The sequence below is a fragment of the Labrus mixtus genome, chromosome 1 (assembly GCF_963584025.1).
Source record: "Labrus mixtus chromosome 1, fLabMix1.1, whole genome shotgun sequence".
NCBI lineage: Eukaryota > Metazoa > Chordata > Actinopteri > Labriformes > Labridae > Labrus > Labrus mixtus.
In genome coordinates, this window is record NC_083612.1 from 18,255,717 (window position 1) to 18,327,805 (window position 72,089).

General features: G+C 39.2%; 5 protein-coding genes across 7 annotated transcripts in view; 3 read left to right on the plus strand and 2 right to left on the minus strand.

Annotated features, from left to right (window-relative positions):
• The window catches only part of cdh16 (cadherin 16, KSP-cadherin), a 32,482-nt gene extending 31,211 nt beyond the window's left edge, over positions 1-1,271 (plus strand). Inside the window, exon 18 of the mRNA XM_061036321.1 lies at positions 1-1,271. This exon is cut by the window's left edge and continues 756 nt beyond it. The gene's annotated coding sequence lies outside the window, so the exon portion shown is untranslated.
• Positions 1,272-15,970: 14,699 nt separating this feature from the next.
• Positions 15,971-24,163, minus strand: ca7 (carbonic anhydrase VII). 2 transcript variants are annotated; one of them, XM_061036348.1, is made up of 7 exons: positions 24,017-24,163; positions 23,203-23,400; positions 20,724-20,842; positions 20,178-20,273; positions 19,859-19,921; positions 19,597-19,752; positions 15,971-17,340 (listed from the first exon to the last, which is right to left on the minus strand). In XM_061036348.1, exons 1-7 carry the CDS (start codon positions 24,051-24,053, stop codon positions 17,221-17,223), a joined length of 789 nt encoding a protein of 262 aa, XP_060892331.1. In that variant the 5' UTR covers positions 24,054-24,163; the 3' UTR covers positions 15,971-17,220. The 2 variants fall into 2 exon arrangements, with proteins under 2 accessions (XP_060892331.1, XP_060892341.1); XM_061036358.1 differs by lacking the exon at positions 15,971-17,340 and adding an exon at positions 17,804-18,030.
• Positions 24,164-25,393: 1,230 nt separating this feature from the next.
• Positions 25,394-33,202, plus strand: nae1 (nedd8 activating enzyme E1 subunit 1). The gene is made up of 20 exons (XM_061036370.1): positions 25,394-25,511; positions 25,938-26,041; positions 26,121-26,181; positions 26,269-26,299; positions 27,365-27,436; positions 27,744-27,823; positions 28,016-28,125; positions 28,367-28,476; positions 28,574-28,636; positions 28,762-28,825; positions 28,925-29,016; positions 29,119-29,178; positions 29,268-29,401; positions 29,551-29,626; positions 30,195-30,234; positions 30,877-30,963; positions 31,084-31,176; positions 32,168-32,282; positions 32,380-32,429; positions 32,517-33,202. Exons 1-20 carry the CDS (start codon positions 25,462-25,464, stop codon positions 32,624-32,626), a joined length of 1,602 nt encoding a protein of 533 aa, XP_060892353.1. The 5' UTR covers positions 25,394-25,461; the 3' UTR covers positions 32,627-33,202.
• A 22,539-nt stretch (positions 33,203-55,741) lies between these two features.
• si:dkey-56m19.5 (magnetosome-associated protein MamJ) lies at positions 55,742-60,689 on the minus strand. The gene is made up of 2 exons (XM_061036381.1): positions 60,491-60,689; positions 55,742-57,971 (listed from the first exon to the last, which is right to left on the minus strand). Exon 2 carries the CDS (start codon positions 57,961-57,963, stop codon positions 56,323-56,325), a length of 1,641 nt encoding a protein of 546 aa, XP_060892364.1. The 5' UTR covers positions 57,964-57,971; positions 60,491-60,689; the 3' UTR covers positions 55,742-56,322.
• Positions 60,690-65,541: 4,852 nt separating this feature from the next.
• Positions 65,542-72,089, plus strand: part of dync1li2 (dynein, cytoplasmic 1, light intermediate chain 2) — a 13,456-nt gene continuing 6,908 nt past the window's right edge. For both annotated transcript variants that reach the window (XM_061036394.1, XM_061036403.1), the window contains exons 1-5: positions 65,542-65,691; positions 66,401-66,474; positions 66,801-66,917; positions 67,048-67,278; positions 71,319-71,482. In XM_061036394.1, coding sequence (XP_060892377.1) covers positions 65,606-65,691; positions 66,401-66,474; positions 66,801-66,917; positions 67,048-67,278; positions 71,319-71,482 — 672 coding nt within the window. In that variant the 5' untranslated portion in view covers positions 65,542-65,605. The remainder of the gene's footprint in view (positions 65,692-66,400; positions 66,475-66,800; positions 66,918-67,047; positions 67,279-71,318; positions 71,483-72,089) is intronic.

Consider the following 72,089-nt stretch of genomic DNA (forward strand, 5'->3'; position numbering starts at 1 on the left):
TTTAATCTAATTTTACTCATTTGCAGAATTAACAATGATCCAAGTACCAGTTATGCATCCTTTGTAAAATCTGATGTTTTCTTTTCTGTTATTCAATCCATCCAGGTCTTAGTGTATGTAAACTCTACTGTAGATCTGCGCCTCTCATACCTAAGGTTATAGATTTATTATCTCTCATTCACCTGCTTGCTTTTACATTACAAACCAAAACACTTTTAATCTAATGAGACAGCCTGAAATGTCATGTTAGTAACTTCATTAGCAGCACGCTTCTGTCTGTGTGATTAAGCCTTTATGAATGCTGACCCAGGTGACCTCACAGGCAAGCAGAGCTATATTCAGACCAAAGTGTTGCTATAAATAGCTCATGGAAGGTCTACTGGATGACATTTAGCCAGCATTGTCGGACAAACTAATCACCTCTCTTTCACAAAAGACAAATTGAATAAATGTTTTATTTTCACCCATGTGCTGTGACAAGTTTAATCAATTTTAGATAATTGTTTGTGAGGCTGTGAGGAGAAACAAGTGGACAGTCAAATTGTTTGTGATGCAAAAACCCCAATTTCAAACTCATAGGTCACAGGCTAATGTCTTGAGCTTGAGCTAAACTTTTTTTGTTTCAAACCTATTTTTTTCACCAACAGTTTGATTCCAAAAAGTCCCAAATTCAAGGGTTTGTGGAGACCAAACTAGAGCAAAAAGTAGCAATATCGAGATAAAAAATATTTAGGAATATTTAATATTTTCAAACCCCCATCTGAGACCCTGAAGTGTACTAGCTAGGCACACACCATAGGCCTTGCCCTTTTAAATGAAGTTCATGTAAAAAATGGGCTGAAAACATTATGACAGCAACAAAGGACTGTACTGACAGAAAAATCAGACGTATGGGTTATGAGGCGACGCCTACGAGCTAGTTCAGGCAGACAACTTGAGCTGCACTGATTTCACACTTGACATGTCTCATTATCCACAACCACCTGACCACACCTGCTTCTAATTGGCTGTCTGTTTAAGCTGCAAGATTTCCGGTCTCTTCCTCTGCTCTGTGTCTCTTTCTCTGCCAACTATGACCTGCACCTGTACTGCACTCAACCCCACCACCAGAGCAACACCACCACAGCAACCACCTGTAAGCTCCGACTGGAGGGTAGAAGATATCACCTTATTACTAAAAAAAACTGCAAGGGGTAATGTTGTCAGAGCCTACAGGCAGAAAAAAAAATACTATGTTCTGCTGCTGCAATAAATATTTCAACAAGCGCCAACGTTGTCTGACTGAAATGGTGTTTATGCTGATGTTAGGAAGAATTGAGTGAAACGAAATATGATAGACATCTAGGTACTTAAATCTATTTTTAAAAGCAGTAAACCATGTGGTAGTAAATGTTAAAACAATGACATAGTTTTTTTTATATTTTCAGGACTTGTAACACCTTGTAAATAATCGTTATCGATAATTATATGACAGTCTTGAGTTTTTGTGGTTTTACAGTTCCTCTGTATTGTAATTCCCTAAAATAATTCCTTCAGTTTTAAGCTGAATAGCCCTTTGATCATGATATTAACATATATCCATAATGCTGACACTGAAACAAAAAAATTACAGTACTTTTTTTTTTTTTACTAAAATTTTTTTAAAACAGACGGTAACAGATAGATTAATAAATGTCAATCTGATGTTGATCAGTGTTTAAGCATACCATTGTAATTAATTGGTGTACATTGTATTGCATTATCAGTAACAGTTTAGGGAAAGTGTGGTCACATTTTGTCTGACATAATGTTCATTTTTGAAAATAGAATAATGGATCAAAGATTCAGAATTATAAAAACGTAGCATATGACTGAGTAGAGCAGACCTCTGTGAATCTCAACAGCTGAATTTCTTTTTATCTCCCAGGTTAGAGCTACAATACTTTTGTAGAGTAAACTAGAAAACAATTACATTTTCAGCAGTTCACCACTACTGTTAGCAAAAGAGATGAAGGCAATGTTACAAAAACAATGTGCCGGAAATGAGATGGCAAATATAAAAATAAACTCATTAACATATTCTCCACAATGTGTGTAAAGACTATGCCCCTTCAGCCGGTCACATTCAATGTGCAGTGACTCAACAAATATACAGACAATGCTGCTGTTAGCCTACGCGCCCACTGCCCATTTATAGTAGGCTATTTATAGCTGCAGATAACTGTTCCAATCAAAGCACAATGTCCAAGCTCCAAGTAAAAGCAAAGTACACTGAAGAGGACCCTGAGGGAGATGAGGGAGCAGAAGCAAAGGGATAAGCTCATGACACAGGGTCATGCGTTACATTTGGGAGGTAATGAGTCTCCAACTTTAGCCTTGATGTGTCCCTACAGATCTTCTAGCACACAGGAAGGGTTCAGCTGGCCGACATGGGGTGCAAGGCCACAGAAAGAAATTGGGGGGTGAGATTTCCAATCACTTCAAGTAGCTTGGGAAATGAGAGATAATTCACCACATATGGGAGGAGACTCAGTGATGGTTTTTCCCTAAGAGGCCAGCCGGTTTTCCATCACTGGGTTACCGGCATAGAGTTTTTCCTTATCCCTCCCTCCTCTGTTATGAGTTTCCCCACAGCTTTGGCTATTTTAAGCTTGTTTTAAGATCATCTAGTTTCCCTTTGGCTCTTAACTTGACAGCTTTCCCATCTCTAACTGTTAGAGGTAACAGTAGCTACCGCTGTTGAAGTCTTACATTTATACATCAGTTTATATTATCTATCTAGCAAGCTAGCCAGCTTGCTAGCTAGCAATGTAGATAGCTATTAGGATTCAAAAAAGAACAGTCTTAATGTGTTACAAACTCAATCAACTTGAGTATCTCTGTCTTTTATGGGATTTCAAGGGTTAACCAAAATCCAATTTGTATTTGTTTTGATACAGATCTGCTCAGAGGCTGAGAAAAGACAGTTCATTGTTCCTTTGAGTGATTTGTCATATCTCTGTACATAACAGAGGTGTGGAGATTCGGTACAGATTCATATACAGTGCTCATTAGCATTTTGATTGCAGTCAGTTTGATTGGGCTGCACTTCATCAGGAGGCAAACACCTTTTTATTATTGTATTTAACAATGCTGATTGCTTTCAAAGCATGTAGGCTTTCATTTGAATATCTGTGAAATAAAAACAAGCCAACAACTTGGACGCAAGAGCATGTAGGACATCTGCTTCCTGTTAATGGTGTACAAATGGAAACTTAAAAAATCTTAAAGGTTAAAAACATGAGCGTTCTTCCTGTGAAATGACCTCGAGAAATGCTTCAACAAATGGCCCGCAGCGTGTGGGAATAAACTTGCTCTTAGATGTTCCTGCATCTCCCGCTCTATCCGTAAATTATGTTTGTCTAAAATAAATTGCCTGTAATTACTGGCAGTTGAGAAAGGTCAGAGGCTGTTAGGGTTTTCCATTTGCACGATAAATTGATTCATGACAGGAATGGTGCTGCCTGACAGGGACACAATGCACTGGTGCGTTATGTTGCATCATTGTGACTTATAGTGAGTCCAGCTGTTCACTTTAAGCGTTAGCTCCCTTTTATACAGCCAATCTGGAAGAAAGTTTGACTGCTAGTTTGGTGCTCATTTCCTCAAGTGGACCACTGATGTAAACACTGAAAAACAATCTGTATTTATGATGTAGCCTTTCCCCAACTTTAAAACTGGTTTGAGGGAAGTTGGTTGTTTGAGTCTGTCTTGTTTCACATGACAGTGACACTGTCACTGGCAGCGTGAGAATATGTTAACCCTGTATGCAGAGGCGCTGCTTGTCAACAGGCCAGGCAGGCAACTGCTTGGGGCCCCAGGCCAGTAAGGGTCCCCCAAGGGCTGACAAACTTTAAACCACAGCAGTAGTTCAAACTGTGCAAATTTTGCAATGACTGTAGGAAACCTCCCTAAGGGCGACCCATCTGTCAGCACTCCCTCTCGTTGCCCTGCTAAGCATCTCATGCATTATTCCTGAAAAAATCACTGAAGTAAAATGAAGAGGAATTTTCTATCTGGGAGTGAAAACAGCACAATGGTGGTTGGAGGGGCCCACAATACATGTTTGCCTATAGGGCCTATACTGCCTGTATGATGCAGCTTTGGTCCAGCAGTGGTCAAGTACATTAAATATATACACCTATTCCACAAAAACTCAGGAGGAAATATAATCCAATTTTCACTCAGCTACATTTGTAAGGAAGTAGTTCAAAATAAAAAATAACAATGAATAACAACATAAATATCAACATAAAGTCAACAGTCATTTCACCAAAGGGAGGCCTAGCATCCGGGCAAACAGCAACAACATGCCCGTTGTTTGCCTAATTATTCATAACTGGCTTTAGCCTTGATATAATCAAAAGTGATGAGTTATTACAGTTTAATACTTATATGGTAATAAGCTATGAGACAATAACTGTTTTTGTACCTGGCTGTAACCATGTTTATTTCTACTGTAAAAACATTTTTTTTTTTTTTTTTTTTAAATATGGGCTCTAAAAGGGATTACTTGGTTTTTGGAGCCAGCCTGAAGGGGAAACTCGAGGAACTGCATATTTTCCACTTCTGCATTGGCTTCTATAACATCACTGGAGGCTGAAGCTTGATCTCAACATGCTCACCGGCGGTTGTTGGTATTATGATGAGTACTTTACTTTTTGAAGTACTGAAGTCTTATTTTTTAATAAAGCATCCAATGCAACAGGTGCTCGTACGATGTGAAGCGTCCAATGCAATAGAGTATTTTTGCATTGCCTAAAGACTATTTTTACCAACTGTGAGGATTTTATCAAATAGTCTCAAATTAAAACAGAATTCTCTACATGACCTACCAAAGCAAACAAGACCATCAGCGAGGAGATCAGTTATCATCTTTTATTAGAGCCAATTGATCAGTGTCAGAAAAAGCAATTTACAGCCCGGCGACCGGTGTGATCAGCAAAGAGATAAGAGGTACCTTTTTCTACAAAGAGGGTGCCACAGTCAACACTTAGAGAAAGTCCCTCATAGCTTCAAACAAAGGATCTGAAGGTTTCCTTCAGTACTGGCCTCCAGACTTGGGGAGAAAAATAACACAATTATAACTTGGATGTGTTATCAATGAAGGCTGAAATCTAGCTTTGTTGAATGCTTTATTTTTAAACCATGTGTATAGAAATATCAAGCTACTCTGATGCTTTTATCATTACAATCACCACATATAGAGGTTGAGGGTTTATTTGTGTGTTTGAAGCAAAATTGCTCACTGCGACATGCACAGGACAATGAAAATGTTAGAGACAAAACCATAAAGTAGAAGATGTCATAGTTCTGTTTTTTATTTTCTATCATACATCCAATGCAGTAATTTGATGTTCTGAGCAGGAAAACAGTTTAAACTGCATGTCACACAAAATTGACATTTCACAGAGAATGTGCGTCACTCCTGCTATTTATGGTTTCTGAGAGACTGTAATCACTCGTACATTTCAGACTATCAAGACAGGAAGCTGGAAATCAACAATTTGATTCAAGAAGCAGCTGGAAAATAAATGAACAGGAAAGTAAACCAGGCTCTACCACACAACCCTGTGAACATGCTGCCCTCGCCTTCTGATATTTGGGATTTTAAAGTGCAGCAGTTCATCAGACTGCTCACTGATTGCAGATTGAATGTCTTGATTAATAACTTTTTTTTTTAGAATTCAAAACAAGGGAAAATGTGTAATATAGTCATTTTTCTTACTTAAGTGCTATTTTTGAGTTGACAATTCAGTTCAATTTGATCTCCCACTGCCTCCCTTCCCTCATATGTACAATTATGCCAAAATATGTATTTGTTATATTTATTTATTTATTTGTTTATTTAACATGGACATACAGTAACATTGATGCTGTAACGTTTAACCATGCACAAGTTCCAGATGCACTGCTCTTAGTGTTTATAGCAAAATGCTAATTTGCAACACCTGTCCACGGGAGGCTTTTAGAAACAACAGAGATAAAGATAAAAAGGGTAAGAAAAAGAAAACAGTTCAGTTATAAATACAGCGCAGTTATGAATGCAACAGGGATAAAATACCGTTACAAAGAGAAAAATATACGACAGACATTTGTGAGCTCATGTGCGTTTAGGTGTGCGAACAATGTTGTTTCTCCTTCAGCCATGATTTAATACCTTTGTTAAAAACATTCAAACTGTGTAGCATTTTCAGTTCAGTGGGTATCTACAGTATATGACAAGCGTAACACACCAAAGTCCAACAATGTCCAACAATGGAGCTAATACCATTCTTAAAACGTGACAAATGAGCAACAAAAACATGTATAGCACAGGATTTCTTGCTGAATCATCATGAGCAACTATTCTGTGTCATGAGAAACTACAAACCTATATATTCTCAAAAAATAAAGATTGCTTTATTTATTATTTATATTCTACAAATACTATAAAAAAAGACCAAAACCAACATCTTTGTTTGATTCCACAGTCTTTCTTTGGCCTTAATTTAAAAATTAGTTCCAAATGAAGATTCACTCATTTTAAAAGAGGATCAGTAATATCCTAAAACAGCTGGGAACTGTAGTTTATAGCAACCATGGATAAAACAGGAGAAAAAGGTTACTATTTTAAGCTTTGGATTTGTTGCTGTGGTGAGTATTTACAGCAGCAGGATGGTGTGTGAGGGAAAGATCCAAAATGAACTACGCTGCCCAAATTCATAATATGTCAAACACAGCAACTGTTTGCCTCCTTCATTTGTATTTGGCTAGACATTTAAATAAATCAAGCTTTATCTTCTTATTTTGATCTCAGTCAATTTGATGGATTTGATGAAAATAGGAAAAATAGAAGATGTCACTGCACTTTTTCTTATCAATTTCTTATTCAATTGTTAAAAAGAAATACATTTTATTTATTTATTCCAAAAAATAATTGTGTGAGAGTGATGGTGTCAGTGAGCAAAGTGTGCTCCACAGCATAGAGAGCTCCATGACAACACAGCATAGGTCCACATCACGGTTTAGGACAAAAGGTCCTGATTGGTAGCTATCAATATCCAGAACATGCAGGTGGAAACAGCATGAAAACATATTATGGCACTAAATATACCGTGCATGCTACATTCATTGGGGTACAATATTTTATTTAAAAGATACCATTACATCAGTATACTGCTCTGAGGATTTTATATCTTTCACATGAACTTCATCAATGAACTGAGTTCATCGAGCGGCCATGGAATAAAACATGTTCAATGTTTTTCAGGAAACTCTTCTTGTTGGCTATTTGTTTCAGATTTGAATTCATTGATGAATAACAGTTCAGAAACACTATAAAGATGAATTGACTTCATTTAAATCAGTTGTCAGTTACTTTACATTCAGGATGGATAAAACAATATTTTTTGTTACATCAAAAATATTTTTTTCTTAATAATTTTGTGTGACTCTCTTATCTCTTGAAGTTAACATTGGGTTTGGTATACTCAATTAAATAGATGGAGCAAAAGAAAAAACAGGTTGCACAGGTATGTCTGTCTAAAGGAAAACATAACTCTGACAACAGCTGTGATCATCACTTACACGTGCAAAGTGTTTAATAGTACTCCTTCTGAAGAAAGGAGCAGAATACCGAGTCAATAAAAATGTAGAAAGGACTATTTTGTATTGCGCAAATGATGTCAATAAACCTAGAGAAAAAGGATATCTGGAAAGTCACTACACAGCCTCTATAGACCTCCATCTCTGGACAATATGAGAACAGTAGAAACAATAAATTATCATCTGAAACAATGTTCCAATCTTTCATTCCTCTCAGACTCACTCATCCCACACAGTTATCTAGCAGCGCTGACACATCTCCATCTTGGCACAAGCATTTGCATGATTGTGCTCCTCAGACTCAATACAGATCAATGCCAGGTCCAGTGAGGGATAAAAAATAGAAACCATGACCATCTTTTAACTGTGGTGTTTGAAATTATCTTTGTGTGGAAACGCTGAAAGAGCAACAGGTGCTCGTACGATGTGATTGTAGCTCAAAGGTTTTAGTGTAACAATGCTGCCGTCTTGAGAAGAGAGTAAGGAGCCCACACACACACACACACACACACACACACACACACACACACACACACACACACACACACACACACACACACACACACAGTTCTCCTACACCATTTCTGTACAATGAGTGTGCGGCCTCTGCTTTCAGCCATGAACTAAGTTTGAGTGGGATGAGACCTACTGTCCTTGTGTGGGCAAACTTGCTCTTAAAGACTCACCACAAAACACATAAAGGAAGGCGAGAGGAAAAAGAAAAAAGACTGATAAATAGTAGTAACACTGTTTTTTTCATTTAATATGAAGTGCATATCGTTTACTGATCCCTGACTTCGAAAAGCGTACGACTTTTAGCAGTTTTAATCTTACTTGATCTAATCACATAACAAAATATCATTCACATTTAGAAAGTGTTTCTGTGGGGCACTGGTGGCGCAGTGGTTGAAACCCACCTTCCTCTTTACATAAATAAGAAGATTAAACACTTCGGGGAGGATAATTTATATATAATCAAATTACAGTAAGAGAACATATTCCCACAAACACATTGCAAGAAAAAAGAATCAACACAATAAAGAATCAAACCCATTCAAATGTCTTGCAGTGAGTTCATCTATTCTACTGGAACTTTGATCAAACTACATTTAATGGGTCAGTGGAGATACTTGAGGCCAAACATGAGCACATAATGCAAATGTTTCGCTTTGTAATTTCTCAACAGTGTTTGCAAAGGAGAGCAGGATGTTGTGATTTCTGATTGAGGACTGCAGGAGCTGTACAGAGTGTGCGTTACTGGAAGAACTGTGCTTTACATTTAAAGATGTTTATCTAGTGTGTTTTGCTGCCTTGGATGTATGGATATATGGACTGATGTATAGATAGATGTATGGATGGATGGATGGAAGGATGGCATGATGGATGGATGGATGGATGGAATGATGGAAGGATGGATGGATGGATGGAATGATGGAATGATGGATGGATGGATGGATGTATAGATGGATGGAAGGATGGGTGGATGGATGGATGGATGGATGGATGGATGGATGGATGGATGGATGGAAGGATGGGTGGATGGATGGATGGATGGATGGATGGATGGAATGATGGATGGATGGATGGATGGATGGAATGATGGATGGATGGATGGATGGATGTATAGATGGATGGAAGGATGGGTGGATGGATGGATGGATGGATGGAATGATGGATGGATGGATGTATAGATGATGGATGGATGGATGGATGGATGGATGGATGGAATGATGGAAGGATGGATGGATGGATGGATGGATGGATGGAATGATGGAAGGATGAATGGATGGATGGATGGATGGATGGATGGAATGATGGATGGATGGATGGAAGGATGGATGGATGGATGGAATGATGGATGGAAGGATGGAAGGATGAATGGATGGATGGATGGATGGAATGATGGATGGATGATGGATGGATGGATGGATGGATGGATGGATGGATGGCTGTTGGATGGATGGAAAGATGGATGGACAGATGGTTGATGGATGGATGGATGGATGGAAAGTAGAATCCTTCGACTGTCATAAAACCTGTAAGTCCCTTGTCTTGTTCAGGTTCATGGGGAGCTACCCAGCATTCATTGCATAATAGGAGAGAAACATCTGTTATGGGTCAGACATAAATGTACACTTCTGAAAAAGCCAGGGATGAATGTTTATCCCTAATGAATAAAACAGTCAAGTAAGAACAATGGAGCTTGGCCTACATTGCTCAATTACAGCCACAGTAATGGTTGTTTCTATTCCAACAGTTGTAATAATGCCAATCATCATTTCACAATAGTGGGCATGCTTATCTGTCATCACAAGAGAGCTCCATAAACACTAAGTGGATGGAAAGAATCTGAGGGCAGGAATCATCAAGCCGTTAACTCAGCAGCTGTTAGGTGCTTTGTTTTCTGTAAGGGATGCAAGCCGGCCAGCTCTGTGGGTCCACTGATTTTTACTCCATGGTGCTTTCCAACACCGAGAGGAGGACTCGGCACACATGTGACCCATTGAACGGTGACTGGAAAGCTCTGCAAGTGGTGCTGTCAACACTAGGACATAAATAAAGCTAAAGATAGGCCGATGTGGCTTCAGACCAGGTTTCTGGTCAGCCAACGGCTTTTTATAGAAACACTCTGATTTATAAAAGGCTAACTGGGACTATTTTTGACCCAGTAGGCTTGGGGGATAGGGATCTTGGAAACTTGTGACGCTTCTGGGTGCATGACTGACCCCTTTGACTTGAATGTGTCAGCGGTGGTTGGTTGTGGGAGTTGTAATAGATAGCAATTGCTGGAAGGATCAAACCAGCCAGAGGCCTGTGATGTTTAGACAACCCAGAGAGAGAAAAAGGCAGATGATCACATGGGTCTACCCCAGTCAAACCCATTGAGTTATCAGATTTCTCTTTACTTGTTTAGTCTGGAGAAGGAGTTTAAATACATTTTTTTTGATTTGATAATAAAAGTATGATTTTATTTTTTTTTAATTCAAGGTCCAAGTACTATTAATACCAGAGTCTAATCTTCATAACCATATAATACATTTTATTTAATAAGAAACATAAAGGCTCTGTAAAGATGCAATTCTCTTTTGATACACTATTAAGCCCAAGACCACTCATAGCTTTTATATTGGTCATCTTTTTCTCTCTTTTTAATGTCCAAGTGCAAAGGCAAACATATATTCTTAGCCATGCTAGCACAAACAATTTATGCAGTTCACCTTTTGTTTGTCTTTATTTTGGCCCAGACTGAGAAATCTCAATAACTATGAGATGATTAGTCACAATTTGAAATGCTTCAATTCATGGTCCCCAGAAGATGCAACTTCCAAACTCCAGTGACCCTCCAATTTTTCTTCTGGTGCAACTATGAGGTTGACACTTGTGGTTTTTAAATGATATTTTACCTAACAGCAAAAAACGTTTTGACTGTTGTATTCGAAAAAAGCTAATTTTATATATATATATAAAAAATGTTGTTGTTTTTGACAACAGCTTGTAGCCGTATGATTTACTGAGCGGTGAAACATTTGAGCAATATATCAAAATCCTTATTCAATTCCCCGACTTGTAATTTTTTGACTACGCCTCCATTATTGCTACCCTCTATCATTTTAGAAATGTCTCATGGGCCATATTTGGCCAGGAACTGACATACATCCTCAGATCTAAAATGAAATAAAGAAGATCAAATAAATGTCTCTGGATTTTGAATTCTGAGACGCTTTGACCTGAGACGATGGCATTATCATAAATGTTTCATGGTGACAGCTTGATGGAGAACCACAAAAAGGTGTCTGTAAAATCAATCATATTAGTACTGGAAAGTGTTTGTTATGTTAGTTTTGTAATAATAAACTAATAAAAGCTCAATCCTTCCAGCTATCACATTTATTTAAAAATTTGCATCTGTGACAACTCATTTATATTAACTTTCATCAACCTTTACCAAAATAGCCTCAAATGTATTCTATGATTCTGGAGCTAGGGGTGTGTATAAACACCACAGTCTGAACAAATCTGACATTGACTCTAAACAGGCGTGTATGAAATAAATAGGGTTTAACCACCGAGCCATGATGCAGCTCTGACAGTGTGGTGTTGCTATAGACACCCTGTGCAAACAGTGGGTTGACCAATGTGAATTAAAGGGTCATACAGTGAAGTCAGACAAGTTCCCTGAAGGCTGTGTAGGTGTCTATTGCTTACTCCGAATATGTTATTACCTAATACCGAGCAACCCACACTGTCGAGATCAGATGTCAGGGTTCAGGGTGTAACCGTCTCTGAGTGTGAACATCTCGATCAACATTTACTGTCTGAAACTAAATCACAAGGCCAAAAATAAAACACAAGGCCGCACAAAGATGGCAGGTATTTTCTGTGAGATAGTCCATGTAGATCAAAACCTTTATGGCATATAAGTTGACAGCAGAGTATGGAATTACAGATCACGACCTCTCTCCCTTGACAGCAAAGCCCTGTTTTCTTTAATTATCATAACAGACCACCAGCAGCGTGCCCGTCAGAGAGGACCTCATCTCGCCTCTGCTGCTGTGATTTATAATCCAATCCGCTATCCGAGGTCACCGCCTGACATCCTTAAGTTATTTGGTGGATATATACAATCCATAAAGGTCTATATTGTTTAGAAAGTTGTTATAGTTGAACCTTAAACCGGACCCTGAACCTGAAGGTGAAGGCCGAGCATCAGCACCCAGGAAAAGTGTGTGCCTGTGTGTATGCTTGTGTGTGTGTGAGCGCGAGCTTGTTTGGTCTGGTTTCCACACAAAATAGATAACATGCTGCTAAATAAAGCCCCCTAATGAATACAACACACGTGCCGCCACAGAGGTCTTTAGGGGAAAGAAGCGTCAGATATTTCTGCCGTATGGTTTTATTTTCTGACAGGGTGATGGCGATGGATCACCGGCTCATACACAAGTAGGGGAGATATGAGCTGGCCAAGCGTTTGTGTTGTGGTACATGTGCTGTTTGTATCCATGGTAACTGCACCACGGCTGTGTCCCCTGATTCCCAGATAGAGTCGCTGTCCTTGACAATACAAAGAATCTTAAAATGATTTAGGGGAGTTTCAACGTTACTACTGAAATAGAAGAAGTGACTCAGGATGTGTAAAGTGAGATCAGGAGGTTTGATACAGTAGTTTGGTCTGTACTGTATGTGGTTCAGTGTGGTTTGCATCAAAACTGTCAAGAAGTTTTTGTTCAAAAATAGTAAATGAGAACATTTACATCTATCTTTATCTATATTTATACGTCTATAATATCTCGTAAAATAGGAACCAGCCATTAAACTACCCTGAAACCCTGATACCTTACCTCTTAATCAGTAATGCAGTTGTTGAATTGAAATCAGAAAAGGTAGCAGAGGTCACAATATATTCACATTCTCGGTCATTCATCTGGGCTGAGTTCCAAGAGCACTGAATCCTACATTTCCCACAATGCAAATCAATAGTCTGTCAAGTCAATCCCCCTTTTGTCTGGTAAATGTCTGCATCTTCCAGACCTCATTCCCTTAACAGTGGTTGGCTGTAACTGGTACAAAAACGTGTATTTTACAGAAGTGATTCTATATAATCTACTTTATATTGTACAACTGATCTACCACAGACACATTGACTTAATTGTATTCAATTTGTAGCTTAAAATACAACTTTGCAGATTAGGTTACTAAAAACATTCAATGAGTTTATATCCTTCTGCATCCAACTGCTTACAAATAATGCATCTCTTTTAATGATGTGATTGTGTGCAGGTTATGAATACTGACATGAGCCTTCAACTTTACTCTGACTTTTGTCTCTTGAAAACATTTTGATTCTATGTATGTCAGTAGCTGACATTTTGAATGTAATTTGGTTTTCCTCGCTCTTGTAAAAAAAAATGTTTTTACATTCTTTTCAGTTTTGAGCATTTATGTCAGCGTTAATTAAGCTCCTTCAGAACTACGTTCATGTTTTCAAGACTCCCATATAGGCTCAGTCTAAGTTGAGTGTCACCATATTTTTGAGTGTTTGACCTTTATGTGTAGATCAGTTATCTTTTACTTTTAAAAAAAATCCTCCAGTTGTTTCCATTGGAAAAAATACATGATTGATATGAAGTTATTTGTATGCTTATCTTTTAAGCAATATTACTTTAAGGTAATATTCTCGTTTCACATCATTTTCCAATAGGCAAATCATTCAGCCATTCATTTGTCCCCCCAGGTTTGTATTTCCCAGGTTTCTCAGATGATGCTTTGTCTGGGAAAAATCAGCACAGCAAGCAAGTAGATATCCTGACACTAAAAATACATGTGACTGACTCTATTTCTGAGGCCTGACTGTAATATCTTATTACATTGGCACATCGATTGTGGCTGAAGATGATTTGTCGGCTCAGGTATTCTCAGTCCCAATAAAAGTCCCTGATGCTATTTTGGAAGGATTATTCAAGAATTTGTGTTAAATATACTTTACACACCGCCACTTTCATTCTTTATTCATTAACCTGCAAACTGAATTTTTTTCCACAGCCATCAGCAGTTACAGGAAAGTGAAACCAGACAGGGTAATGCAACCCTCTTGGTTCAAACACTGGGGTGAGGGGGGCAGACAAAGGCAAGGTCAAGTGTCACTGATAGCACAAAAAGATGTATAAATGCGCGACATCCTTTGACGTGAGATATGTTTCTGCTGAAGTTAGCCATTATATATGAAATACATCTTTTCTAAATGAAGCCATTTCCAAATGTACAACCCAAGGTTCTCACTGAATGCGATACAAAAGAGAGTAGATACTGCCACCTGCAGGAAGAAACTCAAACTGTATGCATTTTGAAAATGACAGAACAGCATTATAAAAATTGATTTATGTCAGTGAATGTCGAAATGACAGCTCATAGAAGACAGTAACAGAAAAAAAGATGAAAGAGTTTATGGACTTCATGTCTTACAACCTAACATATTTTCACTGTAATCAAATGGTGGTGTGTGGTCAAATGTGGTGACCACAGAATACAGGTTCATACTGTGTAGAATAAAATAAGACAATACATTTGATTGCCAGCCTAATCTTGCTTTTATTTGATGTAATTTTAAAAAATTAAAATAGATTCAACAAACCAATGTTACTGATTTTGTGCAATTGACTGTTCATAAAATAACATGATTGAAATACCATATGTTTAAAGATCACAACCCAGGTTTTTACATTTATCCCCATCTCGCCATCTGCTGGACAAATATCGAAGCTTCAGGATAAAACCACAGCCTCAATTGGATCTAGATTTTCATTTTAAAATGCATCGATGTTTCATACCGTCATCCATCAAAACATAAAAGTATAACTAGATGGCAAATAATGAAGGTGATCATTTGAATTATTAATATTTTTTAGATATACAAGTAATAATTGTCTAAAAATGTAAAAATGTCATACTCTTATTGTATGTTCCTGATGCATTGTATTTTTTCTTTCTGCATCAACACTCTGCTGTCCATACTTTTATTTTAGAAAATACATTTTGCCTCTATTTAGAAATACATTTCAAGAAAAACTTGATAAAGTACTTCTGATTTATTTGGTAGTTTATGCTCTTATTTGTGTATCTGTTTTGTGTCTCATGGGGAACAGGGAGCAGTTTAGACTGTATCTGGTTTAAGAGGATCCTTGTCTGATTGTCATTGGCAGAAAGGATATAGGTGCATATAAGAACATATCTATTCATTGTATATGGTTCCTTCTTTGTTCAATCCTTTCAAAAAATCCAGACAGTAGCATGTGTATGAGCCAAAATACCTTTCTCCACATTTATCTAGTTTACAGCCACAGCAATCAGCATGTATGATTATACTGGCTCATTGATAATGTCAGCTGTAGACACGTTTAGGAGCAAATAAAACTCATTCAATGAAAACAGTCGGTAAATAATTGACTGATCATAGTCCATGTTCTTTGCCTCTATCCTTCAGGCTACAAACTGGCTACTAATTATCTCAAAGCCAGTATTACTGCTTCTGATCAGTGAGTGAGAGTTGAAACATTTGCAGTACGACTCCTCCGTTAAAGGAAATTTTAGATATCAGGTTCAAGCTTCAGTGTTAGACACAGATACATAAGGTTAAAAATACTTCTTAGTGACAAGATAAATGAGCAATTTATGCATGCAAATGTCTTCTTGTGCTTTTTTGTCCTGCTCTTTCCCATTAGTTTGGTTTTGGAACACTGCCAAAAACCCATAAATTACAAGACCATACAGGTGTTCTATGCAGGAATTGGCTGAGAAAGAGCAGAAGCAGCAAAAATGTAAACGTAAATTTTAGAGAAAAGGACAGGGGAAAAAGGTCAAAGACATACAGTTATTTTGAATTTTATTTAATCCAGCAAACTTGATTTTGAATCCATTACAAAAATATTCAAACCACACATAATTACATGTTTTTATGTTGTTTCACATCAACAGCTTTAAACAATCATAAATGAGGTGCCAGTCATCATGGGTACACTTAAGGGGAACTTTAAAGCTGCCATCCCAGTGAAATCCAAAACCAGAAAAAGGACTAGCATTGCATAAGTTGCTACAACTCACCCAAGTGAGACACCAGGAGCCCTGTCAGGAATTTACATACTGGACTGTTGTTTTTTTTCCTTTTGTTTAAAACTGCAGCTTCAGAGGTCATTACATCCTGCGTAGTAGAAACCCCAGACCAAGAAACTTGACACTTAAAACAGGATGCATTTCATTTCAGATAGAGAAGACCATGTAAACAATGATTGGTTGAATGAAATATAGAAATCAGTGAACCCTGGCAGGAGCTGAATGAGGTTAGTAAACCCTGAATGACAAACAACTATGAACAGGTGGTTTTTTTATTGTTAAATCTGGAGGGCATACCAGAAAAAAAAAGAATAAATCACACTCAAGTCTATTGAGCTCTTAAAAAAAAAAAAGGACCTGAGAATTTCAGACTTGAGCAGTTAGAGCAAAAGCAGGACTAATCCAATCCCACCTCCAGTTGGTATTGTTGGACTAAAAGAGCTCTATGGCCACAAGCATTGGGAATCCATCAGCAATAGACCGGATCAACTGGGGATCAGTCAGGATCAGTAGGAAGGCTGAAGCTGTGATTCGCAGACGGCAGAGTGCTGTGATGCCAGTCTGCGAACATCAACAGGCTCCACTGCTATACTGACTTACCAGTTACATACATTAGCCTTTTGCATGAGCTTGTCGCTTGTTGATAGAGCCCCCTTGTTTTCCTGGCAACGCTTGAACAGCTGTGGAGGTACAGCTCCAAGCTTTCAATCTTCATAAATATTCAATCTACAACTGTAATTATAACCATAGTAATGGCAATGATACACTTGCTGAGAATAAATAGTATATCATCCCTTAAATCATCCAAAACTGATTCCTCTCTCTGTCATTGAAGCCTCTGACAGGGAGAGAGAAACATGCATCTCATTGTGCCGGCAGTGTTCAAAGTTACAATCAGACATCTTCAGGACAAGTTACTGAAATCAAAGAAAAACTACACTCAATTTGATGCATTCACGGTTGTCTAAAAGAGCTCTTGTTCTCTCCGACTTCAGATCTCTGGAGGTCACATTAATTGGAGGAACGGACTTTCCTGCCTTTGAGAGGCTGGGGAGGCCTGAAGTTGTTTTCCATGCGTATCCTCTGATCCTCTTCCTCTCCACTGAACAGGAGCATTCGAAACTTGCCTAGCTGCAAGAGGGGGAGAGGGAAATACAGAAAATTACCTTCACATTTCTGCTGAGAAGTTCATTTTATTTGAGTTATTTTTGGTTTTGGGCACGCCCACATGGGACACTTAAAGCATGTTAAGGATGAAAAGACCATTCCCATTAATACATCCATGTGTCTTATGGATAGATTTATTAGAACAGGAGTAAATAGTGCATTCATCATGGAACACTTTGAGTTTGGATGAGCATTTAAAGAACTAGGATGGTATATGGAGGATTGTCCATGCTCTTTGTAATGAAGGAACTTGTCTTTCAGTGCATTTCTGTGACTCACTGATGTATTGTTAATAGGGCTCTATGGCTAAGAAGAACAAGATGCTTCAGGTTTGGCCAAACTATTTTATAGGATCATTGTTGCTGTATTCTTGGTAAGAGCAAAAATTCTTCAAAAAGCTTTAAAAAAAAAACAACCCCACAACCCACTCTCCTCTTGGACTGTCCTCCTTAGCTCTATGTCTAACCATTATGAGGAAAAGTGAAAAACAAAATAATACCCTGTTATATAAGGACTTTTCCTGCTGGGGTTCCATGCAAGCATTTCTCAATTAAAGCCGTGAACCAATCCAGCAATCCATCCATCAGGATAATCAGCTGGAGGGGATCAAAGGCTTGAAGCCTGGAGTCACAGGTTGTGGGGCCACTTGCCTAGCTGACACTTCACCCCCAACTATGCCAGAAACGTGGGTTTAAAGACAGATCGTTCTCAACTACACTCAAGGGGCCGCCGTCATTATAATGCCTCATTCCTCGTGTACAGTCCTGGAGTTAAAAATGGAGAGCTAGACTAGAAAAGATCAACAAAGTGTAAGAGTATAATCCAGAGGCTGGCAGCAGTCGCCACAGGGCCGGCTCATTGGGGGACCTGGAAGGCATGTGCTGCACACATCCAGTTAGTCAGCTTAACTTGTCAACAAGCTGGTGTTATCAGATGTAAACTTTCTGATTTAATTCAGAGATAAGAGCAATGGACAGAAAACAAGTCAACCCTACACTCGGCATCCCCCATGAATGATGCTTACTCTCGCTCTGGCTTCTAAACATAGCAGCATACACAGGACGTGGAGTATATTTATGGACATGCTACAGCGCAGAGGTAAACCCCACAACTGTTCAAACGTGGCATACTGATCCAGTGATGCTGAACTGAAGTTTGACAACAGAGCAGGCAGTGGATCCTTGGAGTCCGGTGGAGAATAGCCTGAGATTATGCAAGCCGGGAAGCGTGGATGTCACAACTGAATGACCGACAGCAGCATCAATGCCTCACAGGCCAATGTGTCACAGATAAAATATTTAAAATATTACAATTTCTGTCTCCATGTGGAACGTTGTTACTTTAGTCAAACAAGTAATTTTACAATTTTATACATAATATGCAAGACGTAAACAGCCAGGAGACTGGGTCCTGCATGAAGCAAGTCCCCCTCCTGAGGGTTTGGGGGCTGCCGCCACCGCAGCCCCTCCCTCCATCCGAACCTCGTCTCACTGGCAGTGGAGCTCTGGTCTTAAAACTCCTGTTGCAGCCACTTACCCCAAAACCTTAGCACTCCTCAAACACAACAACGTGAATACACAAACACATTCACGGATGAAAATTCACACACATGAAACCACTTCTCAGGTCTCTCTTCTCCGTCTCAAACCACTGAACAAAGCTTACCTTTCCCCCTTCTCTTTTCTTCCTTTCTTCAATTCTGTTTTTTCCTTTGTTTTTTTTTTTCCTTTGGGGATTCTTTTTCTCCTTATATATAGTTTCTGCTTTGTTTGTTAATCCTTTGTTAATTGCCTGCTCAAGTCTTTTCTGGTTTATCTCCCAGTATTTTGCAACTGTAAAGATACTGTGCTCCTGTGATGTTTTGTATGCTCTTTTTTTGTGTCTTCCAGCACTTGTATTCTTTTTCAGTTTCTCACAATGTAATGCCTGTTTTGCTTCAAATCATATCAATGTCTTATTTAGTCAAGTGGAATGACGATCCTGTCTCAGATGTTTTATTCACTACTGGCTTGTAGCCAAGAAAGCTTCATTTTTTACTACTACTGTGCTACATGACCTGGAATAATAAGTACTACAGATAAGAGTGCATGTGGTGTGTAATCTCGCTCACTGTAAATGTTCCACCCCAAACTATGGTAATACTTATCAAAGGGACTAGGTCTAAGAAAAAAAGTCTGAAGTCTTTGTTTTAAAAAAAAAACATTTGTCAATAGCACACACCTGTTTTTCAGAGACTGTGATTGGCTCCTTCAGGACAATCCAGATGACACTCTCGTGCAGTGGGGGTGTGGTCAGTGACCCGGGATAGGTCCAGTAGTGGAGGCTGCTGGGTAAGAGGCACTTTGGGTTGAAACCTTTGAAGTCTGTGACGCTCGCCTGAAACAGAAACACAAAGAAAACAGATTTTATAACACTGATAGCAGGACATAAACCACATTAAGATTTCCCTTCATAAAGATCCAGTAACAATCATGAAGCTCACCTTGTACTTCACCATGTAGAGAGCGTCTGTTATCGTGTGGAGCCATCTGTGGTCATCCCCTGTCTAATGTAACGGACAAAATTTAAGTGTTTTATATGCATTCTCTTGAAAAGTCACAAATCCAGTTATTTATACATTTGAAATAACATACAATATTTAATACAACTCTAAATTCTTTAAGTTCACATACACAGCTTACAGCACCACAACACTGGTGAGGGGAGGAAACCAAAACTGATAATTCAGTTTGAGACACACAACACAACGACAGAAATTAGAGGAAAGGGGGGGGGGGGATGAGGTAAATAAAACATCTTACCTCTAAAAAGATTCCAAGGACGGCTAGGCCATCAGAAGCAGTTGCCGCCTCCCCAAACGACCTGTACTTGATGGCATCCCAGTGTACTAAATGAAGCTAGAGGGAGAAATATGAGGAGAGAGAGACAGAAATAAACAGTTTAGGGAGTCAGGGAGGTAACTCTTCCCTAATGAAGGCTTGATGAAGAAATGTGTGGGAGTTGTGCTAAGGTCTTCCTGACCATGCTCTAACAATAAATACAATTTTTTTTTAATTCTAATGAGTGCCTTGGAGTTTTTCTTGTGATTAATTAACTAAAATCAAGTAATGCATAGTACACTTCATGACCGTGTACTGATGAGATAGCCCTGTTTTTATGAGAGTGTACGAGTGTATTTCGGCTTCTGCTTTCAGCAATATAATGCTGATATAATAATAATAATAATAATACAAATGTTAGCATATTCCATATCAAATGATGTAACCAAATATAAACAAATGAGTTCATCTCTATTTAGGAAACAAAACACTGACACACTGTGTTTTATTCAAATCTCAGACACTGACCTCAGATGCATAGCTATTTCCTGCAACAGTGTGCTCAGAGCCGTGGCAGCCTTTTCCACCCCAGTGGAAGTGGAATTGTTTTAGTCTGTAGGGGTTGTCAAGAGGGCCTCCCTGGATCACTGCAGAAGAAGAGAGGAGATGCAAAAAAAAATAAAAAAAATAAAAAGATCTGACATTCACACCCCCACAACTAGTCTGTGGGAGTTAGACAGACTGCTTTCCAACAAAATGCTGCACAGAGCCTCCACCACACAATGAGTCAACCTGGTAACACCCAGGAGATTACATTTCTCAACCAAAGCGGAGACATGAGCACTAAAACAGTCAGACGGTCGGATTTACCATCAAATCTATCATTAGAGTCTGTGGAGCGGGCTTTTGTTTTAGACACAAATAAGCACTCCTATGCTAAATAAAGTGCCAGGCAAGCTACTTTTAGGCAGGTTTAACATTTTCATTTGAGTCCCATCAGCCTACAGGGATTAACAGAAACTTTAATTTACATTATATTTACTGGACCTTCAGCCCATGATCGGGACAGAGCACATAATCCTTTTTGGCCTGCTGGCTATGGACACCAGCCTGGGCTGATTGTAATTCGTTTTGATGCTGCTGACATCCTTCTGACAAACAGACCACTCCAGTAAAGGTCAGATCAGCGAGGCATGTATGGCACAAAGAGGAAAACACTTATCTTGTCCATCTTACAATACGGATGTAGGGCAGCAACAAGAACAACGTTGATCACGTAAAAAACAAAAACACTTATAATATACATATGCATATAATCTTCCAGGACTATTTCCTATCAATGCAGTGCTTTGAACACGGCCTATTCAAACTGGTCGGGGTAGTGAAAAATAATGATGAACATTGTAAATCACGACCTCTGTGGTACTGACAATAATTAAAGCCTAGGGAAAATTTTGAAATATGACTTGTGTAAACTGTTGTAATGTTAGTTACTGTAACATTCAGAGCTCACTCTTTGTTGTCTCATAGAGAGGCAAAGACCTTCTTTTCAAGTAGAACAATTTCAGAATTAAGTATGTATGGTAGTCAGCTGTGAGAGACAAGACAGTTTATGTCCTTGCTTTGTCTGTCAAAGCACTTTGTAAACATTTGTTTTTAAAGGTGTTATATAATAAATATATTAACAGTAGTATTAATAATAATAAATGTATTAAGTCCATTTCAATTGTGATGTGATGCACACATGTACACATTTTGTCCATTTTTATAAACTACAAACTACAACAAGTGTTAAAAAAAGGAAACATTTGGATTAGTCAAACACCAAAATGGCCTTCCTCTGGAAAATACTTTCAAAGGAAGTGAAACTCTCAACAAGTCTGGCCATGTTTGGGGGCTGCAGCTCTAAACGGTGAAGAACTAGCCTGCAGGCCTGACTCTAGGTTTCAGAGACTGTTAAACTTGAGTTTGATTTTGCTATTTTTGGGAGTGAGGTCATAATCGGAATCAGATTTATCTCTCCAAGTACGGTCACAAATTCATGTTAATAATGTAAATGATGCATTTTCCCAGTCTACTATAAATTAGTTTTTTGAAAAAAAAAAAGCCTTTTTGAATTTAAAAAAATAAAAAATAAAAAAACTTTCTTTTAAATCGACAAAAACTAAATCTGTATTTAATTGCACAATTTAAAATCACCATTTAATACCCCTAAGCTGTAAGTCCAAAGAAAGGTATTATGTATTATAATATTAGAAATTGTTATCATTTTGACTTTCTTGAATAGTGGTATAAGGTACCGTGTCACATGTCAATATATGCATGTGTACACCCATACAAAGCCACACATGGCAAACTGACAACAGCAGATTTAGTGGATTTGTGCACCTCCCTTGAACTACAAAGTGCTGAGGAAGTGCATTAGCATTGTCATAAAGATTTCCTCTCGTTAATTGCGTTTAGTCAGCTTATCATGCATGGTAATCATGTGGCCGGTATACCGGATCCACCCAATGATAAGAGCAAATCTGTTGAAAATAACAATTTAGATCACCTTAGGTTATTATATTTGTCCGGCAGACAGATACTCATTACGTTAACTACTGGCTGCATTTCCCTGCAGCATAAACAGAGGTAACCTTTGATTATGGTCAGTCATTCAGATGGTTTGCACTTTCTAAAAATCAAGCATATCCCACTTTTCCAATATGTGTTTACTGAAAATAACCTGACATATTTTCACTCAATGTGGCCGATGAAGAGATGTCAGAGATAAAATTATACCTGAACTGTGACCTCAGTAAATAATAGCAGGACAGAAAATAATCTTGAAATATACACATAGGTCATGTCCTATCATAGCTCATAATCCCAGTCAAAACATTGCTTTCCATTTGAATTTCTGATTACTTTCTTTCACTTTACCAACATCTAAGGGTGACCTCTGCATGCAGAAACATTTCTAACCTACTGTTTAGTTTTGTGTTTAGTCATATGCCCTTCTCACCTGAACGGTCATCGGTGTCATCAAACTCTACAACAACAGAGTGTCCATTGTTGTAGATGTTGAGGGACGTACAGTGGTCATAGTTTAGGACGATTGGGCCCAGGCTGGAGTCATTAGAAGCCTGATGAGGGACAATGTCGATGGGAGACTGACGGCTCCCCTGGGCCACGGGGAAGTTCATGTGCCATATGGAAGGACCTGGCCATACAAGAAGAACATGACACAAACACAACATAAAAAAAAAAGATTTCAATACAATGAGTGCTAAATGCATGCCTTCAGCACTAACTTATGGAGTGACTTTCAACTGCACCTCAAACAGAATTTAAAAAAAAACTGTGATTGAAGTGTGAAAGTGTGAAAGGGTCGCTTCTTAAGGTAAGAAAATATTTCTTTTTGAAATGAACACAGCCAAATAAGTCAGTGCTACAGTAAATTGGTGTATTAGCCAATCAAAACAAGTAGACTATCCGTAACACGTTAGGAACTCAAGAATCATAAATCTTTCCGTGAAGTCAGATGGGCGTATATTTTGTAATAGCCAGGACACTGATGCAATGAAATGTTCCTCGCTTAGATGGTCAATCGAGTGAGAAGTCATCTTACGTTAACAGCAGTCATCCCTTTAAGTGTGGGGCTAATCTCGCATTAACAGCGTGACTCCTCCACGTTACTCCTCCGGGATCAAACACGCAATGCCCACAGCAGAAACAAATAACAGTACACATTTATAACGGTACAGAGGGTTAATTGTCTCCACTAGAGATGGGAAAGCGGCATGCCTCTGTCTATGGATGATGCTGTGAGATCTTACCGTCCTCTTTTCCATATCCCCAGTGTTTCCCTGTCATCGTTCCTGTTACTGGATTTAAGCTTTCGCTGTTTGACTCCAGCTCTCCGGTGCGCACGTGGAGGACGGACACGGAGATCAGCCGGTTCAGCTATTGATGAAGTTTATGTAGAAGCCAAAGGGGAAGGGCAATCCTCCGGTTCTTGACACGCCCCCCCCCCCCCCCCCCCCCCCCCCCCCTTCACGCCTGCACGCACACGCACACAATCCACCTGTCTGAGGTTTTAAAGATTATCTCGTCTCGGGGTTGTTACAGCAGCAGCTCGGTCACGGATTGAAGAACTGTAATAAGCTGTAGGCCTACAATTTTTTCACGTTACGTAGCCTATTGCTTTCTCTGCATTGTAATGTTGTAAGTGATATAAAGATATGGAAGCCCATTTCCGCCAGTAAAACAAATAAAAATGAAAATAATAAAGACTCATAATTTCTTTTTATCTCATTATTTTGACTTTATATCTCATAATTTCAACTTTTTATCTCATTGTTATGACTTTATATCTCATAATTTCGACTTTATATCTCATAATTTCGACTTCTTATCTCATTATTATGACTTTATTATTTTCATTTATACTTCCATATAAAGAGCATTCACTGGAAATAAAAAAAAAACACCACTATTTTTGATCATGGATTTTTTTTTTAAGTATCTAGGCTACTATTAGCTTCAGATGTCAATGAACGGACGAATACATATGTAGATATATATATATGCCTTTAAGCAAATAGGGTACCCATCTGTACAGACTTTTATAATCTACTACTTGAAGTCTGCAACGAAGCATCGCTATTCTAAATTGCTTTTGGGCTGTTTAAAACCTTTATTTTTTTAATCTTTCATCTTACAGTTTATATCATATATCATGCATGTTTTGCAGTTTTATTCTTAAAATATATAGGCCTACTGTATTGCTTATTTTCAGTAGGCCTATTTGTTGCTTTAATCTCATAGTCTTGACGTAAATTAACTTACCATGTCATATGCATTGTTTTTTTAGTTTTATTTAGTCAAGTCGGGTTTCAAGATCATGAAATAGCCTGGATAATTTACTGAGGAAATAACATCATGGGCAATAAATTATTAAATGGCTTAATTGTTGCGGCACAGCCCCGCAGTGTTGTTGTGCTAATGATGAAATAATGATTGCATGTATTACTAAATAAAAATAGTCTTTCAAATTCATATCCATATTTCCTAAACGTATTCAAATTATATTTGAACAACACATAATGCCACTTGTTTATGTTTCTACAAATGGATATCATACTTGCCTGTAAAATATGATCAGAGCGAGAATCTGTGGCGAAAGTGCGAAGTGGAAAGTGAGCGCGGAGTCTCTCAGTGTCGAATCTGACGATGAGGAAGTGAAAATACATCGTTAGACGTCATTCACTGGAAAGCCACAATGGCAGCCACTAAAGCCTCAAAAGAACAGAAATATGACAGACAACTCAGGTAAATTTAAATTCATGGTGGTTTCACAAGTGACGTTTTATTCATTTTGCGTACGTTTCTACGTATTTAAACTTAGAAGACATTGTAGAAATACGGCAGAGGTAGGAGTATTAAGATTAGCTGGCCTTATATGTAAAAAGAGCATCGACGTTAGCATTAGCTATTTGTTAAAAGTGATTCTCTCTTTTTCTGTATGGTGTGGGCTTGCCCATTGAATAAAAAGCTTACCAAGTGACTGTCACAATATGCAATATATTCTACTTTTAATGGTTAAACTGGCGTAATAAAGCATGACAATGTCAATGTTTTGCAGCTGTCATACCTCCAGCTTGCTAAGTCATATTTGGTGTTTGTTTTAGGAGGGATAGTGGATACACTGTGCAACTAGATGGCAGCATACGTTCATTCAGTGTTGTGCTCTTTCAGACTGTGGGGAGATCACGGTCAGGAAGCCCTGGAGAATGCACATGTGTGTCTCATCAACGCCACAGCGACCGGGACAGAGATACTGAAGAACTTAGTGCTGCCAGGTAAACAGGTGTGTTGGTGCTGTTGCTTCTGCTGAGGGAGGCGTGTTATTTTCTCAGACTAAATTCATCTTTTTGTCAGGTATCGGAGCGTTCACGATAGTGGATGGACACACAGTTTCTGGGGAAGATGTCGGAAACAAGTGAGAACATTTTTTTTATTTTTATTATTTAATAATTTGTCCATGAAACTTTGTGTGTTCACGAAGGCGTCTTTGTTGTCCTTGCAGCTTTTTCCTCAGCAACAACAGCATCGGAAAGGTATGGCTCGCTGAAATTGATGCATATATATTTTTGGGGGGTAAAACCAAACACTGTGTCTGGATGTGCACTCATAAATCAGAAATGCACATCCAGACTCTGGCCGTATCCGAATTGCCAAATACCTACTCAATCTGTCAGTAGTCAGTACCTACTATCCGTGCTGCATACTGTTAGTACCTATTATTCAGTATGCACACACAGTAGGCAGATATTTGTCCCTACTTCGTCTGATTCATTCAGTAAGGAAGTGACGTCATTTACGTTTCCCGAACCGGCCGCATCCACCTGTTTTTTTTTTGTTTTTTTTGTTTTTTTTGTTTAGCTTTATTCAAGAAGAGTAATGCGCACATACAGTCAGGTTAAAAAAAAAAAACAATATCACAATGTAAATCAAGTAAAAGACAGATTAAATAACTAAATAACATACAGTACATAAAGGAAAGTACAAATGAAAGACAGTAATATACAGAATATAAAATAAACCAATAAAGACACTTTTAAATAGTGAAATCATTATTTAAATAGAGGGGGGAAAGGTTTTATAATAATGCAGACATTTGTTATATTTTCTGTTGTTAATTTAAAGTAGCGATTTCAGTCGGGACTTTAACTCTAGATTAAAAATTGATTAAATGAATCCACGCTCGTTTGTTTTGATTTGGAGGCGCACGTGATGTGACGATTTACGTTTAATTTCGCACAGCATTGTGGGTGGTAAAATACAATTCATTTCCTGAAAGCACGCATCCGATCCATACTGCATGAAACCCGGAAGTTAGTATCCATACTGAAATGTTCAGTATACTGAGGTGGACCCAAAAAATGCATACTGAATGACCTCGAAAGTTCAGTATACTGAAACTCCCTACTGAAAAGTACGTACTGCCTACTGAACTGTGACAATTCGGAAAGGGCCACAGTGTTTGGTTTTACCCAACATGCTCCTTGCATCTACATGTCTCTTCCTTTGACATTCACAGTTGTTGTAAATGATCATATTAGCAGAAAAAAAAAGTTCGAGTGCACATTTGTATGAGTCTTGATCCTAATTCTGTGTTGCAGAACAGAGCACAGGCTGCCACTGAGCTTCTACAGGAACTTAACAGTGACGTCTCTGGAAACTTTTTCGAGGAGGTCTGTATAGTTCAAGTTATAACTTGGCGCAGCAGAAATAATGTTAAACTAGTAGGAACTAAAAGAAACTCAAACCTTTTTTATTTCCATCACATGGACACAGTTTGAAAAGGCTTAGCAAACTTAAATAGAGCAAGCCCTGGACTTTTGCAGATTCAGTACATCTATAAGTGGGCTCAAATTTCAGCACATAACAGCCTATTATGAATACAACATACTGTATGCTTTGTGGACATGTACATTTATTGACTAGTATTATGACCTTATAGTGACAGATCCCCTTTTGTGTCTTTTGTTACGTCTGCAGTGTCCAGACAAGCTCCTGGACAACGATCCAGAGTTTTTCCAAAGGTTTACTTTGGTCATCGGTGTCCAGTTGCCAGAAAGGTTTGAAATATATTCCATCTCTTCTCTCACATTTATTCTGATGGATTAAACATGTAGTTGTTCAGTCATTGGTAATAATTAAGAAAAGAGTATGCTCTTTTAAATTTCATGTAGTTGATTCACATCTTCCGTTGCAGTTTGGAACTGTCTCAGTTATTATTGTTTTGTTTTCTTTCCAAATAACTTCACCAGCACATGTTTGAGGCTAGGCTCAGTTCTGTGGAGTGCCTCTGTACCCTTCCTTATCTGTAAGACATACGGCCTGATCGGCTACATGAGGCTTGTGGTGCAGGAGCATACAGGTTAGTTCCCCCTACATCGCCCTTTGCCCTTTGATTCCACTTGAATTCTTTTGTAACACTCAAACAAATAACTTAAATCTTAACATTTTAGTTGGTATCATACATGCTTGTGTAATGCTGTTTACGTGGGAAAATGAACTCCAGAAATACTAACTACACTCCAGTGATGAATAATAAGTTGTAAAGTTGTTTGAATAATTTACCTGACAGTATTTTGACATTTGAACGCCTCCTTCTTCAGTGATTGAATCTCACCCAGACAATGCCTTGGAGGACCTGAGGTTAGACCAGCCTTTTGCAGAATTCAAGAACCACATTAAGACCTATGACCTTGACAGCATGGAGAAGAAGGTGGGCACTTAGGTGTCAGCACTCATGCACAATTCTTTGTTTCAACTAGGCTAGCTCTACACAACTGATAGTTCCCTTTTTGATTCTTTATCTGTAGGATCACAGTCACACACCGTGGGTTATTGTTGTTGCCAAATACCTGGAGAAGTGGCTCAGTGAGGTAGGGTACATTTTTTCTGTCTCTCTATTGTCAAGATTTTCACCAAATACTATCAGTAATATTTATCCTTCAGTGCTTTATAGTGTTGCTAACAATAAAATCTTAATCTATTTTTGTCTTTTTAGCACAACTGTCAGCCACCGAAAAATTACAAAGAGAAAGAGGCCTTCAGACAGCTTATCCGGGAAGGTATCTGTGGACCTTTCGGTTGCATTAGCCCATGAATTCAGTTCGTTGACCTTATAACTCAAACTAAGATCTGCTTGATTCTTTCCTTTGTTCCTTCAGGGATCCTAAAGAAGGAGAACGGTGTGCCAGAGGATGAAGAAAACTTTGAGGAAGCTATTAAGAATGTCAATACAGCTTTAAATGCAACTAAGGTGCCAGATCTCAGAAACAAGTTTTTCTTCCATTTTTCTTCTTCAGTCTCAGTCTCAGTTAAGTTTCCTGCCCTGCTCATGCTGCATTCCCTTTTCCTGCAGGTCCCTACTGCTGTTGAAGACCTCTTCAATAGTGAGCAGTGTAACAACATCACAGCACCGGTTAGACTTCTTTTCTTATGATTGTACTATTTTTAAAAATACACATGCAGTTTAATGAAAGTTGAGTATTTATTGTGCCTGATTACTAGACTCTGCCTTTCTGGGTGATGCTGCGTGCTGTCAAAGAGTTTGTTCTCAATGAAGGTCATGGAAGTCTACCTGTTCGAGGGACCATCCCAGATATGATCGCAGACTCTAAGAAGTTCATCAACCTTCAAAATGTGTAAGTGTTAAATGTATGGCTACAGAAAAGTATTCAAAAACCGATCAAATAGATCTAACTCTTTTTAAAACCGTGTATGATTTTAAAAATTGTGGGTTTGTGGGTGTGATGTGATGTGATGTGATGTTCATTTTTGTGCTCTACCTCAGTTACAGGGAAAAGGCCATGCAGGATGCAGCAGCTGTTTGTAAACATGTAGAAAGTCTATTGCAGTCTGTTGGAAAGGTAAGTTATGAAGTTTAATCCTAAGAGCATTGAGTCCAAATAAAGTACATTGTAAGTTTAATTACTCTGCATGATTTCTAGTTTTTTCCAGCTTAATTAATGGATAGGTCAAATGATAAAAACAATGGGATTTCTACATTTTTTTTAAGTGAGGGAAATGTCTTGAATTGAAGAGACGAGGGAAACTAGATTTCATGTATCACAGCGGGCACTTGAGAATCAATGTGACAATATTCTGGCTGTCGCAACTATTGAAGGGTCACAACAAGTTACCCTGTTTTTTGTTTTTGCTTCTCACAATATACTAACACTGAGCTAAAACAAGTACAACAGAGTTAAAATACATCATGCATGAACTGTGTACTGTAGAAAGTGTGTATATTTAAGACAGCTGTGAAACACAACTTGCTTGAGTTAATGTGAAATGTATTTTATGAATCAAAATTCTATTTTATGCTCTCAGTCATGATATTGTTTTCTATTTATGGGTGAAAACTGTTTATTAAAATGCAAATTAACTAATCAATCCATCAACGCTTAAAACACTTCATCCTTTACTTTCCACAAGCCACCAGAGAGCATCTCTGAGAAGGACATCAAACTATTCTGTAAGTAACCCCCCCCCCCACTCACACACACACACACACACACACACACACCATTTGGTATATTCAAACTGATACAAACTGATTAATTCAAAATGTGTACAAAGCACATACTGTACTGTACATAGTGTTTTTTTTAGGTTTATCGATGAGGTTTCATTTAGTCACACATGTATAAGTGCATTTTAAAATAAGCTGTGAACATTTGCTTTAAGTGTATCTGCTGTAAAGAGGCAGCCTTGACTTACACGAATCATCATAATGTGATCTGATTATCATTGATAATAACACAAACATGAGCGTAAAAGGATGAAAGAGGCTGTTTCTACACACATTTATGTACAAGCACACTTCTAATGAGTGAATCCAGGCCAACTGCATGATAAATTGATCAGTTAAAATATGTGACTTACTTAAAACACTTGAAAGCACCCTGTCTATCGTGTGTTGCCATCATGCTGCCTTTTCTGACTTCAATAGTGTTATATTATTCTGAGAAGCTGTTTACATTTGTAATGCTTGCACTTTGTATGCCTTCTGGACTCTACTCAGAATGAAAACAAGTGTAGCATATTCTGCTCTGTTGGTGACTTTTGCTGCACTTTCCATAAGTGAATTCCTAACTGTGTTTGTGTTGGTCTCTAGGTAAGCACTCATCCTTTCTGAGAGTGGTGCGCTGCAGATCTCTGGCTGAAGAATACAGTGTGGATTCAGTAAATAAAGATGAAATCAGTAAGTTGGAGATGAATATTATTTCTGATGCATCGTTGAGTCCTGTTCATTGCACCTTCTGAAACATTCTCTCTAAACTATGTTTATTTGCACCTATTAATGATAGCATTGTTTCCTCAGCCTCATGCATGGACAATCCGGATAGCGAGATGGTCTTCTACCTCATGCTTCGGGCTGTTGATCGTTTCTACCAGCAGCATTCACGCTACCCAGGTGTGCTAAGGTTTCTAAGTTTCTCTTGAAAGTGTTAAATGAAAATGTGATTTAAAGGGGTGAGGGTATTTGCTCAATGACAAACTTACCATCGTTTGTCATTTTTTGTCTATCCATATGAGCTGCTAACAGTTTAAAATCTTATACATCCTGCACTCTAAGAGCATGTAAGATGAATGTTTATGAATATTAGAAAAACGTTCTGTAGACTGATTGATAGGGATGTAACCATTCACTCAACTCACGATACAATTCACAATACGATTCTCTCACGATTCATTTTGCAAAATGAGACTGTAGACAAATTATGACTGAAAAAGATTCCTTCAGGGGCTGCAAACCCACTTGTCAGTGTGGTTTGGCCTTTTAATGTTTATTGTCTCTCAACAAGGAGAGGTGATTGGAGCTTCTCATTGTGGTGTCGATTAAATGCTGCATCATGATGTTTGTAATTACTTGTCTTCTTGCAATATTCTCACACAGTTTTTGTCTCGTCTGTTATCTTCTCACCTCTTTCATTTCCTGTCTTGGGGGAAGCCAAAATGCTTCCACACCTCCGATTTAGAAGACGGTGGAGCGTCCTCAATTTCCAAATCTTGCTTTGCAGCTGCCAACCGCCTCTGCTCTACAGCTGCTGACGCTCACCATATTACTGCAATTCATTTTTAGTACCGATGTCTGACACCTTTGAATTGATTTATCACAATTTTTTGATTCATCTTTACATCCCTACTGATGTGGATCATATGTATTGAGCTTTTTCCACTTGTAAAAACCATTGTTACCATCATTTCAAGGGAAGTGGGGAGAACCGGCAATGATACTGAAAGGGGCTAGCTGGTGTGACAAAAGAACGATGACATTATAGTCTGTTTACTTTGCATAATCATCTAGACTCTTTCTTCTGTTGCCAGAATGCAGAAATACAATGATTGAATTGAACCAATGTCTTAATTTTTCCATTTTCTAACCACATGTCCTGTCTCACCAGGAGTTTATAACTACCAGGTGGAGGAGGACATCAGCAAGCTGAAGCTGTGTGTGAACAGCTTACTGCAGGAATACAGCCTCAACGTCAACATCAAAGATGATTACATCCATGAGTTGTGAGTGCTGTTCACTGCTGGAGTTACTGATTGTAGTGGTTGTTAAAGAATGTCAAAAATCAGTGACTAACCTCTTCACCCTTTCTATGTCCTGCAGCTGTCGATACGGAGCAGCAGAGCCTCACACAGTTGCTGCATTTTTGGGAGGTAATATTTGAGCACATCGAGGAATAGATTTGAAACACAACATTTCCCAAAGCACATATTCCTAATGAATCCTCATCTCTTCTTTAGGATCGGCTGCTCAAGAGGCCATCAAGATTATCAGCCACCAGTTTGTCCCATTCAGCAACACTTTCATTTATAATGCTATGTCACAGACGTCGGCCACCTTACAGTTGTGAATACACTTCTTTTTCCTCAGTTTGGTTACAGAAGCATCCAAGGAAATAGAGAAAGATCAAAAGAAGGCTTATACACACTTTCCTTAATAAACCATAACTGTAAACTGCACATCAATCTTTTGTAAGAAGAAAGAAAGGTAACATTTGTGTCCCGTTGTTATTGAATATTGTATGCACTTAAATGTAAAAAAAAAAATGCTTCTCAAGCAGAAAATCAAGTAGAAAAACTTTGGATTAAACCATCTATAAAACATGGACATTCTTGTTTTCTTCTCCTAAATTCCTGCAAGGAAAGAGATCAGGATGATGCCATTTCTTTAACTTTTTGATTTTTGTGGCTGACATCATTTAACAAATCTATACATGGAAATGGCAACTTTAAAACCTTCATGTTGTGATTTCATCAAGGAAACTCCACATATGAATGATATCTTACATTGCTGCAGAACTCCATCCAAACTCTTTTTGTATTTTCTTTGGAACATGGTCATAGAGTCTGCATTCAGATTAAAATAAACATGTTGTGTGTTGTGTTGAACTTTTCATGTATTGCTATTAAAAATTTGAAATATACAACCTTAATATTAATTTCTCTGTTGCATAGAGCTTCAGCCAATAATAGATGAGTTGTCAAGTAGATAAATCCTCAGCAGTAGGATTAAAACAGTCTGGTAAACACTTTTAGTTAAGCGACTATGAGTTGTTCTGATGGGTTTAAAAGTTGAAACAAGCATTTCACAGTTGTTAAGCCTGAATAAATATTAGACCACAAGCATGTGATCTCATAGAGAGGCCTGTAATGTGACTCTTCCCCTCTTTCAGGTTCACTTGCAGCCGCACAGGTTAATATACGTATTGATGGATGGGGATTGCATTATTTATTCCAACACAAGAGGGCGATGTTTCCTCTTTTACTTTTCACAGGTCTGTGTTCCAATTAATTTCACATACCTGTCTGTTTATTAATTCCTGAAAAAGCTGAACATTGGATATGAGCTGGATGTGATATAATCAGCTGCAGGATGTTAACAAAACAACTTTAAATGTTAATGATTAACCAAAATGTAAAGTCTCAATTGCTCCATCTGAAATGCCAGTAAGTATAGCAGGCAGGTCTTTGCATTGAGTGTGATCATATACGCAGTTGGAGAAGTTCTTAGCGTGATTGTGATGTAACTTTTGAGCAGGGTGAGGTCCCTCATTTGTTTTTTCTTTCAGACTTTGGCAGAATGGAAATTTGCCCTGAGCAGATCTCTTCCCTGTCAGACTCCCTCCATCCCCCCCCCCCAGCTCTCTTCATGCAGCGAACTGTCTCACATTCTCTCTCACACACGCACACACACACACACACTCACACTCACACTCACACCCTCTGTCTGAGAGGGATAGAGCAGGCGGCCAACTAAAGTGCTCAGGCCATGTCCTAAATGAAGATTTCATCCACCGGCTAAAAGATTATCATGTGTCCACCCGCTGCTTCTTAAGATGATCATGAAGCTGCAGTGCCAGGTTTATTTGACCAGACCAGACAGTCTTTACTTTTTGTAAAGATAGAGAAGCAACACACTAACCACTGATCAGAAGAAATAAAATAAAAAAAACTTTAAACAAGGTCACTGGCGTGGCCTTCTTTTTATGTACACTTCAGCAACCATGTTGTACGCTTTAAATCCTCCCAGGATTCTTTCCCTTCCCCACAGTTCAGTCTGCGTCTGTCTCTTAAATAAAGACAACATTGAGGGTGTAGGGTTTCCTTTGAAACTAAACAAACATTTACATTACTTGAACAATGTGTGTTATTGGTAATTTCATCCTTAAAGTTGCATGAGACATGTATGATGGATGATTTTGTGTCTGTTATATCGAGTTGTATCAACATTCTATAATAATCTTTCCTTTAGCATTTCTGCAGTACTTTCTTTGCTATGTCGTGCTAACTTTTGCATTTGCTATGGTTGTATGCCCCACATGAAGAGAATTAATAGTACGAGGAACATCTATTTTTTTCTCTCCTTAAAGACATTCTTTAATCAGTTTGTCCAGCTGATTTGTATACAGCTGTGTCAACATCCGAAACGTAGAACATTCAGTGCTTGTGACCTTTTTAAAAACAGCAGGAGTGCTTCAGTTATGGCTCTGTATCTTCCTCTATACTATGTGAGTACTGACGGTTACTGTAGCGTCACCTAACGCCCACACTCTTTGAGGTATGATTACTCACAACAAGGGTTCAAATGTAAACAAACAGGCCAAGGCGTCTTTCTGACATAACCGCTGTAACCGCAGGGAAAGGGTGTGTTTGTATGGTAAACAAAGTCATGTGTTTAAAGAAAATGGTACACTTTGTTATTTTAGAGAGAACACAGGGAGGGAGAATGGTGCAAATATGATCACGAACAGAACTTTCAATGGGTTATTGATACAGGAGATAATCAACAATCTAATTAAATTTGAGAAGGACATTTCTTTTTTACTTAAGTGCAAACACCACAACGTGTAGAGAGATGCAGGTTTATAAATTCACATTTAAGATGCACCAAAGGAAATTTGTTTTCAATATTTGCAAAATGATTATCAAGATCTATTTCTATGCTCCTTATCCTCAGGGAGGGCCCATTGTAGCCCATGATAATCAACGGGTATGCAGATGTGGGGTTTTTTTCAGTGCTCGCTGCTCATGCATGCTCACTTCACCATTGTAGTTCACTTTTGTAACTAATGAAAAGTTCAGAAAAGACTATCTAATGTCATTCATAGCAGCCCCTGAAAAAGACGACATAAACACTGTACAGTGCCTCAACACGTCAGGACACTTTCATGACTGGAGTCAATTATATTCTGTTCATTGACAGAGGTGGAGTTCTTGTTTTATTGGCTGCAGAATCAACAAAGCTGCTGCAGAAAACCTGTTGCAAGGAAAACCAGGAAAACTAAGATGCTCTTAAATACAATCATTTAATACAAAAATCCATGCAAACAGTTGGAGTCTAATAAACAGTCTCTATGTTATTGGAAAAAACTGGTGTAGGTGTTTAGAACATTGAAATTAGACCTCCAGGTTAAGGTATGACTTGGAGCAGTGTGTCTACATGATGTAATAGGAAGAGTCTTTGCATGTCATGTGTCAGTCAGCAGCAGGATCATTAGGAGGTTTGTTAGCATGTGGTTTCTATTTTCTAATTAAACACTAATTTGAAGTTGATGAAAGAGATTAGTCTTGTTTTCCCAAGGCAGACTTGTTTTTTTTACAGTTTCTTACAGTATATCTAAGCTGTCCTTTCAAATGCAGCATCTGATACTGAACTGATTACTCATTTGACATTTCACAGCCTTGACTCATAGAACGCTTTGCTGGATTCAAGCATTTTATTCCTCTTAATCTGCGATGGAACATATATACCAAACACAGGCGTTAGTCTGTCTCTCACTCATTTTTTGCATTAGATCGGGCTTCTTTTAGAAATGACTTTGTTCACTGTGTTCACAGGAGACAGAACAGTGAGCAAGTAGGTAAATAAGTAGTCAAGAGTTAGAAAGTCAAACAGCCACATAACACTGCTTATAACAGACCAAGTGCCTGCAAAAACTCTGAGCAAATAGAATTTAGTTTTGTGCTAAAGTGCTTTTTTAATTGCTAAGGAGTCTAACTTCTCATTTTTTTTGAGAGCAAATTCACTTTTTATTTTAAACCAACAGTTGCTTTCTCTCACTTTAGACCTATAGTGAAGGATTTTGTGGCCACTGGGGAGCAGCAGAAACAACTTTTAAACAAAACATTAAATTATCATCACCTTTTATGTAAGCAAGTCCAATATTTCTTAGGGAACTCCTGAGGGCAATATTTGGCTCTTTAGCAATTCAAAATATGTTGACGTGCTTTCACTTAGTGTATGAGTGGTGCTGACAGCTAGTTGACTGTGTGCTCAATAGCTTTTTCCCTTAAACATTCAACACAAATTCTAAGATTTACTTGTGAAACATAGTATTGTATTAGAAAAAATATTATATTAGTAAAAGTACCACCTACAGAAACAAGCTTGAAATTCATCCTCCATTCTCCACGCCCTTGCTCACTCTGGCTCCTCTTCGCTTCATCAAGGCTTCAGCTTCCCAGCTCAGCTTGTAACTACACTATCTGTGCGCCACAGGAGAGGCCTGACAATGGATACGTGTGTGTTCACTTGTGTACATGTGTGTGTGTGTGTGTGTGTGTGGGGGGGGGGGGGGGGGGGGGGGGGGGGGGTTGTGTGTTCAGGGTAGGTAGGAGGAGGGGCTGGTCGTTAATGCTAAAATCAATCACTAAATCAGAGGCCTGGCCTGCAGTAGGGCCACACTGCCAGCGCGGATTCTCACTGGAAGCTTCAAGCAATAAAGACAGAGAAAAAAGGGGGGGGAGGGGGCTGGATGAGTCATCTTAGGGTAATGAAGAAAATTGCACAGTAAAGGTGACAGAATGGTGGTCATATCTCCCACAAGGACGAAGGATATGAGGCCCCAATGTCCCACCCTGTCACTGCATAAAAGCTTGTGTTTTATAAACACATTATAAACAGTGTCAGCGACAGACCGAAGGAAGAACCAAAGCCATTTTGAGGTTTTGGAAGATTTGTGTTCTGATGGCTCGTGGCTGTAAGTTTGAGCCATCTACCTGGCTAGGGTCCAACTGGTTCACCTTCTCGTGAGGCCCCGGCTGAATTAAAACCGGCCTGCCAGAGCCCAGCGCGGTCTACTCTGTGTTTGCTGGGAGACTGCAGGAGGCCGGCATATTTTAAACCTCTCAGGGGTCTGCTGAGGGCCTCTCCATTCTTCCTACAAACAGATGGAGCTGTGACTGAGGAATGTAAAATACATACACACTCTAGTGGAAATGACAGAAGGACATGGACAATGCAACAGTTTGGTTTCCTTGTCACCATGATGTAAAGAACAATGCATCTGACTATAAACACATTTATTAGAAACCATAAAAATTATAAAAAATCTGCATATTATTTGCCTGAGTTAAAGAGGATTAAAGTACCCGGGTAATATTTAGAAATAAAGAATTAGCCCCATGTGATCAATAATTTCACTGTAAGGTAAACAGGCTCTGTGATGTGCTGTAAACCTCACAGCAGTGCAGTTTAAACCAGAGTCTCAGAGGGTGGAGCTGTCCCAGCTGCAAGGCCTTAATGGCTATATGCTTTCCAGATGCATTGTTAATGAGTTCATGTAACACACAGACACACAGGGAACTTGTTATCCCATCCATTAATACAGGAGGTGATAAATGCACGACCCGAAAACATGGAAGGTATTTGAAGACAAATGCACCTCTCAGCATTCATGTTCACACGTACAAGCAAAGGATGAGCAACAAAGGGGATGTGTCTGTGCTGCTTTCCCAGCACATGAAACTCACAGTCATACTGTGGTTAGATGTTTTAGGCTGGGATTGTTAACAAAAAAAAACGTCCTGTGGAGATGTCAGTACTGATTCAAAAAGCTGTAAATATCTTTAATCAATTCCAGTTTTTTCAGCTTAGCGTCATCCATATATTCTGTGTTTTTAAGGCTTTGACAGATACGATTGATTGTGAGTCAGCTGGAGCTGAGCTGTCAAAATAACACAAACATTATGACAGGGAGTCACAGACAATAGACATGTCTGATTTTGATGAACTTTGTGTCGATGTAAAGGCACGACAAACAATGCAGAGAGCATCCTGACAACAATACGTTCACATTACAAACCAAAACATGTTTTGTCTGTGTAAGAGACAACTGCAAAATATATCTGATAGCAGGCAGTGTGTGATAGCAATTATGTAATGTGACTGCATGATCTTGTTAGTGTTTGCTGGAATTTTGTATCAGCTAGAACATGGCATAAGCAGAAAAACATGTTTTTGAGTGTTGCTCCCATCAACATTTCTTCAACCATCTGAATTTTAGAACATTTGGGCCTTTTTCAGTAACAGAAGCACAGGTAAATTGTTGTCTGTATTTATTGTCCTTGTATTGTGCATACTGGCTCATTTGTTATGACTTATTGTAAGGCTTGAATTTAAAGAGTCTTGTTTTTAGAAACACCATGTGGATCTAGTCCAAGAAGTAAAAACAAAGCCTAATCTCAGGAAAACCTTCTCGTGTCACAACTGTTTATTACAACAATGCGGTTTGCCGTATGCTCTGATTGTGCTGTACTTTACCTGGGAAGAATTTGTGTGATTTTTGGCTTATTGTCTGTGCAAATCTACCATCGTTTCCCCTGGATGCATGTTGCGTAAGCATCGAGGCCTTTGGTCGGACTAGAAGTTGGAATTTCCAAATGGGGTCAGAGAATCAGTCCCCCCTGAGAGACCTGGGTGTCACATTACACTCCTAAAACACACACACACATGGCTGCATGCACTTAATACAAGGTGGGGCCCAGTGAGTCTCCATACAGATGATAGAGATGAATAATACACACTCAGGTTGTTAACATTTTTGATACTTTTTGACAACATGTATTTTAAAATGATAAAATTGCTTTTTTTTTAATAAAGATAAAAGAGAGAGTATTGTCTAAAATGCTCAACAATGTTGGCAACTTGTACAAAGCCTGTCATTTATGGTCATTAACATAAAAAAACTGACAAATATTGACAGCTGAAGACTTTTAATTTTTGGTATCAAAACAGCTGTTGATATTGTTTGATTTTTACTATACTATATTAAAATTTAAGATTCTGGTATTGGTGCAACAATACAGCCACATAGTTCTAATACACAGATTGCAGATTGTTTGAATGAGTAATTTGCAGTTTTCCTGGTCAAGGCTGGACAAGAATTCAAATTTAAGCGATATATTTAGCTGATAGACATTTATCTGCTTACAGGGCTGTGGAAATGTGCGTAACAATATTTTATCTGAGAATGTTTGGTCATTTCAATATTTACTTCAGAGGTACATGAGTGTGCTGTGGAGCACATTCTCCAGGTGCCATTCTTATCTCTGTGTTTGTACTCTGACATTCTCCTCATCGCTGAGATCAGTCGGAAACAAGGCGGCCGGAATTCCATTCTGTAGTAAAACACATCATCTTTCTCTGGGCAGACATGTCTATGTATGTTTTTGTGTATTTTTTATACACAATACATTGCTCTAGCAATATGCAAATCTTTGTACTCAAGGTTAAGATAAATCATTTCCGTACCTCAGTGCACCATTGTCAGTTACTATGAATCCTGATAAAGGAGAGATGTGAATTACGACGGAATGGGAAGTTTGATCTGGTCTCTAAGGAATCTCTGCACATCTGATGTCTTTCTCATCATGAGCACAGCTTCAAGAAACAAAAAAAAAACATAACAAATGCATCGCAAGAGGCGCTAACATGTGTTGCTTTTTGTCTCGGCTCATTTTTCAAGACCAAAATTAATGAGGACCACCTGTTTGGTGAAACCATGACACTGAAAGCATGAGGAAGGAGAAGTATTCCAGCAATGTGAGCTGTTTGTGGAAGTTCCCGGTGCTGTTTGTGAACTGTGTGATTTGCATGATGGCTATTGTTGCACATCTTTTTAGTATGTGTTTTGGTTGCTTTTGTTCATAAAGCAAACTGATAGCACACCAAGTGTGTGTTGCGTGTGTGTGTGTGTGTGTGTGTGTGTGTGTGTGTGTGTGTGTGTGAGAAAGAACGAAAGAGTGTGTGTGTGTGTGTGTGTGTGTGTGTGTGTGTGTGAGAGAGAGAGAGAGAGAGAGAGAGAGAAGGATGTGCTCCACAGGGGAGTGTTTATGAAGAAGAGATGTTCAGGGTGAATTCCTCAGATAAGTGACATGGCCTCTTTCTGTTCTGGATGAAGGAGGGCACAGCACACCCCAGGCTGTATATGGTAAACCTAAGAAACATAGACACACACAACCTTGAGCTTACAGAAAATGGGTTATTAACGTATTTTAGATTGATGCGATTGCACCTCTGTGGAAATATCGGCTTAATGTTAATTAACATTATATGAAAATACTGGGAAAACGCTGTAGAGATTGTCAAGTATAACAAACGGGACCTGTAACACCAAGGTCAAAATCTGAAACACACACACACACTCACGCGCACACACACACACACACACACATGCACACACACACACACACACGCACGCACACACTCACGCACACACACACACACACACACACACACACACACACACACTCTGTTAGTGGGTAAATCAGCTGCATGGGGCCCTATACATGGTGTCAGGCTCAGTTCAGATCACAGCATTCTTCAGATTCTTCCTGCCTGTAATTATACTGGCAGGTCTGATTCAGCTTTATATCTTTTATCGACACAGTGGGAGAACGGCGCTGATCGTCCTTATAGCCTTCTCTATGTGCCACATAGACACACACTCACAACAGACTACAGGGAACAGTCATCTTGTGAGAGGGAAACATGGGTCCCTCCACTTACTGCACTGTGGGCTGTTTAAAACCAAAACACTTTGAGCATGAATATCTCCTCTGCTATGTGCAGTCGAGGGGGTTTTGTGTGCATTTATGAGCCCTCATGTGTGGGTGTGTGTGTAGGCGGTAAGAGGTTGTATTTGCGCGTGTGTGGTTGTTTATGCATTGCATGTGTCAGCAGGCCAGGAGATACTCTATGAAACCACAGAGACCCATAAACGCAATAGTGAGTCTGACAGAGTGGAGGAGGAGGAGGAGGCAGAGAGAGAGAGAGAGGGAGAGAGAAAGGGAGAGGAAGGGGTAACTTCAACAGGGGATTGTGACAAATATGTGGTGTCTAATCCTCTCATTAGGCCGCAGGGGGTGTGTGCAGCAATCAGATTCAAGAGGAGTGATGCACTGCCATGTTGGGAGACCAAGGTCTGGCGAACCGCAGGGGAAGATGTCTGTGGCTGTAAGAATATTATCTAATCCAGACACACATACACAAACACACACACACACACACACATGCACATTGAGCCAAAAACGTCTCTGTTACCATGCAGGAATGAACGAGATAGAGATTGAAAACACACAGACAAACTGTTGTTGAGCTGGTGTTGCAAGTGAACTTGAGCTGTTGATGTAACAGTTACCTTGTTACCTCTCCATGGCATGTCTTACTTTTTATCTCTCAAGGCTGAACAACTAACTTATTTTGTGTAAAATCAGTCATATTTCTATGATTTGACTAATGCACTGTATTCAGGTATCAAGAACAGCAGGAAATGTGTATTTTTAAGTCATCGTTAAACAATAGGGGACATTTTCTGGGGTTTTGGCGCTTCTGGAAAAGACAAAGTTTAGAAAGTTTGAACAAATTAAACACAAAGACCTGAATAAGTGAGTCTGAGAAGGTCTCATTACCTCCCAACAAAGCCGAGATTGCTGTCTCACATTCTTCCCAGTCTTTGTGTCAAGTCAAATATATAAATGTAAGAAATATTACCCAGACTGTCTGTTGTCTTACATTGAAGTGTTTTCCCAACCCAATGGGGTTTTCCTACCATCCAAAAACAGTTTCCTGCACTTAATTTCCTAGGTTATTATGGTTAAGCATTGTAGAGATAGCTGGTAGGGGTTAGGGTTAGGTTGGGGTCAAGTTAAGATAAGGGGAAACACAAATCCAAGAGACACACCATTTTGTAGACAACCGTCACATTTAACAGAAAGAATTGCTGCCAAAACTTTGGCCGCCATTTCCTGCTGTATTAAGCTACTGTGAAATCATGGATCTTAACTAAAAAGTCAGCGCTGTAGGCAGAACTCGTTTTGTTGTGTCCGAATCAGGCTAGCTGTTTCCTCCTGTTTTCACTTCAATGCTATGCTAAGCTAAAGTGCTGCTAGATATAGCTTCATGATAATTTAACAGATAAGAAAGTGGTTTCAATTTTTAATCTAGCTCATGGCAAGAGATTTTTTTTCAAAATGACGATATAGGAGTTATCTTCACAGACACACTTGTGCTCTTTTGTCAGTTGTTTACAACCAAACACACATCAAGTAACAGTACCACTTGAGCTCTCTTTTCTTCAGTGTCTGCCTGCCCCCACTCTGCAACAACAAGCCTCCCCTTTTCCCCTCCTCACCCCTTCCTCTCTTGCAGGCACGCTTTGAAGAACAACGCAGGACGTCTCATCTCGAGGAGTGTTTCACATTCCATGTTCGGCCTGCGTCCACTGCTCTGAATAAAAGATCATTGTTTGTACAGTTTAGCTCTAATCTCATATTAGTGTGAATACACTATACACTGTACATATACATCCAATGAATATGCCCATGTGAATAAAGCTGCAGACACACTTCTCTTGCACATTCTCACACGCATTTAATCATATCAGTCTACATAAGCCTGCATGTTTAATAAGCAATGCAGCAAGGGTCAGGAGAAAGTCAGCAGCTTGTTCCATGTATGCAGCAAAATGATGAAGGATAACTCAGTGTTATCTTTCGGAAAGGGACTTATTGGGAACCTTTCTGGGAGGTTACCTCTTTACACGCACACACACACACACACACACACACACACACACACACACACACACACACACACACACACACTCTCTCTCACACACACACACACACACACACACACACACACACACACACACACACACACACACACACATACACAGTTCAGCTGTCCTCTCTGCCTTCCCCTGAGCATCAGCTGAGTTGGCTTTCTTGCTAAGTAGTGCCAAGGAAGCTGTTTCTTGGTTTCTTCCTGTCTCTAAATGTCAGTGTTAGTTTGGAGTGATGGCGGGGGGGCTGCCCTGCTTGGTCCGACACTTTTCAGTCAGATATGCATAGCAGTGGTGGATCTGGGTCACGTCCCAGTGCCCGGTGCTGAGTCACTCTGCTGGCTCTACCTGTTCCAACGGCTCACCAGGCTGGTTTGTCAGAAGACAGTGAAGGGGAGGGGGCTCCATCTTCATTGTTCCCTTATCGTCTCTCTTTGTGTATATCTTTACTTGTCAGTATGTTCTTCATCCCTCTATTTAAGTCAGGGAGTTTGGACTCATATGTATGTCTGTTTTTATAATGTAAAAAAAAGTCTTGTGCCTTTGACGTGGGCTTGTTGACCATGCTGTCAAAATGTTAATAAAAAAAGTGAATCACTTCTCATCTCTTTTGAAAAAGAAATTGAGCTGAGATATTTTTTTCTTATTTCTTCACTTCTTTACATAAGTCCGTTCTTCTCCCCTCACAGAGCAAATTCTCTTATTGATCTCGTTGTTTTCTTTCAGAGTAGCACTCAAATGTTTCTAAAGCACACCGCCCCAACTTAGATTTGTGCAAGGTACTTGATTGGATTTTTGCGTAAAGTTAGACAAACTGAGATTCCTGTATCAATATGCCGTTTTACCCGTCTCTGACTGTCCCTTTAAAGAATGTCATAGACCTCAGACTCACCAACATGATTGGCAGGATGATATCATTTACTCTTGTGTTTATTTTTGACACGTTTCACTTACCAAAACAATGGGATATTTGTGAGCCATGCCTTCATCTCAAAAGGATCTGCTATTTGAGATGTTACGGTGAATTTGTGAAGTACAGTGCAGCTGCCTTTTGTGACTGGTTTCCAACCATTTACCCTGACCTGATCTCAAGGTTTAAAGTTAAATGAAATCACTGTGGAAAAAAGTAACTTAATCCCACTTAAAAGGGGACCTATTGTGTTCTTCTTTCTTCCACATACAGTACACAGTATATAATGTTACAATTTCAGAAGGTTACGATAAAGGTGGCCGAGGTAACAAATAATCAGATAAGAGTTTATCTAGATACATTTTCTGCAAAACAATGTTAGTCATATTAAGCATTTGAGGAACAAGTATAAGGTGTCATTGCTCAGGACTTAGGTTACATTCACTAGCTACTTACTTTACTACCTAAATCACTGTTACTATTATATGAAGGAAACTTTTTTAACTTCAGTCTGCCATTTAAGGCATTTCCACACAATTAACGTGAACATACAAAAAATAATTACATACAGCTTATGACTGAAAGACTCTGAAATAATTATATATTTGCAAGGGACATCCTGCAGTAATCTTTGTCGCTGTCCACTCCCATGATCCACAACAGATTTCAGCTCAATCATGTACAGATGGAGATGGTTGACATTGTTTAGTATGCTACTAAAGTATCCTTTCCTTTCTAAAACTACAGCCGAACCAAAGAAGAGCTCATAGTCTTCTGGGAAGCCGGATGATCAATAGAAAGTGTTTAGGAAAGGAGCCTTAAAGAGACAGAGACGAAGTAGCTTGTTTTGGACAAAGACTTCAACTCTGAATCATTAAAAGCAGTTCTTGTGAAGTAAAGAATCAAACTATAGATTTGAAAATGAGTGATAATAACATATATATATCACTAGCCTCTTGTCAATGGTTGCCAAAAACCTCTTGACAAAATCAGCACAGTCAAATGATTACATACTGCAAACATTAACAGTGCTGATTCTCACTGAGTGCAGCTTCCACCTCAGGTGTAACATGTAACATTAGACTGTAGCAGAACTGGTTGAGTGAGGGGCAAAAGGTTACACATTACTGCAACTGTGAAGGCTCGTCAAGCATTTACAGTGAGGTTAACATATGGCAACTTATTGATTTCTCTCTATATTAAGCAAAGATCAGAGGGTAGATTTTTTTAGAGATGTCAGGTAAAAAAGTGTATAAGATCTTATAATGAATAAATAAATAAACACAGGGCTGCGTTTTTGTTCACACTGTGACTACTTTGAAAAGGTTTCATTTGCAACAAAAACTGCTTTAAAATAAGAATCTGCAGAGATTCTCCAATCCTAAAGGGAATATGTAATCCATTAACATAAGAGGGAAAATGACACAACTAACATGAAGGGTGCCAGTATAGAATGTTATTTCACATTGTGCTTGGTAGTGCCTATATCGTTTAAACTTATATTTATGTAAAGCAACAATGGGATCAGCTGAATCACCATCTTTCACAGAACCCTGGGGTGTTTCCTGACAGTCATTCTGCAGGCTTTTCCTCACATGTTGCAGTTGGTTGGAGTATGTGTGCAGGGACTACAAAGCAGTGCAGAGCTGCCAGTGCTTGTGTGGTGGACATATGGCAAAGCCTTGGGCCAGGGGGCATCATGGTGGGTGTAAGGCACATGCAGGGCATATATGTGTGTGTGTGTGTGTGTGTGTGTGTGTGTGTGTGTGCATGTGTGTGTGTTTGGGTGAATCCATGACAAAGTTAAGGGATTTAATGGAGCGTGCAGAGGGTGACTGACAGAAGGAGGTCCCGGCACTCGCCCAGTTGTTGTCTGTAAGTGCATCTAAAGGAGGGGGCCAGTTTAAGTCTTTTTCACTTCAGTTTCTCTTTCATGACACATCTGCACAAAAATCAGCATTATAAATGCACTTTTCTAAGCTAATTTGTGTGTAAGTGCACATACAGATGAATAAAAAATAAACCAAGCAACGTGATGCTAAAAACACGATGATTTTAATTTGGTTATGTGTGTTGGTGAACCGGGTGTGTGTTTGTGTGTTTCATGCTGTGTATCTAAGCTGGAAGGATTCCTTTTTTATGAGTTCTGCCTGCCTCATTCTGAAAACGTAGCTGGAATTTTATCTTGTATACAAAATGTTGCCGTGCACAGAATGTTCATCTGCAGCAAATGAAAAAGTCATTTAATGCTATACATGGCCATTTGCGGTTCCTGAACATGGTATGACTCATGATGGAGATTTGCTGAACAGGAGAGCTTGTGTCACTTTACAAATGATCATTGTGTCCTACAAGAAAAAAATGTCTGCAATGCTCTTGTTTATGGTTATGGTGGTAGAACATGTAATTTCCAAAAAAAATGGAGATATTGTTAATGGATTTAATGGGTCATTAATGCTTATTTGTTACTAATTCAATTTAGAAAAAAACTTTCCCTCCATTTCTCCTTCTACTTCTTTGTTGACATAAGTGGACGTGAAAAGCTGGGATGACAACCTGCCAGAGGCCTTTAGACTTCTCCACAGTCAAACTAATGTTGACAGGCCCAGACAAAAGAAAGACAAAGAACACCCTACAGCTGATGTAAAACAATATTGGTATGTATTAGGCTATGCATGTATTCAGAGAGATAATGAGACATACTTTTTTTTGCCAATTCAGCTGTAACTTTTCTGGAATGCATTTATGGAGCCTTTCTGGAGCCATTGCATCCAGCTTTTATGCAGTGTTGGCACTCCTGTGGTAAAAACACATTGTTTTGCAATCGTGTCAACTGCTTTGCTTTTGTTAGATTTTGCCAAAAATGCGAAGAAAATTAGTGGAACAAGTCAAACAAAATTACAGCCTTTAGTAAAAGTCTTTCAAAAGTGTAGCTCTGAGGTCTAAGGTCTTCTGGTATGTTCGTAGAGGTCTGTGACTGCTGCATGTGCCTGCTGCAGCTGGACTGTAGGTGACAGATGCTTTAAGAGGCTATTTCTAGTTGGCTGCTAAGAAAAGCCCTTTTCACATGTAGCTGCCAAAGACAGATCATCTGCATCTTAAATACTATAGTTTCTGCAGAAATAGCATGAAGTGGTGTGTTTTTAAAGAGACAAAAGATGACTCCTTTGTGGTCGCTGCATTTAAAAACACACAAAACTTTTCTGTAGTATCCATACTTATCTGCATTGTTAAATATATGGTTATTCCATTTTAACATACTTACTTATATGCTTATGAATGTCTTGTATGAGAAGAATTCGGTATTTCGAGTTGTAGTCATACCAGTCGGTCCCCCTGTCAACCGGCCTTTAATAATGTTGTTCTACAGTTCTGCATGTCATCTCCTTTTCATGGTTGGATTCCTGTTGTGTTTTGTGCATGTCGTCTGCAACCTCGTTTGACAGGCAAAACCCTTTACTTGTAAAATTCGGATGATGACTCAATTGACAAAGAATCAATTTGGCACCAAACCCGAGCGACATATTCCAATGTTAGGATTGAATTAGCATGAAAATCTACCATGTGATACTGGGCTGGATGGGAAGGAACACATCAAACAGGCAGCTGACATCCAGGCTGCTCTGCCAAACTGTCAGTTATTTAGAAATTGGCTGGTAGTGGAAATCAAGGATGGGATAAAAGAAATATCCCTTAATCTGTCTGTCTCGTATTTATCATCTTTAAAGTCATGCAGTAATAGTCAGTGCTGATTCTGGAAAGTATAGCAACAGAGATAAACCTGCGTCAGGCCACTCAGAGTGCAAATAACATTCATCTAAAAAATTGATAAATGTAACACTAACTGAATGAACTAATAAAAACCCACACTTGTATGGTATCAAAAGTAGTTTATTTGGAAAATGCTACAGGGTCAAGTCAAGGTGGGATGAAATGGGTTGACGTGGTCGAGGTAGCTGGAGCTGTCAGGAGTTCAGACTCAGGATTGGGGCACATCTTGGTAATATTTCTGGTTTAGAATCCTGGAGTGGTTCCTGTAAGGATAGGAAATGAAAAAAGGAATGGAGTTGGTGGTGGCAGTTCTTGTGAATTGAGATGATTAGGACAAAAGGGGTTGAGCAGGCTTACCGGTATATGTAAATACAGGTAACGGCATCATGGAGGCACAAGTGAAAGAACTAACTAGACACAGGTGATTGAACAAATTAGAAAGGTGTGGTCCTGCTACAAAACTCAACATTTCTTCAAGAAAATGTCAAAAGAAATCAACTGGACTTCTGTGATATATTTGCTCCAGAGGCATACTAATGTCATACCAAATGTTTCCAGCAGTGTCAAGCAGAACAATTCTTATAAAACATGAAAAACATAACTACATTACCTTATTCATGAATTTTTCCAAATGAGTGACATCAAAATTGTGGTTGCTTAGCAATAAAGACTTTGATTCCATGCTACTAAACAAAAAAATCAAATTTGACATTTTGTTATAATGTATTAATAATTTTGATTATATGATGATTTTAATCATGGGCTGCCCCAAGTCACCCTCGACAAGTGGGCTTTTTTCTAAAACAGCTTACCTTGGGTAGGTACAGGGACGATCATGGTCAAGGCTGAATTATAAAAATGTCATCCTTGACAAGTTGTTCGTGACATTAAAACCGGAATCTGGATCCAAAGGCAAAAACATCACCCTGACCTTTCTGTTTACTTTCTACAGAATTTAACAACTGAGTTTTGACATTAATCACTAATGCAACATCGAGTATGAATGGAGTTTTCAGGAGGCAGAACTGGTCTGAGTGTGTGTGTGTGTGTGTGTGTGTGTGTGTGTGTGTGTGTGTGTGTGTGTGTGTGTGTGTGTGTGTGTGTGTGTGTGTGTTACATAACAGCATATCCTGCTTGAATAGCTTTCAGATGGATGTTAGCAGAGCTGACTAGGTAGGCTGAGGCCTCTTACAAGCAGTCAAACACATATTTGTACTTCGGTACCTGTTAGGGTCTTATTGACATAGTGCATTCTCCAGTGCCCATAAACCACAGTTTCAACCACCAAAGTCACAAGTTTCACCAAATTCCCTTACTTTTAACGGTCCCTAAAACTAATCCTTATCTACAACTTAAAGTGAAGTCGTCACCTAAAGGCATCCTCATTTTCCAGATGTGAAAGTCATATTGCTCGTCAGAAACGTAGACGTCCCAGAGGACAAGTGGGGGGACTGACAGAGAGAGTTGTTGCTCCAACAGGTTTGGGAAAGACCTCAAACACGAACCCCTGCAGGCTCCTCCTGATGGCTGAGCTATCAGTTTCTCTGTCCATTCGTTTCCATCTTCCCCCCATGTTTTAAATCTCACAGTTGTACAACATACATTCAGTAAAGACCCTTCTTTTTCTCAGCCAACCCCCCAACTTTAACCCTGTCTGTTATATCCTTGCCCGAGTCCTGCCGTCTTCAAAGTGCCAGAGGTCATTTCATTTCATGTATAAATAATTCACCAGGGGCCATGCAGCCAGTGTACAGGGTCTGTCTTCAACAAGCAGCGGCTTTGATTTAGCTCTGTCACCAGAGGCACAGTGAAGGTCATCTCTCCCCAATGGACACTCCTCTGCAGCCATGCTGGCTACAGCTGCAATTGCATTAACAGGGCACAAATACTGTATTGGTACATGCTTTTTATATAAATAGAGCAGTCTAAATTGCTCGTTGTCCTCATTATTTGATATCACATTACCACATTTTAATGATTATTGTGTCTGCTTTTGTTGTTGGCTAATAAATGTTTTCTGCCTCCACTTATTTGTGCTCTTTCGGTTTACAAAACCAAAGGTTTTTTAATCATCTAAGGGTGATTTTTGGGAAATGCTTATATTTCTGAAGCATACCACACATTACACACTGTCTCAACCAACTCTTTGAACGGCCTCCATTAATCTTCTGGGTACAAAGTTGAACATTTATGAACAAAGCACAGTGCACTCTGTTCTTTCTGAGTTTGGCTGTATCACTGTCTCTTCATTAATATGAAATATCCAAAGGAGATGAGTGCTTGAGTCAAGAATAATACTCTCAGTAAAAATTCACAAACATAGCTGAGTGCACCTCACGACTGAGAAAAGGCGAGAGAGGAATGAAGTTCTCCCTGCGTGTTGTCTTGGAACTTGCAGGACCCTGAGGCTCGGTCAAGGTGACTGCACACAGAATAAGTTTCCATCTCTAATCTAGAGCACACACACACACACACACACACACACACACACACACACACACACACACACACACACACACACACACAAATACCTGTGCTTATACACTCCTCCTGTAAGCCGCCCCTCTTTTATTCACAAAGCTGCAATACAAGCGTGTTCAAAGTAAAGCTGGTCAGTATGTGTATTCATTGTTTTATTACTATGGATGGTTTCTCAAGAGCATACTGTGAGTTTTAAGCATCATTAGCTCAATAAAGCAGTAAAGGTTTCCCCACACATTTGGTGCATGTGTGGGGAGGTCTGAACTTTAAAAGAAATTGCCTGGAGAGTGTCCCCAGAGATTGGGTGTGATATACTTTACAAATTGTATGACCCTTCCCTTGATTGACTATGAAATTGGTTCAAAAGTGTCTGATTTCATAGGAAGTTGAGAATGATACGTTTGGGATACATGCCGGGCTTCTGGTGTTGTTCATGATGGCTCACTCACTGTCTCCCACCTGAATAGACCTGACCCGTTGTTAATGTCTTCTGTAACAATCTGTGCTGTTCCTACTCAGACAAATTGCTTGGACTTGCTTAGAAAAAACACAGTATTGTGCCTGAATTTCATAAAATGATGGATGTGGTGGTTGTGGGTTTATGTCTCAACTTTCACTTTGGAGCTACCTTGCAAACTGTGTGACATTGAGTAGTTGCTGATACAAAAACCTGGCTGCTGAAAATCTCAGCAGGTACTGAGCCAAAATGAAAATTGAGATGCCAGCCACACTTCTACTGGCTTCTTTAAAAAAAAAAAAAAAAAAAACTACATTTGATAAACAACATTTCTGAGCTGGTTTTAGTTGACACTGAAAAAAAGCGATGAATGTGTTTGTGTGTGTGTGTGTGTGTGTGTGTGTGTGTGTGTGTGTGTGTTTGTTGTTCTGAATCTTCTGGATTTTGTTGTCTTAATAGCCCGGAAGCTTGACAATTAGAACTACATATAGGTACGGCTGAACGTCTACAGGCCCTTATATGTTTACATAGAAACCATTAACTAATGTTCTACCCATCACAAACAAACATGCTCAGACACACACACAAAGACATACACACATAAAAAGTGAAGTTGTAAAGTGCTCACTCAGCGCAGCAGCTGCATCAGCAGAGTTGGACAGAATAGAAAGCAGCGTCTTTGTTTGTGTGTGTTTTTGTGTGTATGTAGGTGTGTGTGTGTATGTTGTTGAGGGTGCCAGTGCGCATGTGTGAGGAGTTAAGGGTTGATGGGATCTTTGAGCAGACAAAGGGGAATCACTGCTACTCTCAGCGTCCATTAGACTAACCCTATGGATCAATATTGATCCTTACTACCACCAGGCTCGGTCTAATAGGCTTCTGCCCGCCCTGATACAATGACAGCATTAGCGCACATGTCCAGATGGATGGGTTCGGGGGTGGGAGGGTGAGCCACAGCCTGAACACAAGAGCGAAAGACCGATAAAGAGGCTAAAAAGATTTACAGGTCCAGAGGAGAAAGGCGAGAAGAGAGTATTGCCGATCATGTGTGCAAGAAGGAAACCAAGATCAATGAGAAAGGGTGAGAGAGGAAGAATTAAGCAGACCGGGAAAAAAAAACATAGTTTCCTTACGAGTGCACAGTTTGAACCTGAGGATGAATCCATAAAACACGCTGAAGCTCATTCAGCTCGTCAGCTACTTAGTGCATCTTTTACTGACTGACTGTTTTAGAGAACGTAAAGGGACAGAGAGGAAGTCTCTGGGCAGCTATCATAGTAAAAGCATCGGACATTAATGCATGCGTGTCTGTCTGGGATGGGAATGTGAAAAAGGGAAGAGTGAGTTGTTTGTTTTTGGACGTGTTTTGTGTATGCGTGTGTTTTCCTGTCTGTACTTCTGCTCTGACACCCTCGTGCTTGAATAATAAACACACTGATCAGCTGTTGCTGTAATGTGGCCTCCTGACTCTTATTATTTACTCAGACAGCTGAGCGGATGGAGCGAGGGAAAGAGTATCTCTTTCATCAGAATCTTTTATCCCTCACACTCACGCCCTCCCTGTTTGGTAGCTTAGAAATAATCAAGCCGAAACTAAAAGATGCTTCCAAAGCGACGCCACGGGCATTGAAATGGTTAAGTGGAACTGCCCTCTAGGTAGGGAAAGGCAGGTAAATACAGTAATGTTAAATATTGCCTTAGGAAGGTTTGTCGTCAGGTAGAACAAGTTTATCGCAGAGTGAAAGTCTGTAGTCTTTAACACTGACATACATGCTTGAAAGGCCCTGAAAGCTCTTCATCTATTTCAGTGTCCGACTAAGAGCCATGGAGTCCTAAAACTTATTTACGCAAATCAATCTTCAATCTTAATGTGTGTAGCGTCCATTCATAACAAATGTTATCTCATGACATTTACAAAAAGAGCAGGTCCAGACTGTACTCTTTGTTATATTAAAAAGTGAGAACAGTTTTGGATATTTTTACTCCATTGTTACTCCATTTCCTTTCATGGTGTGAGGGGGTTTGGCAGGGGAAACTTAAATTTACTCCCATGCAATGCACGTTTTTTTTTTAATAGATATTTTTTTGATCAGCTCCGTATTACACGTTTTTTTGTATGAACTGATGCTGCAGGCTACCACTCATTATGAAGTCCTGCATTTATTGTACTAAATATATTATGGTAAAGGTTGTTTTTTTGAATTGGCTATATTTCTGCTTGTTTGTTGGACTGTTGTTTGACCTTTGTGTGGAACCATTATGCTGCTATCTTGGCCAGGACTTCCTTTTTAAAGACATTTTATAGCTCGACGGACGTTTTCATGGTAAAATAAAGGTAGATTAGAAAATAAAACGATATATCACAATCTCTGTTCCTTATGGCAGACGCTAAACCATTTTAAATGGTCTGTCATTTGCAGTGTTAGGGGATGTATTATCCTCATTACTTTGTGCTTACACTGACAGATAAAGACTCAACCACAGTAATTCATGCATGTTATAAATATAGCATGGGGAATTTGGAGAAAGAACGGGAAATTAGATAGTTAATACTTTTTTGTTTTAGTTTCATTCTGAGGTGACCATTAAAAGCAATTTGAGACACAACAATAGAAACACGAGATTCACAAAAATACTTTTAGGACTTGAAATAATAAATAAGTAGCCATATTCTCGTGTAGATATGTACATTTTTAATATATTATTTTTATTCATTTATTAGCTTTTCTTACAACCCTTTCATCCACTACCTCCAATCAACCAGTATCTTGATGGGTTTCTTAAAAGGACATGAACAGTAAGTAAGCCGGGAATACTTTTCCCAGAAGAAAAAAACAACGACCTTGAAAACTTGATGTTATGGGTCAGTGCCTCATGTTTTCTCATTATATAACCTTTGGATTTAGTTCAGGTTTTTCTTTCCTTTTGCGTCTCAGTTGCTGATTGCTAAAGCCTAAAGGCTGGTCTTCACACAGGGTAAAAAGAAGCTGGAACACAGTCTGAGCTTTGTGCAGGAGCTTGCATATAGAGCACATAGTGTTGGGGTAACCAGGCAGTGCAGCTGGCCTTTCACAACTATGCAACTTTAAGGCAGTGTTTAAATCAAGATGCAAAGACAAGGACCTTGTTCTCCCAATGAACTCACACATAAAAGGCAGAGTAAGCAAAGGAAATTGAAACTGGAAATTGTGTGAATGATGAGCCTCTAACATAGGACTTCAGGCAGGGTATATTCAGCTATTTTGTTAGAAGAAGTAGCTGTAACACATGTATTTGTTTAAATGTAATCCTGGTAACTGCTAACACAACTGCAACACTTCTTCATTGGAAGGGTCAGGTTTTTTTTTAATGTTTTTCCCCTGGATATCTATTATTCACTGAAGGTTTGAAGGTCATATTGCTTTTTTGGTTCTATGAATACCTGAGTTTAACCTATTAATGATTTGTAAACCAACACAGGGTCCACTTTGCTGTTGGATAAAGATGATGTATTAAAATGCGTCACCCAGCCAATGATATTAGGCTTTTTTTTTTTTTTTTAAAAAGGCTATAAACAGTATAGTTTGTAGTCATTATTCTTTAAGAAAAATCATTTTAAAGCTACACATACTTCAATTTTAGTAATCATCTGTTAGTAAAAAAAATGTATTTTTCTTCCTTGTATTAACTGTTTTCAAACCAGCAAGCCATGGCAGCCACCCATATGCACAGGAAGTAAATCATTTTGACCAAACAGTTCTGAAAGATAGACGAAAACATGCCAGTGAATTCATCTTCCCAGCCCCCAAACCCTCTCCGCAGCATTCCTTTCATAAATGTGCTGCGCTGGAGTATGTTTTTAAGAAACTGGAGAGAGTTGGTATGTGGATGGGCCCATTATGGAGCTACTTCAATGGGAGCTTCCCGTTATCGCTATCAGATCTCCTCTTATGCTTTGACCCATGGTCCAGTAGTTATTTCAAGGTTGGATGACCATACTCTACTAAGAACCACCCTCTACCTCACTCACCTCCCTGGTCTCCACTACAGTACACACACAAATATCATTTTACTCCCACTTGCTAATGTACACACGTTAGCACCTGCTTGAGAAAGACCCCTTCATCTCTGACATTGGTGTGAGCTGCAGGCGTGGCAGCATTCTATAAGGAGGCATCAGGTAGGTGTTGAAATGTATTTATCCCCCAATTACCTACAAGCAAAATGCATCCCCATTGCTTGCCTCATAAAAGTCTGTAAAATGGTCTGAAAATGTATTCACCCAGAAGAATGAATCTTCTTTGGACATCTTCTTTCCCTCTGTGAAGCATCATAGCACTTGCTTTCATCCCAGTACACCCTTCCCCCCTCTTCCTTTTCTCTGCCTCCTGCAAGCATTCCTGCCCCTCCCCCCTCTTTGGTTCCCCATGCCTGTATGGATCTGCGAAATGTTGGCAGGGTGTGCTGCAATGGCATGGAGACTCAGCAGTACTCATGGTGATGTGAGAGGAGAGAACAAGCTAAGGAAAATCTGAAAAACCTCTGAAAGCTGATTTCACTGGCTACATTGAATTTCTTTGATTTGCCAAATCATGCCATCATGCTGGTAAAAAAAAAAAAAAAAAAAAAGGCAATTTTCCACCAACCAAAATATTTTGAATGTGGCCAATGACCCAAAGGACATTGCTCTTCGCACATATGCACAATCAGTCAAACTCTGACCCACTGGAGCTGATATGAACTGTAGAGCTAGTGGATGTCAACAAGTGGTTTGAAATTAACAGAGTCAAGATGTTCTGTAAATATGTTCCTTTGCTTCTCTTTGAACCAAAGTTGCAAAAAAAAAAATTATCTTTGGTTTTATGGGTTTAACCGAGTTAAGATTTACTTTTCTATAAAAGAGAGAGTCTAATCCATAGCTGAGAGTAAAGTACAATAAATCTAACTAGTAACCCACTGCTTACAGCAGTTGTGACACACTTGATGTTGTTGAGAGAATTCATAAAAACAAAAGGGAGATCACTTTAGGCTATAACAATCTCTTTTTATTCTCTATTCCGAACAATCAGTTTCAAATGAACACTCCTCACAGGTACCATTGTTATAAAAGGCCAAAACATTTATGCCATGACTTTGCATATAGTTATAGAAAGGATATATGACATTCTAAATCAGATAACATACTAATAATGAATGCTGTTCCAATAGACCACTTCATAATATTCATTGGGCTCACACACAAAGACAGATTTTATCTTTTTTTTCTTCTTTTAATTATAATTATATTTACTGTCCAGTATTTTCGCTCTGCTATCCAGTTTCACAGTTTGTCAACACTCACCCTCAAACTCAACTCTCCTCTCTACACATCTTCAACTTCCTCTCTCTCGCTATCTGTCTCTCCCTCTCTGTTTCAATCCTCAAGTGGTTGCATTTCATTTTTGGTTACTCGACAGAAAACATCCTTTTGCCTGAGTTACCATTATAGACATTGCGGTGGTTACAGCATTCCAGAAAGCCTAGCTGTGTTTGTGATACCTTGATGACTCTCTTGCCATCAGGGGATTAAATTGAATTCACATTGATTTGAATGATGGATTCTCTTCAGACTGCCTGGGTGACCTCAGTGCTGAGAGGCTCCACTATGTCGGGGACTGAATCTGGAACTTCCTGGACATCCCCACTCAGGTGCACCTCCTTTTTCAGTTCAAAGTCACTCTGCTCCTTGGTTGGCGTCTCCTCACCACCATTTATGCATTCCTCCACCGGTGTGGAGGCAGAATCTGTACAATCTCCATTCACAGTAGGGAGTGCTTCTACTTGCACCACATCCTCTGTAATAGAGGGGCTCTCTAAATTCCCATTTTCCATCTTGGTTTCTACCTCAGGCTCTGGGAAAGGTACCTCTTCCACGGGGGCCTGAGCTACCTCTGTGGAAATTTCGCAAATTTCGCTTGTAGAGACGGACTCAGAGATGACAATCTCAGGGACAGGTTCTGCTGCTTCTGGCTCAGCTGCCGCCTCAGTGCTCAAGGCCTCTATAGCAATGGATGGCTCTTCCACAGGCTGAGGTTCAAGGGGGACCTCAGCTGCAGCAGTCTCCAATACCTGGGGTGCTTCAGTAATGTCAGATGTGGCTACTACTGGTACCGGCACAACCACTTCAACTTCTGCTGCAGATTCCAATGCATCAGCCTTTTGCTCAGGCTCCAGCTCAAGTACTTGCTCAGCTTGCTCTGGTACAGGTTCTGGCTCTGGCTCTGGCTCTGGTTCTTGCACTTGCTCAAAGATTGGCTCTGGTTCTTGCACTGGCTCAACGATTGGCTCTGGCTCAGCCACTGCCTCTGGTTCAGGGACAGGAGTAGGCAATACTGTCTCCACCACAATTACTTCTGGCTCAGTAACAATCTCTTGGATGGGCTCTTGGTCCTCTGTGCTGGCAGGAACAATTTCTGGCTCTGAAACAGCTTCGACAACTGCAACTGGTTCTTCTACAGGGAGTTCTTCAGGTGCAGGTTCTGGGATGTCTGGTTCTGTTACTGTAGCCTGTGGGAGCTCTAGTGGGGCTTGTTCTTCTACTACTACTACTGGGGCCGACACCTCTTCTGCTGCTGCAGCTACCTCCTCTGCAGCTACAACAGGTTCTTCTACTGGAGATGGTTCTGCAGCTGCAGTTGGTTCTTCTGCTACTAGAGCTGGCACTTCTGCAACTGGAGCTTCCACCTCCACTGCTGCAGCTGGTTCTTCTGTTACTTCAGCTGGTTCTAATGCTGCAGCTGATTCTTCTGCAACTGCAGCTACCTCCTCTGCTGCTGCTGCTGCCGCTGGTTCTTCTGCTACAGGAGCCGTTTCAACTGCTACAGCTGGTTCTTCTGCAATTACCGCTACCTCCTCGACCACAGGAGCGGTCTCCACAGCTGCTGAAACTGGTTCTTCTGCTACTGGAGCTGGTTCATCAGAGGGAGCAACTGGTTCTTCTACTGGAGCGGTTGGTTCCTCTGGAGGTGCAGATTTGGGCTCTTCTGGAGCTTGTACAGCTTCTGTTGTTGCTGCCACAGCTGACCCCACAGATTCCTCTACTACATTATTTGCTTCAGCTGGCAACGTTTCTTGTGTAGGTGCGGCTTCAGCCTCCACTATAGCAGACTCCTCTGCAACTGCAGCTTTTGCTGGGGCCTCATTTTTAGCATCTTTTGGGTCGCTCACATCATATCCCTTCTTCTTCTTGCTCAGTTTGCCTCCCATGGTCTCTCCTAAGAACAAGTGAATAAAGATGTCTTTTAATGAAAGAGAAAACATCATTCAATTTGACCGGTTCCTAAATCATGAATGCTAAAAATGCATTGTTCAAAAACATATTTGAACTTTATATATTGAAGACTGAGAGAATTACATCAATTTCAACAGGGAATTTTGTGTTTCCAATCAAACAGATACATAATGGGAAAGGAAACCGAATGCCTTTTATATTAGGCATGAAAAGTCATCACAAAAAGACTAAAGCAGGGTGGCTTCAGACCCAGGTTCATTTCATCTTGTTGTGACCATTCAACCACTAGGCCTACCACGCATAGAGCAGATTACTGTGGTATTTGACTTCAGTAGTTAAATTTGAAATGACGAGTAAGGAATGAGGCCTGTCAAACCTTTTAAAATGCAGAGTTGGTTCTAACTAGTTCCTTTGAATTTAAAAGAGTGATCTGTCAGAAACATGTATGGCTCTAGGAAGTCTTTTGTCTGGAAGTGAATTAGAAGTTCAACTAGGCACCTGCACTCTGCCAAACACAGTTTGGCTCAGAAACAAATGTAAATGCATGGGAACCTTACTGAGATCAGACAACACTGCAGACTCTCTACACTTCCAGGAATGTTGTGTAAGGCTCAGTGCCAAAGAGGCCTACGACTTTCATTTGGAACTCTATCATGTAGATATACAGCTTTTCCTCTCTTGAAATGGTACAAAATTCAAAGTGAAGTGATTTTCACAATACACATTGGCAGAGGAAATCCAGAGCCTACAATTACATTCACATTGGCATTTTATTTTCAAAAATATTTTTATTATACTTTTTACTTTTAAACACACATACCGACAATTCAAACAGTGCAACAGAACAAACAACACACATTGGCCACAAATTAAATTTCCCATCTACATCTCAGACACATGGCACACCCCATACATTATAGACAAAATAGTTATGCCTGTAACCACAAAGTATGGCACGAAGAATGCCATGCCATACATTTTCTAACAATAAAGAAAAACAGTCCCACAGTCATGTTTTTGTGACAAAAAACTAATGTGGAAGTAGAGGATGATTTAGTGATTGCCAAATAATGTAACTTCCTCCAAGTGACAGAAAAGAGAACTGGAAGTTCAACTTTATCTTACTGATTGTGTTTCAGCAGACCCAGAAAAAAAAATCAACCTGTTTGTATATAGGAGCACATACCATGGTTCTGCAGAATGAAGAATGTAGGTTCAAAATTCACTCATTGAAAAGCCTAATTGATACATTTGCTTTTTTCAGTTTGACAGATGCTTCTCCGCAGGCAAAATATGGAACTACTACTTCTACTACTACTTTCCATTATACCTATTTCTTCCAATTAAAACATCTAAGTAAGAATTTTACCCTAAAAGAAAGCATGTGGGTACGAATTAAATGGGAACTGTCCATAGTGCTACAATAGAGCAACCAAGACAGGATGCACCACACACCATGATGTCTGCCCATCCCCTACACAAATAATCAGCAATGATCCATCCACAAAGATCTCATTGTACCTGCTTATACAGCAACTCAAGCCGAATTCTACTTTTCAACCCATTTCTAACAATTTCCATATTTTTCAGGTGGTTGGTATTCATTTATCTTATTTTTCCAAATCCCTCTTGGTGTATATGGCTTCCAAATCAAGAAGAAGAAAGTACAGTTGAATGAGAAAATCTACAATCTTAACGTCAGTTTAATGTGGATTTTTGCTGATTTTTTTTCAAGCTAAATTCTCATTTTACGAAGTCAACTGTACAGAAGACAAAAACGGCAATATGCACATATTAATAAGATAAAGGAGACTCGAGCTAAGGCAGCATATGCTGTTGGCTGGTAACAAAGGATGGGGATTCCTCACCAGCAGCTACTCACTGACAAAGGTAATGGGTTAGGCAAAATTGGCAGCAAATACTGGTGCTAGTCTATAGTGTAGGGCAAAGAGGCCTGGGCTCCTAAACAGGGGAATTATACTATACACCGGCTAAAGACACTTGAGTGATAAAGGCTGTAGAGGGGTCTCCATCCCCCATTTTAACCCACCCACTGCTTCTGCTTCTCTCAGCTGCTCTGCCCTTTTTGTTCATCGTTTGAAAATGTCGTACCTCCACAGCATGCAACAGAAAACGGAATTCACCAAGAAAATATGTTAATACCTAGCACAAACTAAAACTTTATGACTTTAAGTTTAGCTTTAGAGGTCTTTAAAATCGCCATGCTTGCTGTAAAAAAAAAAAAACAGCTCTACTGCATTAGGAGACGCACTAAATCAAATTCAATAGCTGAAAAACGGTGAAAAGAAAAAACCTTCCTTCACAGTGTCAGCCTAGAAATGTACACATTTGCATAATAAGAGAAAGGCAAGGAGAGAGAGAACAATGGGTTAGCTGCTGCTCATATGCACCTTTCTTCTTTCTTTTTCTTTTTTCTTCAGAATATTTCCTAAACATATGGTAGATGAAAAATGAATAAATTAATTGTTTGTTGAGACCGACCTGTAGGCTATTTCCACAGAGTGATCACTTGTGCCTCTTCTTCTCCAAGGTCCGGCTGGATGTGTGATAATAGAGGTAAACCTTTGGAGTGACAGCTGCAGATTCCGCCCCTGCTCTCCGAGGTTCAGTGTAGGACTGTGTTGTAAGTGAGGAGTGCCCGCTCACAGTTTTCTAGACATCTGTCGCTATCACAATCCAGCCTACCCCTCTAGTGCTCCGTCTGCAATCTATACCCTCCCATCTTTAACCCCTCCTCTCCCGCACACACCCACTTCAGCGCATTTTTCTCTGTTCTCTGTTCTACGGGTCTTCATCTGCGGACAGAGAGCGACCACGAGGAGATGGTACTTATTTTTTACTCTGTAAAATGCCGATTTTCCCTCCTCTCGTACTTTGCCAAAGAGCAATGCGAGGAAGTATTACTACAACATCAATTATGCATGGGAGGCATTGTGACAGTGAAACTACTTGTGCAGCACACGTGCACACGCGTGCGCGTGCACACAGTCGTATCAATAAACTATCTAGGGATTCCTTCATTTTTTTCATCTTATTTTGTTTCACAGCAAGAAAACAGCCATGCTCATACCACTTTGCACAGCAATAATGAGGAAATTAAGATGTGAAACATGCATATGTAAAGGAGAATAACAAGTTCAAAGGTATTCTAAGTAAATTATGGAGCAAACTGGTTTCAAACTGGTTTCAAATTGCTCAATTTAATTTACTTGATTGTAAAATGTGATTCATTTTGGAGTTGTAAAAAACTAGTGATAAATAAACATCAGTGTTTTTCTTTAGTCATGAGGGATTATAACCATAGTCAAAACATTCAGTCTGAAGTATGTACTTTCCCACGGATCATTAAAATTAATATTGACCTAGGTGTGTTTTTCATCTTGGGGTTATAAAGAGGATCAAACTTTCACTCTGACCGTTGCAAAGTATTCTGAAATTTGCGTCTCTTTGCTATTTTGCCTTCCAAGTGTTAATGGGACAAGGGTGGTCGGGGTGAGACTTAATGAAATTCAACAACTGACCCTACCAGGTGAACAAGTTGTCAGCTTCAATAACAAAAAAAAACTAGCAGCATGCCATTGACACACTGTTAAGGTATCTGCAAACTTGCAGTGCTAAATGTATTTAAAAAAAAATGTGCATGGGGCACAACAATGAAGACACTTCAACAATATAAACATTTATCAAAAAGTGTGAAGTAATTGAAACCTGGCGTACAGATACTGACTCTTTTCACTGTAAGCTCACACAAACTCCTTCCTTTACAATTTCTTTGAGTGAAACTGGGGGACAGACTTCAGAATCTGCACAACAATTGGACAAACACTCTCATGACACCACTCAAAACTCAACAACCTTTGGAAAGCTGCCAAACAGGTTAATTTGTCCTTCTTGAGGCCTAGTTGACTTTTTTTAAAGGAGACTTTTATACTTATGTTAGAATATGGATACTGGTTAGGCCTATATATTTTATGATACAGTATATGACTACAACATTGTTGAAAAACACAAAACTGTTCTCAGCACATAAACATATTGTCATTGTACTTAAGGTACTTAAACTTAAAAAGACAAATCTCTGAAACTCAGAATGTGTCTCAATGTGATGCATTCAAATGGTTTGGTTGTATAAAATGGCTTATATTCTATTTTATTTACTTTAATATTCTTGTTTTTCCCATGGAAAGAACTAAAAATAAAAACATTCATCACTTCTGTTTACAGAGTATCAGACAGACAGACAGACAGACAGCATCACTGAGGAGACAGCACCCTCTCCTGTTACAAGGGCTCTACAACACACTGTCTGACACCCTGTGATGAGCATTAAAACGTTCATGTTTCATGATTTAAAACATATATATATTGATTAAATATTACAACAAATGATGTATTTTTGCAAATACCTTGCAGACAGCACTTTTGAGGTACTCAATTAAACTGTTCATGGCTCTGTAATTACGACAAAGTAAATGTTTTTGGTTTATTTTATACATATCCAAATAAATATACAGAAAATACTAAGAGTTGAAGAAAAGGTATTTGAAAAAACAAACACACAAAAGACTATAACTTTCACAGGTTCAAAACAAAACATTTCTGTTGATCTTGTTTGACCTAGTTTTGAATTTTAAATGTTTGCTGCCAATTTGTCTGCCTTCCTGATTCCCCCAAAGATCAATCTTGTTTGTTTTTGCTGCTGGCAGCAGAGCTAAAGAGTGACAAAGGGGCAGTAGCAGCAGCTGGGTTTCACATGATGCAGAAGCTCAGGAATGCATTCTTGGGAGAGTGACCACCATCCAACTCAACCGATCTACTCCACAGACACGGAGGAGGCACTTACTTATGGGGAGGCCTTGGATAACCCCACAGGGTCATCGTGTAAATGTTCAAAATTCATCTGTCTACAAATCTGGTGATGTTGAGCTAGACTGACACAAAGACTGAAGAGGTGAAAAAAAAAGAAACAGGTTTTCTGAGCTACTAAAATCAATGGGTAGCTCACTGCCAGAGAAGAGTAGGTGCAGGAATGAGAAAGATGCGTGTGTTTCTGTGGAGGCGGACCCATGGTGAGGAACTTTACATGATTGAACCTACAAGAACTTGACTTCAAAAGTTGTAATATTGTCATTTTTACCTTTCTCAAAAAAGTGTTAATGAAATGCCTCTAAGTATTGGTATAAGTATAAGTATTTTAACCATATAGCGTTATGTGTAACAAACTCGTAAAAAAAATGGGTAGAGTTTTTTAAAGTCATACTTTCCTTTGAAGGTTAGTCGATAAGTGTGCTTTGGCCTACAGCTCAGTCTGTCTGGGATTTTTCAGTCAATGGAAAACTATACCTCAGCATCTGAAAAAAATACATCAGTGTCAATACCATCATCGTTAGACAATTAATTATCAAAGTATGACATGTCTGCAGAAATCAAATCAATGCTAATTTTGGACTGCTGAAAATCAAGACTTAGAAAGTGTCATAGTGGTTAGATGAAATGTAGCGGTTAAGCATTTCTGCAGTTGTTTTTTGGTATAATTTTATATATGAGAATTTAAGATAAATGCCGTAAAAAATATCAAGTTAATTGAAGTTCTAGTTTTGTTTCTTAATTACAGTCGTGATTTGATTGTGATTTCTATCCATTCAATTTCAACAGAAAATAAATGGCGCCCTCTACTGGACACTTGTCTTCTCATCATAACCATATTGTGGATTTGAATGAAAATAATACAATGAGAATCTCCACAGTATGAGACAATATTGCTTTTAATATGAGCTAAGATTTGACTTTTCTAAAAAGTCCTATCTTTAAGACTTGATAACTGACGATACCGTCTGCAGAAAATCCTTCTCTGTATTGATTAAGTCTTAAAATGTTACCTATTTCCTGTTAATAGGTGAAGTTAGTAATGAAATATGTTACTTACTTAGCATTTAATGTCAATATATTTCCAATATGTATTTACTTTTTGTGCGCAAAAAGCAAATTGTTATTTTTTGGAGAAAATATTAGTTATCATTGATGTAAATTACATTTGCTAACCATTCATTAATCACCATACACATTCTGCTTTACTTATGTGAGGATTGTGCAGACAATATTTTTTAGTTTTTGTTGCATTCATATTTGCTGCAGTATTCTTTAGACATTATGACCTTTGTTGTATCAGAAAAAGGTTTGTAGGTCATTCCCTTTTTGCACTATGGACTTCAGACACACTTAATGGTGGCTTCTAAGTCTTTTTTCCCCCACTTCTTAAATGATAACTCATCTTAGGAAGGAACTCTGTAGACAAAGATTGATACTGTGAAAATGTCCCAAAGCTTAAGGCCTGAGGTGACTTTAGATAAAGTAAGTTAACCATTAGACTGATGGTGGCACTACAATACTAACTGTTGGGCGATCTTTGTTCATTTACAGGCTACAGCTGCTCAGGGACATGTGTGTCCAACTGTATACCTTCATGGTATGTGTTTATAAGACTGCAACCATGACACCCCCTCATAGCACAATTAGGCCACACTGTTTCTTACATAAGGTGCGGATGAGCAAAAGAAACACATGTGAATTGAGAAAGCTGGAAATGACGAAACCTGCAGCGAACCAAACAGTATTTCTAAAAACTGCAAACTTTTAACAATGTAAATTTCCCCGTTGTGGGATAAATAAAGGATTCTCTTTAATTATATATATATATATATATATATATATATATATATATATATATGCCTATTCGGGTTTTCCCAGTTGCATAGACTCTAATTCAAAATAAATTGTATATTTAAATACATTGAACACAGGCTACTACCCATGCCAAAACAAGAGAGTCTCTGTCTCTCATCCATTTTGCAGAAATGTCATCCCAGCCTTTCTTCCTCTGTCCACAAAAATATAGGCTACACAAAAAACCTTAATGTAGTCTAAACTGAATGTTTACTTGCAACACAGTAGAAAAACTATTCATGATTGAAAACAAATTCATTTCAGCAAAAAGCTGTAGGCCATGCGTTTTTGGATGTCTGTGGTAGCCAGAGTTTTGTGGAGTCTAAGATGGGTCGTAAACCCAAAAAGTTTGGGAACCCACATGTGTTGAACTAGCTGATATTCAACAACTGAGCCTGGTCTGTGCTACTCCAAGCAGCATTTACACTGACTGACACAAAGCCACGTTTAGGTAGCCTACTCTATGAAAGCATGATCGGATATGGTCTTATACGGTGTTATATAAAAGTTGGTCATAAATAACAAGTTAATGGAGAAAAGAAAAACTGACTGTGATGTGGCCAACACTAGCCCACTACTTCCTGGTTTGAACCCACTTGTTGAATTTTTTTAAAAATAGTCTACCTGTGAAAAGTCCTCATGAACATGCTATTTGATAATTAAAACAATCTTTATAATAATAATAATAATAATAAGCACCGGAGAAATCATTACAAACTTTGTCATTCGTCTGACGTGCAGTGATGCGTTCAGGGACCCCGGCAGGACGTAGGAGTCGACGAATGTAACGCACCCTCGGGCTGCTCGGGTTGAAGGCGGTGCTTAGTGGGAGAAGAAGCAGGGCCTTCGCCTTTGTGGTTGTAGAAAGAGAAGATGGCTCCCGTTCTGGAGAAACAGCTCCCGGGCGCAGCCGGGGCAGGCGACAATAACACCGAGGAGGAAGAAGGACAAAACCTTTGGCAAGTCCTGCGTTTATTTGAACAACTTCGTGCGCGTCGCTGCACTTTCTTGTAAAAGCTCAAACGCTTCTGCTTTGTCACTGCGGGGTTGGAAACAATCAGACACCGGCCCCGGCTAGCTGCAGTGTTAACTCTGACTGAAGCTACTTGTGTTAGCGGCTCAGCCAACACCAGGGCTCATTTACTGACATTGCTGCTTGTTTGTGTTGTTCATAACAGTGCTTCACCAATGACAAAGGTTTTTGTTGTTCTAGTGAGTGAGTGATGCAGTTGTATTGTCAGGAGCATTGTTATGTCATGTCTAGACAACACCTTAAAAAAAGACACAACAAGCTAACAGAGACCATAACAGGATAATACTGTAACCAAATGACCGAAGTATGCAGGGAAATAATGTTGGCTTTGAGCAGAAAGTATTATTAGGATAGGACTCAGTATGTCAGGCATTACACATTTAGACCCTCAAGTCGTCATGAATACCGGTAAGCAGATATGACTTATCATTTCCTGCTTTTCATGTGTTGTTGTGGGCACATCCGGGGGGAGTAATCTTATCTACAATATATCTAGAATAAAGCTGAATATCACTTAACCACCAGAATCTTATTTGAGCATTAACTTGTCTTTTTTTTTTTTAAGATAAGGAGCTGCCACTTGACTGACAATATAACAGCCTGTCGTCTTTTATGTGCTTTCCTATTTCTTACAGGACCTCAATACTGAGCGAGGTTTCAACTAGATCGAGTTCAAAGTTGCCATCAGGGAAGAATATCCTGGTATTTGGTAAGTATTGCTCAAGTCTTGTGTTCAAACATGCATGCCTGTGCGGTGTGAAACGCAATAAACACGAAATGTAAAGAAAACTGTTGTGCTGGGTGAATGCTTATTCGTGTGAGACATTGCGCCCTTTGACAGTCACGAGAACATGAGTGTAGTCATTGTGTCTCGTTTGACAGATTGTGAAGTATTTATCTGTTTTGGAGCAGGTAGTAGTGTTAAATTTTGATCGCGCACGCATAAAATCCTTTATTAGTCGGGAAAACAAAACTGAGATTTGTTTTTAAACAGTGAAACAAAGCTGTGCCTGTAATTATCAAAATGTCTTGCAGGTGAAGATGGATCAGGAAAAACATCACTTGTGGCCAAACTTCAAGGAGCTGATCACAACAAGAAAGGGAGGGGGCTGGAGTATCTGTACTTAAATGTCCACGATGAGGACAGAGATGGTGGGTTAACCTGCTGTGGCTTGTCTTGTTTTTTTTTCACAGCAGCAGCAGCAGCTACAACAACGGCAATAATTTAAAACAAAAAATTGCCCTTCATTGATTTGACAATTATTTTGTGTTTCCTTTGCAGACCTAACTCGATGTAATGTGTGGATCCTTGATGGAGACCTATACCATAAAGGCCTACTTAAGTTTGCAGTGTCACCCCAGTCACTACCTGACTGTCTTGCTGTATTTGTTGCGGATATGTCACGGCCCTGGACCATTATGGAGTCACTGCAGAAGTGGGCAAGTGTGCTACGTGATCATGTGGACAAGCTCAAGATGGCACCTGAGGACATGAGAGAAATGGAGCAGAAGAGTGAGTCATATTTGACTTTGCATACCTGTTTTTTCATTGTGAATAATGTTGAAACAAAACAACTAGTTCAGCTGATCTTCAACAATGAGTTCGCTGACAATAATCATGACGCTTTTATCATGATGCTCTTTGCTTGTTCAAAATGTTAATTTTCTCCTTCACCTAGCTGGAAACTTGAGACATCATTTAAGACTCGCTTGAGTGCTAAAATATCCAGGATAAATTGATACTGTTAATCACTGCCACGAAATTTGAATGTCTTAATTTTATAATGAGCGCGTTCCCTGATGTGTGCTTGCTCCCGAAGAGCTGTAAATGATGATGACAAACTTGAATCCAAACAGATCTTTGTTCAATTTAAGCATCTGCTTGGTCAGGATCATTAGAAGGTGGTGGGTTGCTATAGTGTAGTCATATTTTATCTCATCATGCAAAAAGCTGAGACACATGAAAAAATCCTACATTGACATGTGTTCCTCAGAGTGGGCTGAAAGGAAACAGCACTCAGGAAAGTTGCCGAGGGTGGAAGCTATGGATGTCTTGCATTATCGACTTCTTGATAATTGGCTGCCAGAAAAAGTAGAGAATGGTCGCTGCATCAAAGAGGCAAGCTCTATATCGAACACTGTCAGGGGTGATTTCAAGGTGGTAATCAGCTGATTCTCAGCTGTGTTCTGGCTTGAGGCAAGTTCTGCAGATCAGTGGAGCGTGATGCACTCAGATGTTGTTCTCCTGTTAATTTTAGACCAGTTCATCTCTCACTTATGAACAGTTCTTTTGTGTTTAGAAAGATGCTTTTGGAGATGTTAGTTAGTTCAGCTTGCATGATGTTGCAGAATGTTCTTGTACGCTCTCAATTTGCTCTCTGCTGTGGTTCTAAACAAGTCTAAAATGACGCATTGAATAGATGCCAGATTTGTCAATTGCATTTGACATGAATGATGAATTTGACAGAACAGGTCTGTCTTTAACTGTGCTCAACATTCAAAATGCTTATACAGTGACAAGTGGTAACAAGCAGTGTGATCTGTTTGCAAACATGTGAAAAAGAAAAGGGAAGCTGATAGCCAAGTGATGACTAAAGCACACTGTTTAAACTATTGTGCTAACTTTTGACTGGGTGTAATGACTTTAATAGGATTCACATTTTCAACTTGTTCTACTGTTTTCTTTTTCTTAGTTGAAGTAGTTGTATTAGTTTAGCATGGCTGGAGGTGATGTAATCAGTGCAGAAGTCTTGGTACATTGTACCTTTTTTCTCAGTAGCAGAAGCTCTAGCATGTATCACTATAAAGGGTTTGCAATAGTAGTGTTTGTCTGTCTGTGTTATAGAAGTAGATTCAATATTTGAGGCTTAACTTTAAATCTGTTTTTTGGATTTCTCTCAAGTTCCTCCTTCTTTCTCTCTGTTGCCAAGCATTTTGACCCCACCCCAGACATGACACAGATTTCTAGTTTAGCTGAGGCATGTCATCCTGAAAAAGCATCTTCAGTTGGGATGTTACTAGCAGATTGGTGAGACCTATTCAGATTAGGTATTAGTAGAAATGAGTGTGTGTGTGTGAGGGAGAGATACTTGCTGACAAACACATAGGAAGCCTGTGTGAGTGGCTTTTGTCCAATGAGTCTTGCAGATGTATTGCATCATGGTTCCCTCCCCTCCAACAGCAGCAGCAGCAGCAGCAGCTTCAGGAACAGGAAGGGACATAAACTGAGTTGGTCTGAGTAAAGTTAGTGGGCCGTCCTTACTGTCTCCTGCTGTGCGGTAACTGAAGTAGGCAGGCTTCTGGAGTCCTCATGTCAAATTACAGGATCAACCTACCAAACACTGGAACAAGAAATAATTCACCCAGTGACTTCTGTTCTAGGATGAGACATGGAATATTCTGAACAACAAGCAGAAAATGGAGTGAAGGCACACATCTGGTATTTAGTTTTGACTGTAGATCTGTTTCCTTTAAAGGGAACAAGTTACCTGTTGGCAGTGAAATGTTTTAGCCATGTGATAGCAGCATCAACTAGTAATCAGTTAAAGACTGATATAAAGTTTCAGCTCAATTACCGTTAAGACCAAGTTTGCTTACTTTACATGAAATGGGCTATGAATAGGGATGATGCTAGTTCCAATACAAAACATGAAACTTATGTGCTGCACAGAGACTTTATAGCTATTGATAATGTCCCAACTCATGTCCCTGGTTAGGCCTTTTGGTAAAGAGTGTATGAAATATAAAACATTTGTATAAAACAAACATATTCTTATTCTTAAGTCAATTCAGCTTCAGTTCTGAAGTACAGTAGATGTAGTTCATTGAAGAAGGGCAGAGCACTCCTGGATGATGTGTGCTTTATGACTTCACCTTTATTTGTGGAGCAGTTAAAATGGGCTTAGTGGGTCAAAGTCTGTCTGTCTTTGTAACTTTCACTTTGTATTTGAAGATAAACTTTGGAAAGTGTTGTGGTGGAGACAGGGCACCTTGGTAAATAGAATGCAGTGGAAATATATAGAATATCGCTCTTATATTATCTGTTAAATTAGTTGTTGTTTTTTAAGAAAATGCCTATGTCATGTGTTTTCATTGATAACATGTTCTAGTTGTGTGCCATGTCAAAGCCCTGCAGTTTCCACATATAGCCTAAAGTGTACTGGAAGAGATTCAATTCTGACTTCTTTTAGCAGTCATTAAAAGAATTGTCAAACTATGTTCAAATGCCCCCACCTATGTGAACTTCAGCGGGGGGTAGAGAGTCCGGAGATTTTCGCAAATCTTCCTTCTAGACGTTGTAAATTCAGCATCTTAAATTCCTGCTCTTAAGCTCAAATGTACATACTCCAGCTTCTTGTGCATATGTGCTGGATTTGTGTAATCCTGTATTCAAGTAGGTTGCCTTTTAGATTGCTTGTAACCCCAGTTCTCACCCATATTCTAAATCCCATGTTTGAAAGTAAAGGGGGCTCAAAACGACTAGTCAATCTGGCTTTGTGGGCTGTCCCTGACTGCATTCCCGAAGCTCCTGAGGAAGTAGGCCAAAGCTTCCTGAATAAGCCACCCCCCCTCAGACACACACTCACACACACACACTACGACCACACATCACAGCTTTGTAAATGTCTGGACAGCTTGAGCAGCAAAACAGGAAAGTGACGGAATGTTTTACGGCCTTTCACTGGCATGATTCATACAATTTCTCTCAATGATAGATGAAATTAGACTGTGCAAGACCTGTGAATGCGATGGCTTGTTCTACGCACAATTCAGTTTTTAAATTTTCTTTGCATGTCAGTGGGTGGAGGAGGGCATGTTTTAAAATGCCATTTAAGTACCCCCTAAATGGCCGATGGTGCGTTCTCATGAAAATAGTTGAGGTTTTCCACAATGATTACGCCTGTGCTCCAAACCATGTTCATAGTTCTGCATCATTGTGTTACAGAAACTAAAGATGGTTCCTTACCTTTACAAAAAGAGAGAACTGTTACAATATATGTTTGCTCAGCTAATGTTCTTGTGTTTCATTTTGTGTTGCAGGAATTTGGTATATCTTGTGTGTTTATACAATTTGTAGAAAAGCACATCTATAGATCCAAATTTGTTTTTGTCTGATAAGCACCTTTTGCACATAATGTGATAGTTGATATAAATCCTATTATATCCTGGTTTTATTTGTTGTTATTCAATTGGATTCAAGGATATATCTTAAAGGGTTAATTAAAACAAATGATGAGCCCTTCACTTAAATATATTTTTTTAAAATTAATATAATGGGATATCCATTGTCAATGAAAATTGACTGAGTCATTTCTTTTAGAAAAAGTGAGTAGTTTTTTGTGAGTTACTCTAAATGGCATGAAAATCAAGGTAACAAAATCCTTTATTTAGCCTTTATTGTGTGTTTTTTTTTAAGGAAGGATCATTTATGAATGGAGAAGACGCCGATAAAAGTGTTCAAACCAAGTTAATTCATTTGATCTCAATCACCAGAAGCTTTATTTTCACAGCGGTCTGAATTTATATCTTTTACTGTCTTTGTCTTTTCACTAGTGGTGAAGGCGTTTCAAGAGTACACAGAACCAGAGGATGCCAACCAACCGTCCCCACAGAGACGGCCCCCAACTGCAGGGGAAGATGAGGCTGTTGTGTTACCACTTGGGGACAACACACTGACACACAACCTGGGCGTTCCAGTGCTAATAGTTTGTTCAAAGGTAAATCATTCTTAGAGTGCTTTTTTTTTTTGAGTGAAGCCATGGACTCTTATTAAGACAGCTGATATTTTGATTTGTTTTACCACTCTTAACAGAGCTATTCCGAGAAAGTTGTGTTTTCTGATTTCCTCAAAAAAGTCTGGTGATATGATCACTTGACAGAGCCTCTATTGGCTCACCATGACGATAACCATGACAGATATAGTCTGTCCGTTCTGTACTGAAACATTTGCATCATAATGTTTGATGCTGCATCTTGAAATACAAAGCTCCCATTAGAGTTTCTTGTTAACCCTTGAGGCAAAGAGTAAAGCTGAATACACACTCTGTAGCTGTCAGCAGAGCTTCACATGCTAGCTATGAATACAAAAAGGTGAATGTGCTTTTTTTATATATATATATCTTTGGGGTCTTTAACCAGCTATAGTCAGAGAAAGTATTACGTTTTGGAAGAAGATTTGGAAGATTTGCTGTTCTCTCTATTTGAGCAGAAGAGAGAAGAAACATTTTAGAAATGTGCTCTCACCGATATGATCGTGTTAGGAGTCATGCCTGGTTCATGCCTGATGAAAACCGCATGCTGTTATTTCTGTCTTTGAGATATTAA

Bases quoted from the DNA above. Each gene is read 5' to 3' on its own strand.
- nae1 (XM_061036370.1), top strand. From the start codon at position 25,462: ATGGCAGCCACTAAAGCCTCAAAAGAACAGAAATATGACAGACAACTC. The intron at 26,042-26,120 runs GTAAACAGGTGT...TCTTTTTGTCAG, and splicing joins GAAGAACTTAGTGCTGCCAG to GTATCGGAGCGTTCACGATA. The intron at 27,437-27,743 runs GTCTGTATAGTT...TTACGTCTGCAG, and splicing joins CTGGAAACTTTTTCGAGGAG to TGTCCAGACAAGCTCCTGGA.
- si:dkey-56m19.5 (XM_061036381.1), bottom strand. From the start codon at position 57,963: ATGGGAGGCAAACTGAGCAAGAAGAAGAAGGGATATGATGTGAGCGAC.
- ca7 (XM_061036348.1), bottom strand. From the start codon at position 24,053: ATGACAGGGAAACACTGGGGATATGGAAAAGAGGACG. The intron at 20,843-23,202 runs GTGAGAAGGGCA...CTTCTTCTGCAG, and splicing joins TGACACCGATGACCGTTCAG to TGATCCAGGGAGGCCCTCTT. The intron at 20,274-20,723 runs GTCAGTGTCTGA...TTCTCCCTCTAG, and splicing joins GAAATAGCTATGCATCTGAG to CTTCATTTAGTACACTGGGA.